The sequence below is a fragment of the Telopea speciosissima genome, chromosome 8 (assembly GCF_018873765.1).
Source record: "Telopea speciosissima isolate NSW1024214 ecotype Mountain lineage chromosome 8, Tspe_v1, whole genome shotgun sequence".
NCBI lineage: Eukaryota > Viridiplantae > Streptophyta > Magnoliopsida > Proteales > Proteaceae > Telopea > Telopea speciosissima.
In genome coordinates, this window is record NC_057923.1 from 19,734,998 (window position 1) to 19,797,610 (window position 62,613).

Below are 62,613 nucleotides of genomic sequence, written 5' to 3' on the forward strand. Positions count from 1 at the left end.
GGGGGTGGGGGGAAGTCATTGGACATCTTCTAGTACGAAAATTAATTTACATTACTACTGTGCAAAAGATATAGACTGAACATACATCATCAAGTAGACCCACTCCCCCCCCCCCCCCAATTCTTATGACAGTTCATTATTCTACTAGGTAACAATTTAACAAGCAAGGATGTCAGCATCTGACATGGCACATGTTGTGGAAATAATAGGGGCTGACATGGCACATGTTGCAGAAATAATAGGGGCTGATATAGAAAAGGAAAGTGTCTCCGTCCAACAAAGCAGAAATGCAAGCTTTAACAAGAAAGCATGTCCATTTAAAGGCTTCAGAAAAGCAAGGACTAATGCTTTGGAGCTCAACCATGTTCACTATTTGCTGGCTGCTATGGAAGGAGAGGAACCAACAGATCTTTAAAGCTACTGCCCAGTTGGTGGAGCAAATCAAGGAAAGTTTCCAAGGCTTATTGTCATGTACATAACTCAGCACCCATGTACAGATTAATTCCAAGCTTCACCCTTGGTTTCTTCCTCATCTACTTAAATCCAAGGAAAAAGTAAGAACATAGAGCACATTAAACTTTGACCAATCTTTTCTTCTCATAAATTTTTTTGTCTCTACATAATGTAGATATCGCATGCTTCTGCCAATCCAACTCAGTAAAATACTTTCTATAAAATATTTAATATGAATAAATGATTTCAAACTATTTTGTTATGTGCCTAATGGGGCCCACTCTAGTGTATGGGCGCTAGATTGGCCCAACCTAGTATGAGATAGGTTAAAGGGTTTGATTTAACGCGTTCCATCAGCTTCGGAGCTTTTAGCGTGTCAGTCAAGTACCTAACATTTGGTATCAGAGCTAGGCACTACATCACAGGTTCGAATTATGGAAAGGGCTACTTGGAGTAGAGTGAAAGCCGTCAAGAAAGGGCTACCTGCAGCCATGCAAAAACCTTGGAGCAGAGTGAAGCCGTTTGGAAAGGGCTACCTACCGCCAAAGTGAAAACTGCCTAGAGTGAGAGCCGTCGAGGACGACGGCTGCGGAACCATGGTGGTATGTTATGTGCCTAATGGGGCCCACTCTAGTGTATGGGCACTAGATTGGGCCAGCCTAGTATGAGATAGATTAAAGGGCTTGATTTAACGTGTTCCATCAACTTCGGAGCTTTTGGCATATCGGCCAAGTACCTAACATTTTTATAATCCCTTTCCCACGTCCCACTTCTTGTAACTAAGCCCTTGATGGGGTGATAAATGCATCAAAGGAATCAAGTTTGATTAGATTAGACTAAATTCAAATAAGCCTTATCTGAACAACTTGAGAAATACAGGAATCACACTCTGCAATTCCACCCAATCTAGGACCATATCATCATCATGAACACAGCATGTTATTATGCCATCTTTCCCACTTCAAACCCAATTTATTATTCTTCATCCCCTAACCTTTCTACAACTTCAACCGTCACCGTATCTCCTTTGCTCACCGTTTTCATTGTTGGTCATCATCGCAGATGGCCAAAGAAGTATACTTGAAAGTGAAAGTCTTGTTTAACATAAAGTTTTCCTTAATTCACTTAATTGGAGCTGAACCAGTGAACTAGCAAATTACTATTGGGCTTCCAACAAATTTTAATCAATGATAATCTTAACCCACCTGCTATTTAGCAAGTGAAACTCCTGAGAAAGTTAGGCATAACTGAAGAATATGCACTCAGTATACTGAATTATTCCTTAAGAGAGCAGAGAACCCTTCCGCCAACAAAACAGAAGTATGTTCTCAACGAACCCATAAAAAAAAAATACAAATATAAAATTAAATTAAAAAAAAAAAAAAGGACTAGGTCATTGACAAAGCCTCTAGAACCAAAATATACCATAGGGGAGAGAGGGTGCAGATGAGAAATCAATTAAAACAAGTACTATGGTCCTTCAGAAGCACTGCTTAAAATGAACAAAAATCAATTAAGAGGGTCTTTCAGAAACCCATTTATACAGGGGGAATAACACGCACCATCAGAAAATCACCCAATTGTGTTTCTCATTTAAAACAAAGAAAATCACCCAAGCAAAGCAAAATCACAGACAAAAAAAATAAAGCATAGATAGATAGATAGAGAGAGAGAGTAAAGAAGCAGACCTCTCTACCGGAGTGATTAGAAGAGGCGGCAGATGAAGAAGAAGGTTTAGAAGAAGCAACATCGTCAGCAGAGTCAGAGACAGGCATGAGAAGCTCTCTATCTCTGCTCGCCATTACAGTCAAAGATTTGTCATCGCCCATCACCAGTCACCACTAATTTGCCTTATCAACTGCTCCTTTCCAGCGTTATCCAGATGTGCAAAGTACTGTGTTTTTTCCTTCCTTCCTTCCTTCCTTCCTTCCTTCCTTCCACACTTTCGTTTCCTTTCCTTTCCCTCTCGCAAATCGTAATCTCTCTATCTTTTTTGTTTTTTGTTTTTCTTAATTTGGAATAAATTAATCTGAAGACATGTGAGAGACAGAAGTCAGAGAAAATTCTGTCTTCTTCTCTCTATATATTCTAACTGTAGGATCGTTTTCGTTGGGGACCCCACACGGTACCGTCCATGCTTGATCAAACCGTAAGACCAATCGGTCTAATTGAGATGGTCAAAACACGGAGCCTAAGTCAGAAGAAGAAGCCTTGGATTGGCATTTTTGGCCACAGGATCTACGCTCTGTATTAATCTTTGACTATGTCATTGTCCTAAGTCAAAATATCAATCCAACGACGAAGTATCCTTCATAGATAACTCTAAGGGTGTAAATCGGGTCGGAACTGGGTATTCGGTTGTTTCAGTACGATTCTAAAGAGTGTTGGTGTGATCTAAATCCGGCTTCGGTTCATAAATCAGTACTTGTACTGAACTTGTTCGGTTCCGATTCTTGTAATCGGTTTATACAATATATAGTATAGTATATTATATTGGAGTATTAAATTATATTATAATGGCATTATAAAATCTAATAGACTAATATAGTATACTATAATATATTAATATTATACTATGTTAATAAATTATAATATATTGAGGGCGGGCCTTGGTGCAACGCAGTTAAGGTTGTTCATTGTAATCTACAAGTTACGAGTTCAAGTTTGAAAACAACATCTCAACGAAAGCAAGGGTAAGGCTACGTACATTATAACCCTCCCTAGATTAGGTTCATGAATCCAACAGGGGCCGGCCAGTTGAAACCCTTACATTATAGAATTAAAATCCTCTCTGGTGCCCGCATCTGCCAATGCGGTGCAATGCATATGCGAGCACCAAACCTCAACACATGGAAGATATTTCATCTAACAATGCAAGCTCGATTGACCCAGTTTTGTTTTTTTTCTTTCTTCTTGAGCTCGGCACCGTTGGATATTGCATCTTCCACATGTTGAGCTCCGATGCCCGCATCTGGTTCTCGCACTGGCAGATGTGGGCACCAGAGAAGATTTTTTTGAGCACATTACTCTGATCTGCCCTAACCTTTCTGAGAAGTACGTGAACCTCCCCTGCGTTTCTGACAATTACTCAAACCTCCCCTACTTTTCAAACTTCATTCCACCTAACCCCAGTCCATTAACAGTGTTAGTAAAAAACTTGTTGGACCAAAATGCCCTTACTTATAAAGGGCTGCTTCCTCTTCTTCTTCCTCTTTTTCTTCTTCCTCCTCCTCCTCCTCCTCCTGCTGGGAGCCCCACTAAGGGTGTCAAAACCAAACCAAAATCGAATATCAAACCCGAATCTGAGCTGAATTAATTGAACCGAATAAATTCAGTTTGGTTTCGATTATGGTATATAAGCATTTAATTCGATTCGGTTATATTTTAATTCAAAAACCTTAAATCTGTCCATGTTCTTGTGTGACTATGTCATGTAATTTGGTATATTGTTGTTTATTATTCTGAAAGGTAGTTCCTATTTTCATTCCCAACTAATTTTTTTTAATTGACATTTCATATTCACATATTTTAATTGAGGCATAGAAAAGGGGAGAGGGAACCCACAAGAGAAGAAGGAGAGAACGAGGGCAAACTATCCCTTAACAAGGCTCAGACTCCACAAAAGACTCATTTTCCTTGAGTGCACGAGAGAGAGAGGGGTTCAGCCATTCAGGGAATATGGGGCTTCTTAGGGCCACGGCCATTATGGTGGAGAGGGAGAATCGAATTAGAATCGTAATCGAACTGAATCGAATTGGACCCTAAACCGAATTACTCAAATCTCCCCCACATCTCTGACAAATACGCAAACCTCTCCTGCATATTTTTTTTTTTTTTTGGATAAAAAGAAAGAAAAAATATATTATACACTAAAGGTCATATTACAAGCGTTCCTTGCCAAGTTTTTGGCAATATGCATACAAAACGTATTAGTGATAAACCTAAACTGCACATGTTGAGTTAGATCAGAGATATGTAATAGACTATTAACCAAGTTCCACGGCCATGGGCATTTGGTTGGAGATGGAAGAGATTGAGTGATCCTTATGTTGTCAACCCAAATTTCCTTAATCCGCAACCCAATGCAGGCAGCATGGTCTAATCCCTGACAGATGGCAAAAATATAGGCGACTAACTCCTCAATAAACCGTAAAGTTCCTACATCAAAAAACTTAAACTGTCCATCTACCAAAAAAAGGTTGGCCCAGCCAGCCTCAAACAGTCCAGGGGAACTGAAACCTGCACAGATTAAGATAGGATAATCATAACTAGGCAAACGATACGAAGATAGTTGTAAATCAGTTGCCACACGATCCTGTGAGAGATCCAAAGAGGGACATAAATTCAAATCCACAATCTATTTTTGAACAACCTGTAAAACCCGTAATGGGTTAGGTTGCTCAGACCCAACTACAACCTTGTTCCTAGTCGACCAAATGTACTAGCAAGTAATAACAAAAACACCAAAAAACCAAGACAACATTACTTTATCTGACTGAAACTGAAAAAAGAAAAACCTACAAAGAAGACTGAAATTACCAAAGCCCAGAGAATCAGGCCTTAGCCCCAGTGGTCCGACAGCCCAGATGCGTTTAACCCAATCACAAGAAAGGAAAAGGTGTCATAAAGATTCAACACCATTTTCACAAAGAGCACAGGTAGAGTCAATCTGGATCCATTTCGATAAAATATCCTTGGTGGGGAGTCCTACATTGATCAAATGCCAGAAGAAAATTTTAAACTTATGATGAATCTGAAGTTTCCAAAAAAAATTTCACTAACTAACAAAATTATCAGAGTTTCTTGTAGTGGAGGAATAAAATCTCGCAACAATTTTAGTGGTAAAAAGACCAGATTTTGTCTTAACAACACCACCATCGATCAACAAAATCCGAAGTTCTAATCCTCTGAACATGTTGAACAACACGAGGAGGAAGACATTGGTTAAGAAGAGCAAGATTCCAATCATTATCACGTTTAAAATGATTAACAGTCAAAAGCCTAGCATCAGGGTTTAAGGGTACAAGAGCAGTGTGAGAGAGATTACCCGAGAGTAAAGAGATCCATTTATCATACCAGAAGGAAGTGTCACACCCGTTGCCTATCCGTCGGTACACCAAACCTTCCAAATCAGGAATAATCAGTGCAATACTGTTCCAAGTCCAAGATCCCTTTTTTGCTCTAGTACTGGGGTCAAAAAAACTACATTAAGGGAAATACTTGGCTTTCAAAACCCGCGCCCACAAAGAAGAGGGCTTAGTAATTAACCTGCTTAGTAATTAACCTCCAGCCAAGTTTCAAAAGAAGAGCTTTGTTATGGTGTTCAGCCTTCCTAAACCCCAGACCTCCACAAATCTTAGGCCTACACATTTTATCCCATGAGATTAAAGAAAGTTTCTTCTTAGCACTATTCAAATTACCATGCCAGAAATTAAGACATATAAAATCAATCTTGCGGAAAATTTTGTTTGGACACTGAAAACATTGCATAAGAAAAGCAGGGGTAGAAGCCAACACAGAGTTGATCAGAACACCTCTACCTGCATAGGATAAACACTTAGTTTTCCAAGAGGCAAGTTTCTGCTGCATACGCAAAACCAATTTCTCCAACTCTCTACACTTTGATCTGCCATGGAATAGGTTGGTGCCTAAGTACACAAAATCCTTGGACATCTCCTTGATTCCCAACAGAGAAGAGAGAGAAAGACAGACATCATGGGGAACATTTCTACTGAAGTGGATTCCACTCTTTGCAAAATTTATTTCCTACCCAGAGAGGTCAGAAAAAAGATCCAAAACAACCTTTATAGTAAGTAAGTCTTCTTGAGTTGCCCAACAAAAGATGAAAATATCATCGACAAATAAAAGATGAGAAATTTCGGAGACCAATCTGAAAATCTTAATACCGCGAAATAAATCCAAATCCTATGAACACAAAGCAAGTGGGACAGGACTTTCATAGCCACAAGAAATACATAGAGACTCAGAGGGCACCCTGACGAAGTCCCCATCATTTTTTACAATTAAACTTCATTGCACTTAACCCTAGTCCATTAAAGATGTTAGTAAAAAACCTGCTATGACCAAAATGCCCTAAGGAGCCAACATCGATGTACCCTCTCCCTTTCTTCTTTTTCCTCCTACAAACCCACCTGCCTCCATCCACACAAGCCGCAACCTCAACTCTCCTCTTATGTGTTTTTCCTTTTTCCTGCAACCTCATCCGCCCTCACCCCTCTGCAACCCCGCAATCTAAACTCTAAACCAACACATGAAGACACCCACCTCGTCATGTAGCAAAACAAAGAGACACCCAGTGAGAATAAAGGCTTGAATTCAAAAATCGAAATCACAGAACAGCTAAATCTGCTAACAAAATCAAAGATTGAAAAAACCTAACTGCTCACACAAAGAGAAATTGAGAGGAAAGGAGAAGGGGAACCAAGGTGCTTGTAGCTAAAGAGGGCTGTTTAGGGTTTAGTTCTACAGTACTGAAAATCTCGAACTGAAGAATGAATATAAACTGAGTATTCAGAGATACGACGGAAACAAGGAAATTCTGAGAAATTAGTAGAACTAAAGGCTTGGATGGAGCTGAAACTTCAGTCGAATGGTGGTCTTAAAGGGGCCTAACTGTGGCTGAAATCTCAGGGATTTCTCTGTACTCTTTGGAGATGCAATAGGATAAATGAAAATTAGTGACCAGAACAGAGCAAGTTAATGAAACGGGCTGGAACGGTTGGAACAGGAGCTTGCTGGTAGGATTTATGAGTATGTTCAAGCAGAGATCCTCTCCAAATCCTAACGAATCCAAGCTGATTAGGTGGGAGATAGACACTGATTCTTTTTTCAAAAAAATTTTTTTTTTTAAGACTTTTGATGTATTAAGGGTTTTTTCCCCCTGATTTTCGGTTAACCAAAACATGAAATTACACTGAAGCTGAGAATTTTCAAACTTGTATAAATGAAAGGGCTCCAAATATCATCTTGCGGGACTCAAATTTAGTTTTCAAACTTATATAAATGGTCACGACATCTGATGTAGAGCTCAGAAGCTTGTGCAGATGCATCATAGGTTTGAGAACTTGAGACAAAGTGCCGAAGAACGGAAGCTACACAGACGAATTTTCATTGGAAACCTTTTGCACCCTTCATTTTTAGGATTTTCAACTCAAAATTTTGCTTTAACAACAACCTAACTGATCCAGATCTCCATCCGGTGAATAATAGTGGGAGAAATTTGTTATCAGAGAAGGAAACGAATAAGAATCAAACAACATGACCCATAGCACCACCCAAATAGATCTTCAAAAGTGAAATCCATTCCTACATATTAAAGCACTAAAATTTCACTCTCTTTTTTTTGGTGGGGGTGGGGGTGGGGGTGAGTGCTTGATTGTTTCAATATTTGCATAGAATTTATCAGGAATTAGCAGCTACCATGAATGTTAACCTTGGAATTTTCCGCCAGAGAACAAACCGAGAGCTACCTAAGGGTTGAGTGCCACCACAAACTACATCTTTGTCGGGGTTTTCAGTCGGAGACGATAAGGATGCCACCACCAGAGAAGATGAGAAGATGACGATGGTTGAGTGCCACCACAAGCTAGACCCTTAGAGTTTTTCGTCGGCGAGGATTAACCCATTCCTTTCTCTGCGCACAGTTAGAGGTGGGTGGATCGATCGGATTTGCAGGTTAGCGCTGAGTTGAGAGGTTTTGGAAGGTAGAAGATGACAATGAGATTGGGATTGAGTTAGCAATTCATTTAGGGTAAAAAGATAATTTCTTAAATGCAGGTGTATTCGAAAGGTCAATAAAAAATAAAATTTTAAATTTAACCGTTAACTAATCTTAAAATACTAATAGATTGGGATTAAGTGCAATGAAATTTGAAAAGTATGGAAGATTTGAATAATTGTCAGAAACGCAGGGAGGTTTGCTTATCTTATCTGTCAGAAAGGTTAGGGGAGGACAAACGAATTTACTCTTCTTGTTTTTTTTAATGGAAAAATCGGTTCTTGACTTGGACAAAGTCTGCCAGAGTTGAATAAAAGAAAAGAGACCTGGTTGAAGATTCGCATGTCAAAAATCGGTTCTTGACTTGGATAAGTCTGCCAGAGTTGAAGACTCTTGGCGTGAGTCCTGTTTTAATAGCTTGAAATACAATATTATTAACCCTACTGTTACCCGAGTCAACAAAATCCCTCCAAGTTTGATCATTTCCTCTCCGCCTTGTTTGTTGTTGACCTTAAACAATAGTGAGGTCTATAACCATATCTATATATTGTAACTTTTGTTTTCCTCATTAATTGAATAATCAATTTTCTCTTTTTTGCTACCCTAACTCTTATATCATCCCATGCTACCCTAACTCTTATATCATCCCATGGAACCTCTTACCTCTTTTTATTACCCTAGCTGAAGTCTCCAACAACTTTAAGAATATTACGTTTCACCATTGTAAGGACCTGGCATATCACAATGCCTCTCACCTGTTCTCTTTTGCCTAGTTTTATATATGGTTTTTATTTCATCAAAAAAAATAAAATTTCATGAAGTTGTGAATTTCTTTTTATTTTTTGAATGTTTTCATTTTTCTATTTTTTTTAATATTTATGTATATTTTTAATATTAAAAAAAAAAAAAAATGACTTGCCCTAACCATGTTTGACTAGTTGAAAATAAAAAATAAAACTTGAAGTCCTTGAATCACAAATCATTTAAATGACACTTAATTCTAGTGAAGTTTTCATTCAATTATCCTCCCCACCCCCCACCTTTTTTTTTCGTTCCTCAAAATATAGGTGCTATGTGAGAGAGAGAGAGAGAGAGAGTCTAGCTTCATTACCACCCATGGATTTACTTTATGGTAACAATGATACTTGTAGTTGTATCATTTTGTATTGGTCTGATTCCAAATCAAAAGAATATTTGTTCATAAAAAAATTATATCCATATCACATTAGTCGATTTTTATCAATCAGGTATCGATATCGGTCATAAACATTATCAATATGAATCGGCCAATATGGCAGATCCTATACCAATTTCTAAAAATGTTACCGCCCCACCCCCTTTCAGATGAAGCTTTTTTCCACCTTTACTTGGAACTCTCTTTCTTGATGCTATTCACAATTGACCAGAGAAAAATGATAGGCACAAAATATTTTTCCCTACAATTTCTGATGAAAATTAGGATTCCCCTCGTTCCTAGTATTTCTATAAATTACTAAATGAATATCTAGAGATAAGAAATTGATATGGACAAAAAGGGAACTCCCACAAGGATTTTTCACTAATTCTTCCTTCTTCTCTTTTTTTAGGTTTATAGTACGTTTTTGGACAGCCCTCATTAGAAGGAGTCGTTTTTTTTTTTTTTTTTTGATAGGAAGGAAATTTATTGAATTGGAAAAACATCTGTACAACCTATGGCATTAGCTTCACAAAACCAAGAGAGTTAAGGAATAGAATTTGGCCAATCTGTCTTACACATGATAGACATGGTCTTCATAGCCAAGGCATCAGCTACACCATTGATAGCCCTTGGAATACAAGTAAAAGAAACATAATTAAACAAATGAAGTAGAGAAGCAATATCCTGAAATATTGAGGTTGCTTCCATTTGTATAGTCTTAATATTTGCTACCTTGCAATAGGCACAAAATTTATGATAACTAGGGTCCAAGGTTCCCTACTCACAAGAAAAGTTTCAGTCAAAGTGGATAGAATTGGTCATGCCTCATGACCAAGAAAAACCTTTGAAAATTCACTAAGATAATAAAACTTTTGAATAATGGTTGAAATTAGAAAAAAATAAAATACATGTGGGATTGTAGAATTCAATTTGACTACGAACTTTAACTTGCAGCGAATCTAGATCATGCCCAATGTATCAAATGATTAAAATTGCTGCATAGGTGAAGAACGTTTTAATTTTTTATTTTATGGGAAAAAGAAGGTTGTCAGGCTATGTGGCGTCTACACATAGACACAAAAAAAAAAAATGATCGCCCAACACCGTGAAATGAAAAATCCCACCCTTGTTGGATGCTTCTGCACTGATGCAGGGGCCATGCAACCTATCAACAATCCCTCTCTCTTGTTTTATTTTATGATTACCCTATGGCATGTAGCATGCATGAAGAAAAAGAAAAGTGACATATCACATGAAATTTATGAAGTTCATGCTCATCTATCTTGGTCAAGTTTTCATTTTCAATAATCATTTACATTCGGTGAAAGTTTTTCTTCTACCATGTAGGTGAAAGGAATCTAGCCATTGAGGTATCGTTGCTCCCTTTGCACAATTGCTTTAAACGAGGGAAAAATATATATTTTGCTAGTAAATTGTGTAGGATCGAGTTTCCCTTCGCCCCCAATTAATGAAGAGAGTTTTCCTTAATTTATGGCTTATGGTTGTTGGATGAGACTCCAAGAATAGTGTCAAAGGTATTTTATATTTCGTATAATATTATTATACATATTGATTGAAGGATACATAATATACTATTTTAGACACCTCATTTTATCTTCTTTTATTTTTAATGTTTCCATGTCACCTAGTCTTAAAGTCTCAATTTACGCAAAAATAAAATAAATCATTACCTTTACCCAGCCATAAACTCTTGACCATCACAAACCCATTTAGGTTAGCAAAGGCATCTTGATCATTCAAAAGAAGAACCATTCACTTTAAATAATCAGCAGAATAGGTATTAGATTCAAGTCCTTGTTCACTATCAATATCAGACCGGGTCATTTCATAACCAGTCCAGGATTTGTAAAAATCATTTAGATTTTAATCTAGGTTGACCATTTTACCATGATCAGACCAATTGCATTAAATTGGGTTCGATAATAAGATCAAACCCTAATCAATAGACCGATCCGGTCTGCCCAACTTTCTCCTTCAAACCAAGAGTACAAAACTTTTGGAAAACCCTTCTTCTTCGTGAAAGCCCAATCAATGGATCTCTGGAACCTTCTCTCCAAAACTGCTGCTGCAACTTGCTCCGAGTAGTTGCAAGAGGTGAGAAGCAGGTCATCGACACCTAGATCTTATAGGAGATTCCTCAGCCAGCTAGACAGGAGGGTGTGCACTCCACCTCCAGGGAGCGTTAACCAGCGTACGACGCAAATAGAAATCCTATAAAAATGGGTTCTCGTCTTCAGAGAAGATGAAAAATGATCTAAGAACTCATCGACTTCTAGAATGGCCGAACCCCTTGATGAAGACGAGAACCCATTTTTATAGGGTTTCTAGCTGCTTCATGCGCTGGTTGACGCTCCTCGGAGGTGGAGAGCGCACCCTCCCGTCCAGCTGGCCAAGTAATCTCTTAGAAGATTCAGGTGTCGATGACCCGCTTCTCACCTCTTGCAACTGCTAGGAGCAAGTTGCAGTGGCAATTATGGAGAGAAGGTTCCAGAGATCCATTGATTGGGCTTTCACGAAGAAGAAAGGGTTTTTGAAAAGTTTTGCACTCTTGGTTCGAAGGAGAAAGTTGGGCAGTCCGGGTCGGTCTACTGATATGGCTTTGATCTAATGATCGAACCCAATTTAATGCCATTGGTCTAATCAGGGGAAATGGTCATTTGATTCATGGTTGAACCTAGATTAAAATCTAAATGATTTTTACAAATCCTGGACTGGTTATGAAATGACCCGGTCTGATATTGATAGTGAACAAGGACTTGAATCTAATACCTATTCTGCTGATTATTTAAAGTGAATGGTTCTTCTTTTGAATGACCAAAATGCCTCTGCTAACCTAAATGGGTTTGTGATGGTCAAGAGTTTATGGCAGGGTAAAGGTAAGGATTGATTTTAATTTTTGGTAAATTAATTGAGAGTTTAAAGACTGCGTGCCAAGGAAACATTAAAAATAAAGGAGGAAAAAATGGGGCCTCTTTGCCCGATGGTTATAAAATTATTTGAGGGAAATCAAAAGAGATCTCCGCATGTTGTCACCTGAGGCATTATTGTTACACCCCCATCCCTGAATCATAGGAAAGCGTAACTAGAGCGTACAAATACACTCTATAACCACGGGGATCATTGATGCAATATCAAAGACTAACTCATTCACAGCGACAAAACAAGATCAAGAAAGGAAGGAATAATATAATATCATCAGAGTCTGCGAAAACTACATTGTAACATATAATTATCAGTGTTCATTAACATCAGTGTAACCTATCCCAAAATATAACACCTTTCCTATCAGGACCTATGTATTATACATATAGTTTATACAATACATCTCTCATGACAGAAAAGCAAAAAAATACATTGTTGAATCAAAAAGTAAGTTTATCAAAGTGTATCAAAAGAGGTGGCCACCCGGCTAAGAATCATTGTTCCCCAGATGAACACATCTCGCAATAACACTCCGGTCCATGCTCCTCGAGCTCTGGAGTCCACCAATCCTCATAACCAGCATCGGGAGCTTCATACTCCATGCCACTAGGATCAAATGAACTTGCATCATCTGAAAAAGTGTTTTCATCGATAAATGAGCTCCAGTTAGCCCAATGAGCAGCTAGGCCACACAAGCAAGCACATAAAAGGATGAATGATGTTGACTGCAAACTATACATGATAAACGGATACCAAAGTGTCCCATATCACTACGGTAAATCGCCCATCATATACAGTTTACAATCATGCTACACGAATGCATGATGATGTTTAATTTATTATTATCCACCTAACAACACAGACTAAGTCAGGTAAAGTACTATTGCAACACCCTAGGTAGCATCCCCGGTGTTGGTACCATAAACGGATGGTATCTCGACGATGACAAACCCGAGCTGCGTTGGGAGCCTGCCGTACTGGACTCCACCAAGAGTATGTATGTAAACCCCCATGTCAAACCCCTTCCTGGCATTCAGCCCGAAAGGCGGTCGGCGCCCGAACTTCCTGGTGAGGTGTACTCCGAATAACGATTAGGACCCATGGGTTTGACTGAGACCTAAACCCCTATCGATAAGGGTCATAGTACTGGTGTACAGTTATCCTAACCAATATACATTTATTGTATGAGTAAGGTACGCACATGCATAAGTCAAAGATCGAGTCCATAGATATCGAAAGACGTTCAACCGGCTATCCTCTCGGCCCCTCTAACCTATACATACACATACCAAGTACGGAATATGAATGTCGATGACGGTCAGCCGGTCACCATCCCGTTTCCCACCTAATGCATCAGAAATTCTAATGCAACAGTGCATACAGAGATCCCAGGTCCAGTACCAACCGGCACCCAAATCCCGTTTCCAAAACCTAGTTCTACATGCCATGATTTATTTATCTGCATGGCAACCTAGGCCCAGCACCGACCGGCACCCGGATCCCATATCCAATTCCAATCATATACACATCAGAACCATAAACCATAAATATCACAAGGTAGTAAATGTAAATTCACAACAAGCATGCATTCATAAATTCATTTCCCTAGGTGCATATCCTAACATACTTTCATACTATAAACATACATGCATAGTTTGCAATTACAATGGCACATCCAAAAACAATCCATAAAATAAGTCGATTGCCTAACTCAATCACCTTCATTCACGAGTTAGTGATCTAATCCAAAGTCTTTGTACCACATACTAGTACGCCTCCGAGCAGGGTGAGATAACCTAGAATACGTGTACGATGTGTGGTTAGGTCGGTGTTTAAGTCCACAAGAGAGGGGCCCCACAGAGGTGTCCCAAAGTACTAAAAAGGAACAGCAAACCCCCACTGGCAGGAGGCTTCTGCCTGTCCTTCATGTCGGTCCTCGGCAATAGCCAACCGACAGAAGGATCTGGGGTCCACCGGCAGAAGCAACCCAGATGCTTCCTGCCAGTCCCCTGTTCTAGTTCCTGCCGGTCTTGCTGTCAACACCAATCCGAGATTGGTTTTGGGTTCCATGGTTTGTGGCTCAACGGGGGCATACCCCAGGGTCTTATGAGGTTCTCTAGCCATGAGAACCATCTCCATTCAAGGGGTTAGGGTATCAACCCCATTGGATTTAAAATCTCTATTGTTTTCTAGGGTTTCTACTCCCAAACATGGAAGGGTGAGTACATGGAGATGTATATAGGGTAAAAGGACTCATTTAAGATCCTCAATGTAACCTAAACCATAACCCTAGGAGAAGCATTCCCAAATCAATAGAAAACCCCCAATATTACTAATCCTAAACCTAGGGTTCACTCATAAGAGTAAGGATTCCAAATAGGGATGGAATGGTGGTTACAATAGTACATTTGGCTTTCATTTAGTAAGAATGATACCTTCCATTAATGGCTTCCTGATTTAGGTGGGTGGAGTTCCATTAATGGTAGCTCATTCCAAATCTAAAGCTAGGAGGAAGTAAATGAAGGGAGAGGAATGAGAATCATGGTGAGGTAGCTACCCTCCATAGCTAAATCATTAAGGTTAGCCATTAATGGCTTTTCTATTAGGTAGTTCATGGCATGTTCAACAAATCTAAACCCTAGGTCTTAAATAGATAAAATGAGAGAGAGAGAGAGAGAGAGAGAGAGAGAGAGAGATGAGAGATTACACTCACCAAGTGGGAGAGCTAGGTTTGGGTTTATGCTCAAGCTCCATACCTCTTCCTTCTCTTTCTTCTTCTCAACTCCTCTCCACGATTTAGGATTTCTATTTGTGAGGAATGGGTGAATAGTGACTAGGATCCCTATTTAGTTCTCATGGGTATAATGGCCTGTTTGGATAGACATAATTCCCTTGGTCCAATTATTGGGGTTTGTTTGACTAAGTACTACCCTAAGGTCCCATTTTAAGTCATTGGGCCTCTTATCCCACTAGGCCCATAATCCAGGTTCTAGTTCTAATTAGGAGGGTTCTAAAGTCTTAAGCCCAATTTAGTATTTATATGATACTGATCATGCTTAAGCATTTCTACCAAAAAAAAGAAAAAGATCATGCTTACGCATGAAATATGTGAATAGTAGCTTACCCCAGTCATCTATAAATGGTATAATAAACCGGTATGGGCCTTGCGAGTCCGCCTGCGGAGGGTATGACAAGAATACTCCCTTGTCGACAAAAATTCTCCTTGTCTTTGTCGATGAATCTATCCTTGATGACTTCCCCTGTGCTACGGTTGACAATCTTATATGATGGCTTAAGTGTCATCGCCCACAAGTCCCTAGAGTATTCCGCTTCCGGTTCTGCACACAAGGTTTAACCGTTTAAATCAAAATGGGTTCCAAATTAGACGAGTTTTTAATTAGATCGAACTTTAAACTGGGTTTAATAATTATACTCTTCGTAACTTGCTCAGGAGAGTAAGAGTGACTTCATTAGGAAAGTGGTTTGGTTCTTTTGATTTTTTAACGATTGAAGCGTGGTAAATCCTAATATGTGGGATGTTGAAATATTAATTAGGACCGAGTTTCCCTCCATCCCATTCACCGAGGGACGTGAGAAGGTAGGAATGAATATCGGGAGGGTATTTTGGAATATACTAAAACCCTAGGAGGGGGTTTGTGAACCCTAGGATGGTGGGAGAACCGTCCTCTATGAGTGGAGGAAAACTTTGTCCACATATTAATGTTGTTAATTAACTGCCTAATAGGCTAATACAATAGACCCCACATTGTACAGTAATGAGATACAATATATTGGATGGTGGAAAGGAGTCCTGTAGAGGTTCAAAACACAAAAAAAACTCATAGATGATTTTCTTAGATTTTGAGAAACAAAAGTGCAAGAAATTCCCCCCAAACATGCAATGTGGTGAATAAATGCTTGACAGTGGAGAATATAGTTGAAAATCCATGTTTTGACTTGGACGAGTCACCCGAGTTGAGTAAAAAAAAAAAATCAACCCATGGTCAAGAATTATGTAAACTCGGTGAGTATAAAATTTGTTCCGAGTTGTCTTGGTTCCACCATGACCCATTGATTTTACCCGAGTCAAGAAATTCGATCAGTCTGAGTCCTCTTTTTCATTTTTTTGGCTTGCATTAGTTTATCAGCTGCTCCATAGATCAACCATTAGATCGAATCCTCATCCCATCAGTGGCGGTGAATTTTTCCGAAGATAGTGCTTAGAGAAGTTTAGATAAGCTCAGAGAAACTAGTCCATGTTGAAGCAAAAATGATTCAATTATTCTTCTCGTAGCAACCATATGTAGCCCTCTCCCGGTAATCTCAGTGTCCCATTGAACTCTCAAGTATAGCTGCCCCCGGTATGTTGAGCCAAAATGCAACAAATCTTTTTCACCTCCCCCTCCACACCTCTTCCTTCTCTTTCTTCTTCTCAACTCCTCTCCACGATTTAGGGTATCTCTTTGTGACGAATGGGTGAATAGTGACTAGGGTCCCTATTTAGTTCCCGTGGGTATAAGGGCCTGTTTGGATGGACATAATTCCCTTGGTCCAATTATTGGGCGTTGTTTGGCTAAGTACTACCCTAAGGTCCAATTTTAAGTCATTGGGCCTCTTATCCCACTAGGCCCATAACCCAGGTTCTAGTTCTAATTACGAGGGTTCTAAAGTCCTAAGCCCAATTTTTTTTTTTTTATTTTATTTTATTTTATTTTATTTTTTTTATGAACACAGTAGGAATAACTTAAATAGCTAAGAAAAATACATAGTGTTTAGCTTGCGCATAGGAAGCAAGATTCAGCGCAACTGCTAAACAGAACTAGTCTTTGAACGTAGTGAAAGTGACATCAAGGGATCTATTACTTATATACATTATGTCCTTAATAGAATACCAAGGGCATAGAATCTTAGTTGGAGATGAAAGAACATCAGCGATCATTTGGTTAGAGCACCATATTTCCTTAATCTTCAACCCCATGCGGGCTGCATGATCTAGACCAGTTTTGATACTGTACAATTCTGGTTGCAAGACCGTAGAAGACGTAATATACCCTGTAGCTAATAACAAAAACCTTCCATCCATCAAAAAAATATACGACCAACCTGCCAGTCTTACTCCTAGGATCTGGATTCCTACACACTTTAGTATTTATATGATACTGATCATGCTTAAGCATTTCTACCAAAAAAAAACAAAAAAAAAAAGATCATGCTTAAGCATGAAATATGTGAATAGTGGTTTACCCCCAGTCATCTATAAGTGGTATAGTAAACCGGTATGGGCCTTGCAGGTCCACCTGTGGAGAGTATGACAAGAATACTCCCTTGTCGATAAAATTCTCCCTGTCTCTGTCGATAAATCTATCCTTGATGACTTCCCCCGTGCTACGGTCAACAATCTTATATGATGGCTTGAGTGTCATCGCCCACAAGTCCCTAGAGTATTCCGCTTCCGGTTCGGTACATAAGATTTAAATCAAAACGGGTTCCAAATTAGACGGGTTTCAAATTAGACCGAACTGTAAACTGGGTTTAACAATTATACTCTTCGTAACTTGCTCAGGAGAGTAAGAGTGACTTCATTACGAAAGTGGTGTGGTTCTTTTGACTTTTTAACGATTGAAGCGTGGTAAATCCTAATATGTGAGATGTTGAAATATTAAGGACAGAGTTTCCCTCCACCCACGGTGAATGGGATCCCATTCCCCGAGGGGCGTGTGAAGGTAGGAATGGATATCGGGAGGGTATTTTGGAACATACTAAAACCCTAGGAGGGGGTTTGTGAACCCTAGGATGGTGGGAGAACCGTCCTCTATGGGTAAAGAAAAACTTTGTCCAAATATTAATGTTGTTAATTACCTGCCTAATAGACTAATACAATAGACCCCACATTGTACAGTAATGAGACACAATATATTGGATGGTGGAAAGGAGTCCTGGAAAGGTTCAAAACACAAAAAAACTCATAGATGATTTTCTTAGATTTTGAGAAACAAAAGTGCAAGAAACTACCCCCCAAACATGCAATGTGGTGAATAAATGCTTGAGAGTGGAGAACATAGTTGAAAATCCATGTTTTGACTTGGACGAGTCACCCAAGTCGAGTAAAAAAAAAAAAAAAATCAACCCATGGTCAAGAATTATGTAAACTCGGTGAGTATAAAATTTGTTCCGAGTTGTCCTGGTTCCACCATTTCCCGTTGATTTTACCCGAGTCAAGAGAAATTCGATCAGTCTGAGTCTTCTTTTTTTGTTTTTTAGGCTTGCAGTAATTTATCAGCTACTCTATAGATTAATCATTAGATCGAATCCTCATCCCATCAGTGGCGGTGAATTCTTTCGAAGATAGTGCTTAGAGAAGCTTAGAGAAGTTCAGAGAAACTAATCCATGTTGAAGCAAAAACGATTCAATTATTCCTCTCGTAGCAACCATATGTAGCCCTCTCCCGGTAATCTCAGTGTCTCATATTGTCAGCCAAAATTGCAACCTAGACGTGAGGGATCGCAATATCTTGTGAGGTTTTAGAATTCCTATCGTGATGCAAAGCTGAGGTTTGATTTCTTTGTAGGTTGGTCCTTGTTTATGTGGGACTAAGTTTCCTTCCACCCAAAAAGGACGGTTCATCCAACCATCCTAGAGTTTTTGTATATTTCAAAATACCCTCCTATACCTTTTCCCGCCCCCTGAATGAAATCCCTTTCACCATGGGTGGAGGAAACTCAATCCTTTTTCATGTGCCTCTCAAATACAGAATTCAATTTTTAAAACCTTCTATTGAGACTTGAGAGTAACTTGGAGAGCCCAACTAACACTTTCCGCTCTCTGTCTCCCTCCTCTGAGAAATGAGGAGAGAGAGAGGAATATGCTGGCACTCCCTCCACTCCCGGACAAAGCATATTGTCTAGAGAGAGATCAACTTAAAATCTGAATCACCATACAAAAACCACCACTCATTACAATCTCTATTTCTTTGTTTTTTTTCAAGAAATGGGACTTGCAGGTCAGCAACTCAATGATAAGAAATTCAATAATATATAAAAAAAAAACCTCAGTTATAAGAAATTCTTATTGCATTTGATTCACCACTCCTCTAAGTATAAAAAGAGAATGGAAGGCCAATCAATATGGTGATGTGAATGATTTTTTGTTGGTAAGATGGTGATGTGAATCATTAATATCTTATTTTCCTTAAGACCGATCAATATGGTGATGCGAATAATTAATACCTTATTTTTGGATGGGGGTGGGAAGGGGAAACCCTTAATATGGTGATGTGAATGATTAATACTTTTTTTTTTTTTTTTTTTTTGGAGGGGGAGGGGGTGGGTAGGTGAAAAACTCTCAATATGGTGATGTGAATGATTAATACCTTATTTTCTTATTTTTTGTTTTTTTTTTTTTTGGGGGAAGGGAAAACCCCAAGTGATCCCTACTACATAAAATGCACAATGCAATTTTCAAGCTACCAAATCTATACTTTCATCCATTGTAAGATATATGGTTGGGAGTTAACTTTTTGGGATTAGCGTGTGGATTGTGTGATTACTAAAAAAATATGATATTTGGTTGGGTCCAATGCTAGGATTAGCGGTGCCAAGTTGCTTGAGGATCTGTTTGGAGTGATGGTGGTATGAGATCATAACCATTATTGTTAGGTAGTTGTCTATAAAGAGTGTGATTAAATGTATTTATTAAAAAAAATGAATCGCCTCTAGATTTTGAAGTGGGCGAGTCCAGACAGAAAACCTGATTTTCCAAATTATGATGGAGAGTGGAGGAATTGTTATCCCTTCCAATTCGCTATCCCCTTCAATTCCTCTAATTCCTCACATGGGGGCAAAAATGACCACCTTACCCCTGCCTAAAAACACTATCCAAGGTGGGGTCCATTCCCTTCTATTAGAGGAATTGGAGGTACCCGTAAATTGAAGGTGATAATTATTCAGAGTGGAGAGTGTTTTTTTTTTTTTTTTGGGTCAAAGAGAGTGGAGAGTGAAAATTGCTAATACTTAATAACCCTACAAGGGAATGGAATTTGGGCCTACATGTAACAAAATAACTACATGGAGAGGGTTTCTCATGTCGACAATGTGGAGAGAGACACTGTGGAGAGAATCTTTTCCCTACAACAATCGTGGTGGGGGAAATGATTTCATCTAATAAAGAGTTCATATAATCAGAGAGGAGAGAGAGTGTCAATATAAGACCCACATGATCAAGGTGTATGAGGATGTAAGAAAACATCCCACTTTTCCCCCATTACTAAAATACCCATATTGACAAACAACCTTTCTTTTCTTTTCTTAATATCCACACATAGCCTAAAAGTTGTCCCCTCGAATCGGACTCCTCTATGCTGCGGTAGGGCATCCGGTGCACATTGGACAGCCAAGAGTACCTGAGTATGCAACCCCATCTAGTATCGTGTGTGGGGTTGCAAGCCCGAGTGCTCCTGACAGTCAGGTATGCACCGAACACCCTACTGCCATAGGCGAGTCGCCCCATGCCTATCTAATTAATGGTCGCCTGTGTGTTGGGTTGTGTGCCCGAGTGCTCTAGCTGTCCAATGTGCACCGGACGCCCTACCACCATAGAGGATCCGAGTCCCCTCATGCCTATCCGATTGATGACTGCCCGTGTGTTGGGCTGCGTACCCGGGTGCTCTGGCCGTCCGATGTGGCGCCTAAGAGGATCCAGTCCCCCATGCCCATCCAATTGAAGGCAGCCAGCTCCACACCACCTAGGCAATGGGCCCTAATCCTCAATCACTATACACTTTATTATTTTATGGGGTTCAGGGTTGCCCGCGCACTGTAATTCCCAATTGGGCGCCGCTGCCCGCGCGGGCAGAGGATCTTGTTTCTCACGTTTAAAAGTTATCTTGCCATTTGCTCCACAACCTTTATAATTAATACCTTTTTCTCTTCAACTTGGAAATCTGGTGCGCTGAGCACAGAGGAAGATAGCGTTAGAAGTTAAAACAATAGAACCAGTCCTTATTTGTCGCCTTTTCTGCTACCACAATCCTCTCTTCTCCTACTGCGCTATATTTACAACTGATTGTGGGGAAGATTCCCCTTCAACGGGTTTCTCCAATCTCAAAACCCTAATTTTTTTTAGGGGTCTGGTTTTGGGAGGAGAATTAACGATGGTTTTCTACTTCAAAGCCCGGCCAGAGGCTGGCGATTATACCATCTTCATGGGATTGGACAAGCACGAGAACGAAGAGCTCATCAAATACGGATTCCCCGAAGATATCTGGTGAGATAACTCTTTGATTCCCTTTGATCCTTGGCTTCAATAATCCAATTTAAGTGTTCTATCGATTAAATTCACTCCCCCCTCCCCTCTTGAAATTTTCCATGGATTAATAGCTCCTAAGTTTGTTTTCTATGGCATGAATTTCCATTTAAGACTGAAGATTCATGTTCACACGATTGAAGTTATAATTTTTACTTGTTACGTTTGAATTCATATAGGTTTATGTAAGTGTTCAGAACTTTGCTTTTCTGATGCTGCGTAACGCAATTACTCTTGTGTGTTTCATAGTTACTCCGTCCAAGCTGTCTGTTTGAATGTATTTTATTTATTTATTTATTTTTATTTTTTTTTTTTTTGGGGGGGGGGGGGGGTCCCTTAGTTCAGAACACTCCCCTAATTTCTAGTTTGGTTTTGTAAATTTTTTCTTGTGTTTCCTTTTACATTCTATAATTGCTTATGGTCTCCATCAGCCATCTCACAATTTTGTGTTATTCTTTGCAACTATCTCTGTATTTCCTTTATTTTTGGTGGTAAAGATTATTACATATGTTAACAATTCTATGCACAGAAATCATTCTTAACCGTGTTATTCTCACTACGTCATCCCCCCAAGACATCATACAGAAACTGGGGAGTAACACCTGCACAAGAGATATAACATTCACATATTGAATCCCTTAAGATTCCATGTTTTCTCGGTTGGGTAGTAGTTCCAGTTCACCACGTCATGCATTTTTCCAGTTTAGTGCTGTAAATGGCACTAGTTCTATTGATTTGGCCTCTTCAGATTTTGAGCAAATTTGCAAAGGAGCCCCACTATGTAACTTTGACTGCTTTGAAGTAAACCAGGGTGATATACTTATGACCCAGGTGGATATAACCATGAAATTCAAAACTATTTGTAGGGATAAGTAGTTAAGTTGACTTTAACATGGAACCTGCTTGAGGAGAATTAGAGCAATTTAAAGAGTACATAGTGAATAGAGTGGAATCATTTATCTTGCTCACTTTATCTCCGTTTTTCCTGTTGTGCCAAATAAATTGTAACGATCTTCATTTAACATAAGAAATGTATGTTTATTTCATGTATATCTCCCTTTTAGAATGTTTTCTGAAGAACCTCTTAATTGCTTCCTGACAAAAACGGCTGTGTCATTTGTCTAGCTTGTTATACCGACTATGTATGTTGTCTCATTAGACTCCTGTAGTCTTATCGAATGTAGTAACTATTATTTCTTTCAGTATTTCAAAATTGATATAAATTAGAAACATTTAGTACTTCATGTATGGTTGGGGTTTTATTGGATCCCGCTTTCCCTCACCACACCCTATATTGAGAACGGTTGGGGCAGTGATGAGTTTTTGTTTGTAATTTAGTGGTGATAGGGTTGGTTTGGTTCCAGTAGCTAGGATATGGTGGTACAGGAATGACTAGCCACAAATAAAAAGGAGAAAAGAAAGAGAAGAATAAGACTATTTACAAGAGGGGAAAAAAATCTGACTTCCATTTTACTTACAGTCACCAATAATTTCTTTCCAATGATACCTGAAATCTGCATAGTCAACATTACCAGAAAGGACCTGTAACTGAAGTCCATAAGAATAGTGTCAAATAATTTCTGAGAAATGCACTCATTTATAATGGCTAGCTAATTAGTAATTACCCAAAGCTGGGAACCAATAGCCTGCTATGGTCTAGAACAGCAGGTCTCTCAATAACCATCCAAAAGAGCAATATCAGCAATCTGGTCAAAGGATGATCAGATAGATCTGTTTGCAACTCTGATCACAAGGCCTATTACGTGTGTGGAATGGGTTGCTAAAATTACAAGTGAATCCGACAGTTAGATTGGGAAAAATCAAGAGGTTGTGATGACTAAAATTAGAAATATAAGGTTAGAATCAGCAGAAAACAGCAACTTAAGTAAAGAAATAGCAAGCCTAAAAATAGAAAATAAGGGAATGAAAATAGAAATTAAGGAACAAATTAGTATAGAAAATAGAAAGTAGCTGGACAGAATTAGAAACGAAGCCAATAATGCTCTGTATGGCAACGTTTCTGTTCTAAAAAATCGATTCTGGGTCCAACACAATTTTTTATGTTTATGTGTTTTTGGATTGATTCTGGGTCCTTTAATACTGTATGGTAACACTGGAAAAAAAAATTCTGTAACTGGGAAAAAACAGAAACCTGTATGGGTCGCACTTAACATAATCGTTTCTCTTGTTTACAAAAAAATTACATAAAATGCCACCTGCAGAGATGGGTTTCCACAGAGGGTGAAGACGAGTTGTAGGGATGGGTTTTTGCCTTCGATTCATCCACCAGAGCAGAGGTTGGAGTCCTTCGCTTCGATCGTGCAGAGTTTGGAGTCGCTGGCCTCGATCGCACAGAGGTTGGAGTCGCTGGTGTGAAGACGATGAAGTACACCTTTGATTCAACCACAAGAAGGCTTCGATCAAGTAGAGGTTGAAGTCACTGGCAAGAAGACGACGAAGATTACCTTAGATTCAACCACAAGAAGGCTTCAATCGTGCAGAGTTTGGAGTCTCTGGCCTCAATCGCACAGAGGTTGGAGTCGCTGGTGTGAAGACGACGAAGTGCACCTTCGATTCAACCACAAGAAGGCTTCGATCAAGTAGAGGTTGGAGTCGCTGGCAAGAAGACGACGAAGATTACCTTAGGTTCAACCACAATAGGGCTTTGATTGCGCAGATCTTGCCAGTCATTGGCTTTGATCGCGCAGGGGTTGAAGACGCTGGTTACTTGAAGACAACGAATTGCAAGGATTATGTGAACGAAGACACCGGTTTTTATGAGTTTTATGTTTTGTGAGGCAAAACCCAATAATACTCCTCTTGACTTAAGTTCACAACTTGTTTCTCCGCCTTTTCATAGAATCGATTCTCAAGGGTGAGAAATACCAATTTGGTGTTTCTCAAATGAGGCACAAACCTATATCCATATTCAGGTTCATTTAAAAAAAAAAAAAAGGACCAGTGATGCCATACAGTTTTCAGCCTATTTCTGTTCCAAAAAAATAGAAAAAACATCAGAAAAGGTTTTTTAGAACGTTGCCATACAGAGCCTAAGGTGCTATCACAGGTCTATTTGAAGGTAGTGAGCTACCAACAGTTTGAGGGAGCAATGGATGACATAAAATCAACTACAACACCAAATCTGTCCAAAATTTAAGAAGGAACTCAGACACCAGTCAGTGGACAGAAAAGTACTTCAGAGAGCAAACAAAATAAGAAAAGTAGTATGCGTAAGACTGAAGAATGGCCCATATAACCCATTAGGCACTCAAAATTAAACATATTAGTCAATACTTGGTCGATTTTGATGGCCTAGTTTGCTGCTGGCTTTCTTGCTCTTTGAACTACATCAATATGTTGCAGTCTTGTCTGCAGAGACACGGTAATCCTTCCCCCCCTCCAAAGCATTATGAAGAAAAGTTAGGTGACATGCTGCTGAGTAGTCGTTTGTTAGAGCTAAAGGCATTGTGATGCCAACTTGCCGCTAGTTATGTAATAGGAGCTGGAAAAATGAAAAGCTAAGTGAGAAGGGATGGACAATTGTTCTAAATTGTTTTGGTCAGTAAGATGTGGATAAGGAGATTATGACAATTCAGCCTTGTTTTTACATAGATTGGGTATTTGGAGTCTTCATGCCCCTTTTGATAAGATGTCCTACTATTAGTATTTTATCTTTGCAGGTTGCCTCTTGGAAAAAGAAAAGCTTCTTCGATACGAACTACTTTCACCAGCTAGAAGGGAAAAACTGAGGTTCAAATTGCATAGTATTTTGTGACTATTTTTTTTCCCAGATAACAAGAGAGGAGCCATATTTACACGATAGAATATCACACCACTACTAGGTGCCCTCTTTCCAGCATCCCAGACAAGGCATAATGTAATAGAACTGGGCTATCCATCCAAGTACATTATTCTGGACTTGTTAAGATTTGAAGCTTATTTGCCTTGACTGTTATATTTTAAAACTTTCTTGTTTGCCTTTCTTATTTTCCCATCATCCTTAGTTGCTCCAATGGAGGCTAATTCAAGTTTTCAACTACTTTCCTTCTCGATCTATTCATCACTATGTTTGGGTTTCAAGTCCTGTTGATATAGGACCATGGGCATACAAGTTATGATTAGACGAGTCTGTCTTTATAACAAGGTAGCATAGCAGCACCAACAATTTAAGGTGTAGAACCATTTCCACCAAGAAGCGCTTCAATTCTCTTAGCAATAAACTTCATTCAGTTTCAAAACATCGTATGTGGGTATCAAGGACCATATCTTCATGCACTAGTAGATCTTTCCTTGTGAAAATAATACCATTTACCACTCTCTTTTGCCTTCCGTAATCGAAACTTCCACTGAAATCAGGAACCAAAGAGGCAAAGATTATACAATTATTTAACTGGAAACCTAATGCATTAAACAGAGCCAACATGGAATGTAACACTTAGTTCTATGCATCAGGTTTCACTCTTTGTACTATGTGTCATTCTTTACTAGGTGAATTTGAATAATTGGTATTTTCCAAGTAATCATGATTACTATTGGTACTTCACTGAAGAGGGAATCTTTGCATATGTCTGTACATAGCTTCTTTTAGCATATTTTAGGGGTTATATTCTTTGCCAGGTATGGTGCACATGCCAAGGTTTTTGGTCCTGGTTTTGCCAGGCCACGAACCCAAGTTTTGCTGTGATCTCGGCGAATTGGTGTATTTTTTTCCCGTCTTGACTCGGTGGTGGGTTTCAGTGGCCATATGGCCAAGATAGGTCTTGAAACTTGGCATTCACCCTATTTTAGGCCTTTTAAACACAATGGAAACTTTAGTTTTTACAAATTCAAACCCAAAATGGTACTTTGACTTCGGACCCTAGGTTGGTAGTCTATGGCGTACGTGATCTCTATCCTAGGCTATTCCACACAATATTTAGAACACAATCAAATTAGAGGTGTAAAACAACTTAATTAAGCATTAGGCATCATATTCATAATCATACATTGTGATGGTTTGACGGTTTGTTAATAATTGTTAGAAACTTGGAAAGAGACAGATTTAACAAATACAAGTGTTAGTGTGTAACAAGTCCTACCATTTGAGAGTAGCTAGTACTGAAACGAGTGTCGGGCTAGATCATCAAAGCGACCATGTTGTTGTTGTTGTTGAATCAAGCTATACTCTGATTGAATCACAAACATTGGCCACGACATATTAAGCTGTTCTTGAGATGCAAAGCAGCTCCCTCTCTTGATGTTGAAGCTTCAATCTTGAACCTCCAAGCTTTAATCTTCAGTTGATGTGAGATTTGCCTAAAAAAAAGAGCACCAAAACCCTCACCTTCAAGTGTTTTTCCTTCACAGCAGACCGAGAGAGGCAAGGTTTTGAGTTAAGGTCAAAATCTCACCCAGAGGGTGCCATTTTATGGTTTGGTTTGGTTTGGTTTCGATCTCGACTGAGATCTTGCACAAATCCTGTATTGCCTACTGTCTCGTCTCGAGACTTCACGCAGCCAAGATACTTTCGAGATCTCGCCGAGATCTTGTACTATGGCAGATGCTTGGCCTTCAAGGATGAAAGAAGCTAGGTCTTTGGAAATTTTTAAAGGTGTTGCATTCATTGCCATGCTGCTTACCTCTTCAGGTTTTGGAAAAATTAACTAGGTCAAAGGTGATTTCTTCTTCAAAATCACCGATCTTCAAAATCACCAAGTAATGGCGTGCTGTTATTATTAGGGAAAATTGTGTACACACTAGCAGGATGTAATGGAATATTACAAGCTATCTGATGTTGTACCGTCCTCCTCTCTCTCTCTCTCTCTCTCTCTCTCTCTCTCTCAATGCCCCACACTGCCCCTAGCCCCTACCCTCCCTCTCCTCATTCTAATCTCCCCCGTCTCCAGCGCAGAAACTCACGCCCTACACTGCCCCCTAACCTCCCACCCCTCTCTATCTAGTCTCCCCCATCTCCGACCCTGCAACTCACGCTCCACACTGCCTCTCTCTCTCTCTCTCTCTCTCTCTCTCACACACACACACACCTCGACCCTCCCCGACCCTGGCCCTGCTCCCCCTCTGCTCTGCCCCCACAGCCGCTGCATCTCATTTTGCAAATCGTCCCCTGAATCTGTGATATATCATGTCATTGCATAATGCTATTAGTTGCATCAATGAGAAACTTCTCTCCCTCCACCAATTACTTTAATGAATGAAAACCGATTCTCTTGCAACTCATGGAGATAATGGCATCTATATTATTAATGGAAACAATTTGCATCAACCATTTCAGATTGGGAAGAGAATGGAGGGCGTTGATTACATATTTTTCTGATTATAGATAGCAAGACCCCAACTTGCAGACTTGCAGTCTGACAGAGAATCGGTATTGCAGTCGGACCAAACAGCAAGACTCCCTCTTCCCTGCCCCTCTCTCTATTTCAAGTTGTTTCGGCCAGATGAGAATCACAAAAAACGAGAAAAATAAATAAAAAGCCAATACTATTGTTATGTTTTTCAACTGGAGACAAAATATATGAGACGTCGGTGGGTTGGGAACCTTCGACTGAACCTATATTTCTTCTCTGCAAACATTCTCCGACTCTCTGTTATGTATTTCCCAATAAAGTAAAAAAAAATCTCTATAATGGTTCAAGAATGCCAATACTGTTTTTCCAACATATCTTCTCGAATTTTCTTAAAAAATCTGTGTTTAGTTTTCTTCTCTTTCATGTTTGATTTGAGATTGCTTCCAGATTCGAGTGTGTGTGTGTTGGGGCATGGAGTGTTCGGGTGCAGGGCAGGAGGAGGTGGGGTCCATGGATTCTCATGATCCAGAGAGGGAAATGGAGGAGTGGAGGTGATCTCAATTGTTGACTTAAATCTCAAAATTACATTAGAAGCAGAGATGGATCGACAGTGGTGGAGTGGTGGGGAGGCAGCTTGGGACTGGGCTTGGTGGTGGGAATGATGAGAGAAAGCAGCATCGATGGCATCTGGGTTTGATCTATGTAGTTGTTCCAATGATTCTCTCCTCAAAGCTGCCCTCTAAAATCTCTCCCTCAAACAAGGAGCTTGGAAGCCCTTTACACATAGTTGCAGGTCTGGTGAATAAGAGTATGGAGCACTCGGTCTGATGATCCATTAAAACATACGTTGTCCTTGTTGTCTCCGGCATGTCCATCACTCTTTGAGCTGCTCACAATTTGCCACAAACCCGACACCAAAGATCTTCCTATACTGCCTCTGATGACAACCGATGGCCCCTTGAGAAGGGAAGGGGTTTGGTGGGGCGGGGCTGAGGTGAGGGAGTTGCAGGGGTTAGGGATGGAGGCGGGGCATCGTTCTTCTGCCGGATAACGCAGGGAGTGTAGCAGGTTGCAGCAAGTGGGGAGAGAGAGGGAGTGTAACAGGGTGGAGAGAATTGAGTTACAACAATGAATTGGTTGAACGGATGAGATGGAGGGAGGGGAATCCAACAATCAATAAGGTGCTAGCATGTACAATTTCGTTATACACTGCTAGTGTATAGATCCCTCTCCCTTATTATTATTATTATTCTTTTGCATAGTCAGTCTTTAATCTCCTTTTCCTTCTTAGTTATCTCTTCTCGACGCATCTTTTTTGGCCATAGCATTATGATTTTGTAGAGTATCACTTGCTTAGTTTTCCCTTTTGATCCCATTACCTAACACTTCCAACTACATGCACTAGTTTTTAGGTTTGTCCCAAGGAAAAATGCAGGTGTAATTCTGCCAGTCAACTATGACAGAAGGGGGAATAATTATGGGACAATGTGAAATCATACATGGAATAAATTAAACAACTAAATTATTTATTAGTTGTAGAGAAACATATATATTTTTTCATTTTTCATAGCTATTGAGTGATTTGTCTTTTCTTTGAACCGTAAGTGCAGGGGGAGCCAGCTTCTACGCATATGGCCTTCCATTTGTGAAAGTAGGAACACTATTTGTCTTTATATGAATAGTTTAGATGTATCTTCTTAATTTAAACTTGCACTGTGATTGTTTATGGCAGGTTCCATGTTGATAAAATGTCTTCAGCCCATGTTTATGTGAGACTGAACAAGGGTCAGACCATTGAAGATATCAGTGAAGGTTTATTGGAAGATTGTGTTCAGCTTGTCAAAGCTAATTCTATCCAAGGTAAAACATATGTGTTTCTGATATTGGTTGATGTTATATTTAGATATTTCCTAAGTTCATGATAATTCTGCTTCTATATTTGGGTAAAATTATGCATGTTGCATGACCAACTGTTTCATTTGACATTTTTGGCTACTTGGCAGGCAACAAGGTGAATAATGTTGATGTTGTTTACACTCCTTGGTATAATTTGAAGAAGACGGCTTCAATGGATGTTGGGCAAGTTGGTTTTCACAACCCTAAGATGGTGAGTAGAGGCTTCTATTTTCTGGATTTATGAGATGCTCTATGGCTTTTCTTTTAATTTTTTAGCAAGACTTAAATGGAACAAGTTAGGAAGTAGTTGTTTGTCGATTCTGACCATTGTTCTTTGGTGCAGGTCCGAACCGTGAGAGTTGAAAAGCGCATAAATGAGATAGTTAATAGAATGAACAAGACAAAGGTTGAAAGGAAGCCAGACTTAAAAGGTAAAATCGGCTTAGGTGAAAAAGAGTTGGTTTTACTCAATAGTCGATGATGCTTTTATTAATTAATATTGCTACTTAGCCTGGTCATTTGGGTTTTCTGCCAGGCTCCATTTGTTTGCAAGTAAAGAGAAATGAAGGGTATTAAAATTACTTTAAAAATAATAGCCTGGTCATTGGTTTTCTGCCAGGCTCCATCTGTTTGTAAGTAAAGGGAAATGAAGAAGTATTAAAATTACTTTAAAAAGAAAATGAGAACTTTTGTAATCATGATGCCCTGTAACTATAAATGTTTCTAGATATGGTAATTAAACTTTTCAGGGAGATTCTTTATTTTCCTATTCAAATCCAAGAAATTTAGTTGAAAACTGAAGTAAAATTTAATTACTAGATTTAGAAAGTTTTTGTGTTAGTTACACAATCATTGTTGGTAATGATTAGAGAAGTTTTCATCTAAGTGTTGCTTTTTTTCTATTCCCTTCACTTTACTTCCAACCAGTGGAACCTCAGTGTTTTGATCACTGAGCCTCAGGTTTCTACGTGAAGAAAATCTGGAGCAGCTTTTGGTCTTCCTTGTATTACTCTTTCCTTGAATCAAGGAATTTCTTCTTAAGTGCATGCCATTCTTATGCTTCTCCCATTTTTTCTTGGATTAATGGTTTAACATCGCTTCAGTTTATGCAGCTGAGCGAGAAGCAGTTAATGCTGCAGAAAGGGCAGAGAGAAAACTCCAACTGAGAGATAAAGTAAGTTCATCTGGATCCTTTTTTGGATGGAATTGATCCTTTTCCATTGGGGAATTCAAGTTTTCTTGCTCTAACGAATTTTGGCAAGTTTAACATAGGAGGCCTATATAACGTAGAGCTTACAATCACATATTGACAATATGAATTTTGGCAAGTTTAACATAAGAGGCCTATATAACATAGAGCTTACACAGTCACATATGACATTGGTTGTCAAGCTAAAAAGAACAAAGAAGAATTTTTTTTATCCCAAATTTTAATCTTTCCCGTTGAATCTTGACTAGTATGCTCAGTTCAGTGTATATTGGAGAACTAAAATGCCCTTGTTACATAATAGTCTTTCCAAATTCTGTAGCCAAGCCAAAGTTCGTACTTTTGACTGGGCGGAGTCAATTTGTTGAGTATTGGTGCTTGTGACTCAATTTTTTCATGTGCTATCTCATGTGGCCAGAACAACCAGAGCTTGGGGTTGTATTTGGTAAAATTTTGATTTTCAAGAGCATGCTTTGGGGAATCATTTCTGTGATCCTTAAAATTAACTCTTACAGTAATTTTGTTCTGAGAAGGTAAGTTATGGTGAATTTATATTCACTACTTATGTTCCCTACAAAAACTGAAGGGATTGTTGTGGATGGACCTGAGTTCTCTTCCTAGCTCATGTTGAGTTTTTTTGACAGTATGCTATTGAATGTCATGCCCTTCACTGTTTTTTTTTTTGGCAAATTTGTCCTTCCCGTTGTGTGCCTTGGCACTACGGTTAAGTTGTGTTATTGCAACCTGTTGGATGCGGGTTCAAAACTTGGAAGCAACCTACTCTGCGAAGCAGGGGATAAGGCTACGTACATTTGCCCCTCCCAGACCCCGCAGTAGTGGGAGCCTTGTGCACTGGGATGCTCTTTTTATTATTTTTTTAATGTTTTCTTACAAACTTATCAATGATCTACAGAAACGGCGAGAAGAGATTGAAAGGCTTGAAAAAGAGAAACAGTCAGAGATAAGGAGTTACAAGGGCCTAATGGTCCAAGAGAAGATGACCTCTAACAAACAGATTGCATCAACGACCAAGTCACTGCAAGAACTGGAAGAGGATTTCATGTAATTCCAGCAAAAAAACTCAATGGCTTATTTCCACGAGGAATCTGCCAGAAAAGAGAAATCTGTAAGTTCCTGGTTCTGATATGTTTCATTCATGCGCGAATCTATGTGACCACCCTCTAATTGGTTGCCGGTGGGAAAAGAGACTTGTCAAGCAGAAGATGAATCTTACATATTGTCCAGTTGATTTATGTCTCTCTTAAGACTTGAATAATGGGGATGATTGATGAACATGACAATAGTATTGTTTTATTGATTTTATGCAAAAGTCCTGATTGATACTTGTTGCTTCAAGCCTTCTCTTTGCAAGATACCATTAAAACGTCACTTTATGGTTTCCTTTACCTCAGCCTTTTTCTTTTGAGTATGATAGGTAATCATCGTTGATGTCATTTTAGTGTACTAGAAGACTGGTTGTACATTTTGGCTTTGTCTGCTCCGCGAGCTGGTCAAGCATTTGAGTAGCACTTAAATTTATCTTTCCTTGCTTCATTGCCTTTCTTTTTTTGCTTTTTTGCCAAAAGTTTCAAGTGGATCTAGAAAATTTTTTCAAATAAGATGTTTGTAGGTGTGTCAGCAATTGAGGGTGCTTGCTTCTTTCTTAGACCTCTTAAATTTTCTGTAGTTCAATTTGTCAGTCTCTCTCACTCTGGATGTGCAACTTACGTTGAAAGGAAAGCATATCAAACTGCTGAAGGCTGTTAGCTATGGATCCTCTTGTTGGATAGATGCTTGTTGCAAGAATTTTTAGATACCATTGGCGGTGTCATAAACAAACTTTGCCAGGATCAAATTACAATTCTAATTCTGGATTCTGGAATCAAATTAACTTTAGAAGCATCGCTTAGGGAAGCATATGTTCAACTAGATTATTGTTGTTCAATTTCAGAATCATAATCCATACTTCAGGTCCAGGCCAATTCCAGATTAGGGAATCAGTATGCAATCCAAAATATTTGCAGTTTTAGCATTTGGATATCTTTACTGCGGTGCTATAATTTTGAAACACTGAAAATGCAAAATTTTATCGATGGCATCCTTTGCAGGAGGGGACTTGTACGATTGGTTTTTTATTTCCAAAATAGAGTAAAAAGATGTGCTACTTCGAATCAATGTCAAATAAAATATAATTTTCCAACACTTCAAATTGGGCAGGTGGAGCTATCACGGTTCGGAGAAGCAATAGTTTTCCTCTAACAATCCTTAAATCTTCAATCAATCCTTGACGTATTTCTTTAAAACTTAAAAGGAAAATTTTATAGGACAGTCATACGACTGGTTATGATGTATGATGCAGAATGTTAGGAATCCAGTGTAGCAGAAATGAGGATATTGAGATGGATGAGTGGCAAAACTAGGAAGGATAAAGTAAGAAATATTGTTTGAGGTGGCATCCATGTTCAACAGAGACCTTTGGATCTCCCAATACAGAGAGGTGATTTGATTCAAATTGAATGAACAAAAAGAACTAGGGGTAGACCTAAAATGGTTTTAGGAGAAATGATGAGGAAAGACATGCATAACTTAGGCATTGTAACAAGTATGACTTCAAATAGAGTTGATTGGAGGGAAAAGATCCATTTAGCCAACCCCATTTAATTTGAATAAAGTTAGTTGTTGTTTCAATCAATCCTCAAACTTCACCCATAAAAATAATAATAATAATAATAATAATCCTCAAATGTTTATATTTAAATGTGAATGTTTCAAAAGTGCTTCATTCTAATGCGAAAATTTTCAACCAAAAAAAGCTTAAGACTGCTCCCTTAAAGGCCCATAGTTTTTAATGGCTTTAAAATCCTTCCAATCCGACTAACAAGTGGACAAGCCTACAAAATTGGCAGGGCACCATAAACAGATACATAAAACCATCGTCCATAAACATAGACATAAAACCCAAAGGGAGTCATGTTGACAAATCAGCATTACAGTTTTAACTTTCGAGCAAAACCTTTTGTTCAACTTCTAAAAAGTATAAGTGCAGGGTATCTTAGGTAATTGGCATTTCAAATTTACATCAATCTCATATAAAGATCATAATATGACACTTTGTTTCTTCTATAAAACTATTTTATCTTTTCTATGCCTTAACAACTCCTTGTAACCTAGTATTATTACACCAAGATTAACCCAAAGGAGAAATCGCAAATATAGTCGAAGTAATAAATGCCCGAGTTTCTTTAGGGTCCCAATTCTAATATCCCCCCCCCCCCCCCACACACACACACTTACACATTTGTACGCATCATTTGTTTTAGAGTACTAAATTTACTAGTGTCGTGAACCATTGGATCACAACCCCCAGTTCTTCCTATTTTTCAAAACTTGATCCACTACAAAGTAGGTAGAAGTAATAAGATATCTATATGTGAACAAGAGCCTAGCACACTTGGTAGTTTGTGGTATGTGGAAGCCCATTACTACCAGGAGGTCTTGGGTTCAAGCCTGGTTCACATCTCTCGTCCCCCATAGAATAGGATAAAGTAAGACCAATCCAAAAAATATATATATTCATATGACATGACCCTTGGATCCCTGTCTATCAATGGGTTTAGAATTCCTTCTAGACTCATTTAATTCAGGGTTTGTGTATGTTGAGGAGCTGATTCAAGACAGAGAGTGGAAAATTAACCTTGTATTCCCTGTTTCCTAATGTGGCTAATGCGATTATACATATTCCTTTAAGTACCACCTCTTTTGAGGATTTTGGTTCGGCCCCTTAAGTAAAATTGAGACATATAACACAAAGATTGTGGCATATAACACAAAGATTGTGGTTAGTTGATTACTTCAAAATTGATGTAATCGTATTTTAGGACCCTCAAATAAAAAACTTTGGAATTGCATTTGGCATTTAAATATATTCCTTAAATTTTGAATGTTTCTTTGGAAAGCATTGGTTGGAGGTGTGGTAGTTAAGAGTAAGTTAATAAATTTTGTAAATGTTGATCCTTTTTATTGCTTTTGTAAAAAAAGGAAGTGGAGATGGAGTGACATATTTTCCTCTCTTGTGATTTCTCCAAAAGAATTTTGGTTGGACCCCTACGTCTAAGATCAAAATTCCTCCTTGCATCTAGTATCTATGATTTGTGTGATACTATTATTATGAACCCTAATTTGTTAAAAGCCAATGTTGGAATTTTTCAAAATATTGATGTGGACTTTTAGTCCCACATCGGCTATGAAAGGAAAGCTCATTGGGTTTATATGTGTTAGTAGTAAGTAGTTATTATTATCACATGTAATGCTAGAAGAGATTGTACGGTGCACTTGCGAGCGAGGACGGTACCCGTCCGAGCGCGTATGCGTATGCGTGCGCGTGCGCGTGCGTGAGGCGCAATGTGGCGCTTTGATGGCGCACTTTGCACTTCGCACGTGCGCATCGTCGCAGTATGTCGCCTTAATCTTTTCGGGATCGACGGTGTCTGATCAAAGGGTGCTTAAGATCGATCCGACCGTTGGATCGGTGGCAAATCAAAGAGGGAGTGCAACCCTTGGTTTAACATTGACCCCAAGAGTTGCAGCCCACACGAACAGCCAAGGGAGCCCAGCCCAATAGTCATGACCTGTCAGGTCAAGCCATATGAGCCAATGGGTGTGACCCATCCGAACAGGCCTTGTGGGCCTATAAATGGGCCACGAATTCTCTCAGTCCAGATGATCAAAAAGAAAAAATCTCTGATAGCTTCACAGTGTTACTGTCTCTGCAACCAGTAACAGTCCGCCTGATTTATCTTGGGAGGCAGGTTTGCTGCAACCCTTTGCAGGATTAGGAGGGTGCAAATACTGTCTTAAGGACAGAACGATTTCGTTCGACTCAGGCCTTCTTTCTGTCCTCTCCTTTTTTGTTCAGATTTTTAACAATCTTAAGACAGTATTTACTCAATGGAGGAGACTGCAATCATGAAGATACCTGGGAACGAGATAAGCAAACTTGAGAAGTTTGATGGGTCATTTTTCAAACGTTGGAAAGGGAAGATGTATTTCTTCCTCACTGCTTTGAAACTTGCTCATGTCCTGAACGAAGAGAAGCCAGTAGCACCGACACCGACAGACACCACTGCAGAAGCTTCAAATGGAGAGACACCGGTGCAGAAAGCAGCGCCAGAAGTGGGAGCAAGACGACTTCATGTGCAAGGGCTACATCCTCAATGGGTTATCAAACACACTTTATGATGTGTATGAGCCCAAATTTACAGACAGCACGTCGAGAGAACTATGGGAGGATCTCGACAAAAAGTACAAAATTGAGGATGCTGGCAACAAGAAGTTTCTTATAAGTAAGTTGTTTGATTACAGGATGGTAGGAGATAAATCTATTATTTCACAAACCTATGAGTTGCAAGGTCTCATGAATCAAATCATCTCTGAGGGCCATTCTCTTGACGAATCTTTCCAAGTGTCATCTATTATTTCAAAGTTACCTTTTGCTTGGAAAGATTGTCGGAAAGAGTTGAAACAGAAGAAGGATGCAATGACTATGCAAGAGTTGATTAAGTATATCCAAGTTGAAGAGAATTCTCGCAAACTGGATAAACTTGAATTGGAGGAAAAATCTCCAAAGGCTCATGTCATAGAAAATGCATCTTCTAAGGGCAAGAAGAGAAAGTATGATGGGAAAGGCAATCTTTCGAGAAAAAAAGGGTACATTTATCAACCCCAAAGCGGCTTGCTGGAAATGCGGAAAAGCCGGTCATTTCAAGAAACAGTGCAGAGTTTATATCAAGGAGAAGCAACAAAAGGACCAAGCCAACATGATTGACAATGATGACTGGGCTGCTATGATATCTGAGGTATATGCAGTGGGTGATGATGAGGAATGGTGGATCGATTCCGGTGCAACCAAACATGTTGCCAAGAACAAAAATTTGTTTAAAGTTTATGAACCTATAGCAGATGGACAAGATCTCTTTATGGGAAATTCTTCAACTGCTAAGGTCATAGGTAAAGGCACAGTGGTTCTGAATCTCACATCCGGGAAAAAGCTTACTTTGAATGATGTACTTCATGTTCCTGATATTAGGAAGAACTTAATGTCTGTAAGCTTGCTTGACAAACATGGATTTAAAATCCTGTTTGAGTCAGGGAACATCATAGTGTCCAAAGGGGGAGTTTATGTTGGGAAAGGATATGCATCGAACGGGATGTATAAATTTAATATGATTAATGAAAACTCATCTTCTGCTTACATTGTTTCTACTTTTGATACATGGCATTCTAGACTTGGGCATGTTAATTATAAGTGCATGAGAAATATGGTTAAATTAGGTTTATTACCAGAATGCACATCTTCTAGTCATGACAAATGTTCTGTATGCATCAAGTCTAAAATTGCTAGAAAATCTTTTAAGAAAGTAGAAAGGAATACACAACTCTTAGAATTAGTACATTCTGATTTGTGTGAATTAGAAGGTATTCTAACTAGAGGTGGTAAAAGATATTTCATCACATTTATAGATGATTGTTCAAAATACACATATGTATATCTGTTAAGGACTAAAGATGAGGCTTTGGAGAAATTCAAAATCTATAAAGCCGAAGTGGAAAACCAATTGGATCGTAAGATTAAAATCTTACGAACTGATAGGGGAAGAGAATACTTCTCCACTGATGATTTTTGTGAAGTTTATGGAATTATCCATCAAACAACGGCACCTTATAGTCCTCAACAGAATGGAGTAGCAGAAAGAAAAAATAGGACTCTAACAGAAATGGTGAATACACTTTTACTTACTTCTGACTTACCAAAGAATTTATGGGGGGAAGCATTAATGACTGCTTGTCATATACTTAACCGTATACCCCATAAAAAGACTAATATCACTCCCTATGAATATTGGATGAAGAGAAAACCTTCTCTTGGATATTTCAAAATATGGGGATGTAAAGCATTGGTAAGATTAACTGATCCTAAAAGACCTAAATTAGGTGAAAAGGCAATTGAATGTATTTTCATTGGCTATGCCCAACATAGCAAGGCCTATAGATTTCTAACGATGGAATCTACAGAGACCGTTAGCCAAAATACAATTTTGGAATCTAGAGATGCTGAGTTCTTTGAGGATTCATTCTCTAGGAAACGGAAGAATGAAAATACAAACAAGGAGGATCAAGATATTGTTCAATCAAATTCTGAGAATAATGAGAGTGTTGAACTTAGAAGAAGTAAAAGAGTTAGAGTGGAAAAATCCTTTGGTCCAGATTTCTATCAATTCTTGGTAGAAGGAAACAGAAATGAAGTTACATATTCTTGTGTGTATAATGTTGAACATGATCCATTGACTTTTCGAGAAGCCATGAATTCTCAAGATTCTGCTTTTTGGCAAGAAGCTATAAATGATGAAATGGATTCTCTCATGGGTAATAAAACATGGGTTTTAACAGATTTACCTCCTGGTTTTAAATCTATTGGTTGTAAGTGGATTTTTAAGCGAAAGCTTAAAGCTGATGGAACCATTGATAAGTTTAAAGCTAGGCTTGTAGCAAAGGGCTTTAAGCAAAAAGAAGGCATTGATTATTTCGATACATATGCTCCTGTTGCTAGAATTAGTACAATTAGATTGTTAATTGCTTTAGCATCGATTAATAAACTTGTTATACACCAAATGGATGTTAAAACTGCTTTTCTAAATGGAGATTTAGAAGAAGAAGTTTACATGGAACAACCTGAAGGGTTTGTTTTGAAAGGCCAGGAAAGTAAGGTTTGTAAACTAGTCAAATCTTTGTATGGTCTAAAACAAGCTCCTAAGCAATGGCATGATAAATTTGACCAAAAGGTTGTAGCAAATGGATTTAGAATAAATGAATCTGATAAATGTGTTTATTCTAAATTCAAGAATGGACATGGTGTTATAATATGTTTATATGTTGATGATATGTTAATCTTTGGTACTAATGCAAGCACTGTTTTGGAGACAAAGGCTTTCCTATCTTCGTGTTTTGATATGAAAGATATGGGTGAAGCAAATATAATTTTGGGAATCAAAATTGTTAAATCCTCTGATTGTATTTTCTTTAACACAGTCTCATTACATAAAGAAAATATTAAAGAAATTCAATCATGAGGACTGTAAACCAGTTGCTACCCCATATGATCATTCTATTAGATTAATTTCTAATGAAGGGAATTGTATATCTCAATTGGAATACGCTAGTATCATTGGCAGCTTAATGTATGCCATGCAGTGCACTCGTCCTGATATAGCTTTTGCAGTTGGTGTTTTGAGTAGGTTTACTCATAACCCTGGACAAATTCATTGGAATGCAGTTTCTAGAGTACTTAAGTACTTAAAGGGCACAATGAATTATGCATTAAGTTATAAGGATTTTCCCGCAGTACTAGAAGGATATACAGATGCTAATTGGATCACAGGATCCGATGAATCAAAGTCCACAAGTGGTTGGATATTTACCTTGGGTGGAGGATCAATTTCTTGGGGATCCAAGAAACAGACTGTAGTTTCACACTCCACTATGGAGTCTGAATTTATCGCTTTAGCAATGGCAGTAAAGGAAGCAGAATGGCTTAGGGACCTCTTAACAGAGATTCCTCTGTGGCCTAAGCCAATACCTGCTATATCAATATCTTGTGATAATGAAGCAACATTATCAAGGGCTTATAATAAAGTCTACAATGGAAAGTCAAGGCATATCAGTTTAAGACATAGCTATGTAAGAGAACAACTCATCAAAGGAGTTGTGACTATTAGTTATGTAAAGTCAAAGGAAAATTTGGCTGATCCCTTTACAAAAGGCCTGGGTAGGGATGTGGTATGGAAGACTTCCAAGGAGATGGGTTTAAAGCTTTTAAATGAGAGGTAACCTGCGAGTGGAAACCAACTAGACACTAGACCAACATCTAGTCAACTAGTTCAATGGAAAAACACTTGTAGTAATAACCGGTTATGCACTCAACTAGTAGAGATAAGATCTCTTGACATCTCAAGGTAGTGCATGTTTGTATGGAGAAACCGACAGAGGGTAGGATCAGTCCTTCAATGAGTCTATGCCTTATAGGAAATGCAAGTCATACAATTGCATTTTATTAGATTCACCTATATAAGTGCAGGAAGTGGGGCCGCTTCTGCGAGATTCAAAGCTTGTCTCTAAGGCACTTATGAAAACCTAAGATGAAAGCACAAGGCCATAAATGTGCGGGTGTTATTGAAACTATGTTCAAGTAAGTCATACGTCTAGTATATTAGATTTGTCGCTATAAAATTCTAAGTTCAAGGCTACGGCTACTTCGTTTTTGACAAGTACTAATGTATTTTGACAACATAAAGGTTCAAGTCGAAAGACACCTTTATGTAAGTATGATTTAGAAGTACAGAGAGTTTATTGACTGAGGCTCAATTATTTTAAAAAATTGGGGGAAATTGTTGGAATTTTTCAAAATATTGATGTGGACTTTTAGTCCCACATCGGCTATGAAAGGAAAGCTCATTGGGTTTATATGTGTTAGTAGTAAGTAGTTATTATTATCACATGTAATGCTAGAAGAGATTGTACGGTGCACTTGCGGCGAGGCGGTACCGTCCGAGCGAGCGTATGCGATGCGTGCGCGTGCGGCGCGTGCGTGAGGCGCAATGTGGCGCTTTGATGGCGCACTTTGCACTCGCACGTGCGCATCGCCGATATGTCGCCTTAATCTTTTCGGGATCGACGGTGTCTGATCAAAGGGTGCTTAAGATCGATCCGACCGTTGGATCGGTGGCAAATCAAAGAGGGAGTGCAACCCTTGGTTTAACATTGACCCCAAGAGTTGCAGCCCACACGAACAGCCAAGGGAGCCCAGCCCAATAGTCATGACCTGTCAGGTCAAGCCATATGAGCCAATGGGTGTGACCCATCCGAACAGGCCTTGTGGGCCTATAAATGGGCCACGAATTCTCTATCCAGATGATCAAAAAGAAAAAATCTCTGATAGCTTCACGGTGTTCTGTCTCCGCAACCGAATGTGATCCCTGATTTATCTTGGGAGGCAGGTTTGCTGCAACCCTTTGCAGGATTAGGAGGGTGCAAATACTGTCTTAAGGACAGAACGATTTCGTTCGACTCAGGCCTTCTTTCTGTCCTCTCCTTTTTTGTTCAGTTTTTTAACAGCCAACAAACAATGTTTGTTTTCTGTTCTTGCTATCTCATTCTATTTTCTTCAGATGTGCCAAAATAATGTCGTATTTCGCTATCATCATATAAACCTAACTCTATTAGTTAGGACCATAGTTACTAAATGAGTTTACAAATTCGTCTAGGGTCTTGGATACATATCATAGTATATCAAAAGAGATGTCATGTCTAGTCATATGTGATGGCAATTATATGATGTCAATTGGAGCTACAAAATGAGCTTCAATTTTATTGGTTCAGCCTCACTTTATTGTAGTCCATATGAATAGGTTTTATAGGTAATTCACAAGAGATAGAGCTACAACGAGGTTTCGAAGAGAAAAAGAGCAGAAGTGGATGCTTGTTGTAGTTTGGATGGATTGTCTAGAGTAGGTAGATTGGCTAATGAAAGAGAAGGTGAGAGTAAGGCCTTGGATAATGTTTCACTTATTATATGATGTGTATAAACTTATGAAATATTTTAACTCTATTTGTATTGTTAAGCGGTCTAGGGAAGAAGTCTCCATTGCACATAGATGGGAAGGTAGGGCCAGGGTTGAGAAACTCTAGGCTTCTATAAATTGAAATTTTGCTTTATTTTCTTAAGTACTATAGTAGTTTCTTTTCTTTTCATACAAAAAACAAAGAAAGAAAAATAATTTGTTAATACCAGACTCGTATGATTTTCTTGCCATGAAATCACCAGAAACATAGTCTCTGACTAGCCTCTCAATCCTGGACAGAGTTTTGCTAATCATGAATGGAGGAGCACCTTTGGTAATGCTGTGGTTACTGTGAAAACCATTACTGGCTCCGATCACCTTCCTCTAGTCATTGATACTGAAGGGGGACGGTCCTCAGGGCCCAGGCCTTTCCGTTTTGAGGCAATGTGGTTTTCCCACCCAGAGTGTCGTTCTATTGCGGAGAAGGCTTGGAATATCACCTCTCCAGGGTCTCCAAGTGAGATTCTCCAACATAAGTCAACTAATTGTCAAAAGGAATTCTCCACATGGAACAAGGAATCCTTTGGACACGTCCAGCGTACTATTGCCAACCTTCACTGGGAGCTCGCCAGGATCCAGGACAACCCCTCCACTGCCAACGAAGCTCAAGAAAAGGAGATTCATGATCTATTAGAGGTTGTTCTCCAAAGGGAGGAGACCCTATGGCTTCAGAAATCCAGGGTTCTTTGGCTAAATGTTGGGGACCGTAACATAGCCTTTTCCACTCCACAACGCTCCAACGCCACAACAGGAACAAAATCCTAAAGCTCCGTCTATCTTCCGAGCAATGGACGGAATCAAAACCTGAGATTTTTGGGGAAGTCCTCGATCAGTACAGTCAAATATTTACCAGTGAAGGAGTGGAGGACACGGCCCTCCAAACAGTGCTTCAGTGTTTACAACCAAAGGTGGATGATTTTGACAATGAGCTTCTCTGCCGGATCCCCAGCGAAGAGGAGATAAAGGAAGCTCTCTCAGCCATGTCTCCCCTCAAGTCTCCTGGCCCCGATGGCCTACCTCTGGGGTTCTACCAAAGGTACTGGGATATAGTGGGCCTTGACATATGTAATTTTGTTACTGATTTTTTTGTCACAGGAACTATGCCTCGAAGTATTAATTCTACCATGCTTTGTCTCACACCCAAGAAGGACCAATGGGACACCGTGGACCACTTTAGACCGATCAACCTTGCTAATGTGGCTTCTAAGATTGCAACCAAAGTGGTGGCCACTCAATTGAAAGGCCTCCTTGATGGCATAGTCTCTCATTCTTAATCGACGTTTGTCCCAAACAGGCTCATTACAGATAATATCCTCTTGGCTCACGAGGCGTTCCATTATATCAGGAGTAAGAAGAAGGGCAAGAAGAGCTTCATGGCCTTGAAGCTGGATATGAATAAAGCCTACGACCGGCTTGAATGGGTGTTTTTTAAGCAGGCTTTTCTCAAGCTTGGGTTCTCTAGGAAGTGGGTCAATATGCTGATGTCTTGCATATCGTCTATTTCCTATAGCCTGCTGATCAATGGAGCCATCAGAGGCAACATCACTCCCTCGCGCGGCATTAGACAGGGAGATCCCCTCTCCCTTGCGATCTTTGTTATTTGCTCTGAGGCCCTCAGTGCTATCTTGCACATCGCTAAAGTAGAGAATCTTCTCCATGGAATGAGAATCAGGAACCGTGCCCCTCCACTCTCAAACTTGTTGTTTGCAGACGACACACTTCTGTTCACTGAAGTTTCTCTCTAGGAAGCACATAATATCAAGGCGTGTCTTGATCTGTATTGCACTGCTAGTGGTCAGATGATTAACCTCCAAAAATCCTCTCTCGTTTTTAGCCCAAACACAGCCCCTGGCCTCAAGAGAAGACTTGCTCGCATATTGAAGATTCCATGTGGCACCACCCCAAAGAAATATCTTGGTCTCCCATCCCAGTTTGGTACCTCCAGACTTGAGTTATTTCAGGAGATCAATGAGAAGAGAAAGAATAAGTCACAAGGATGGAAAAAGAAATTGATGTCCCAAGTTGGAAAGGAAGTTTTGCTAAAGTCTGTGCCCTAACTATGAACAATTATGCGGCTAGCCATTTTAAGCTTTCGGCTTCTCACCATGCTAAGCTCAGATCAGCGGCTACTCAGTTCTTCTGGGGCAGTTTGGAGGACAAACGGAAGATCAGCTGGATCTCCTGGGATAGGCTATCAAGATCTAAGGACAGAGGAGGCTTGGGTTTTAGGGATCCAACAATCCAAAACAAGGCCCTACTTGGGAAAGCTAGCTTGGCGATTATGGAAGTTTCCTCACTCACACTGGGCCCAATATATGAAACACATTTACTTTCCCCACTGTGAGTTCTTACAGGCCAAGATTGGTTCTAACCCATCCTGGACCTGGAGAAGTATAATTGAAGGCCGTAAGGTCTTCCTCTCGGGTCTCATCTGGAGGATTGGTACTGGGGATAGGGTACGCATTTGGCATGATAACTGGACCCCCTCGAGTGCTACCTTCCATCTGAGCCATTCTCACCAGGGAGAGGATGCCCCAGTTTTTGTCTCAGAGCTCATTGACCAAGACAACAGAGTTTGAAAAGAAGACCTGCTATGCATATTATTCCAACCAGAGGAGGTGGTTGCCATCAAGAATATTAAACTTAGCCTGTTTGTTAGACCAGACACTCAAGTGTGGGGTGCTGCAAAAGATGGAATTTTTTCGGTGAAGTCTGCCTACCACCACCTTTGCAATGTTGGTGATGCTGCGAAGGCCTCTCTTCCCTCCACCTCCCAACATGGCAGCTGTCCTAACCTCCCTAAAGAGGTCTGGAGGAAAGTCTGGGGTTGCCGCACCACACCTAAGGTCCACAATTTTCTGTGGCGCGCGTGTTCAAATGGGCTCGCTACCGGCACTAGTCTAGCAAGAAGAATGGTCTCCATTGATCCCACATGCACTAGATGTGGTAAGCTAGAGACGGTGAACCACATTTTGTTAGATTGCCCCTTTGCTCGAGCTTGTTGGTTTGATTCGCGTCTGTCCTATATACCTCCTTTGGATGACCCACAGATTGCCCAAGTCATACAGAATTGGGGCTCTTTTCCTTCCTTGGATAAGAAGTCGAGCAAGGAGATTAGTGGCTTCAGTGCCTTTCTCTATTGGGGTATCTAGAAAGCCCGCAACGAGCTGCTCTTTACGGGGGGATCATGGACCCCTATGGAAGTTGTTGTCCATGCCGAATCAAGCTTCCTGGAGTTTTGCAAAACCCAGGCACCTCACTCTGCTTCTCCTCAAATTCCTACACAGCCCCAGAGTGCAAGCCCAGTCATCACCCGCCATCTGAGCCCATGGGCCCCTCCGCCCTCCTTGTTCTTCAAATTAAACTCTGATGCCACCATGGTTAGGGGAAAAATGGGCCTCGGTTTCATAGTCAGGAACTCTGCCTGCGAGGCCATTGTTGCAGTCTCCGAACCCTCCCACTTTAGTTCAGTGTTACAGGGTGAAGCCTTAGCGCTACGGATGGGCCTACAATCACCCTTAGCGCTACGGATGGGGCTACAACACTGCATCTAAGCTGGCCTGCACTTGCTCCTGGTGGAATCTAATAATCTGGAGTTAGTGGGCCTTAAAAATGGACACACCTCAACCAACACCCCCCCCGACTGCTATTCCATTGTGCAAGACATCCAGGAGATGATCTCCTCTTTCAACTCTTGTACTGTTGGCCATATTCCAAGAGAGATTAACAGCATAGCTGACTCCTTGGCACAGAGAGCCTTGTCTGTGCTTTCACTTAGTCAGCCCAGCAAGCACACCTCATCAAGAGGCTAAGAGAGACGGTTTAGCACCGCCGACGCTGGACGCAAGGTAGAGTCATAGTTCAGCTGCAACACTGGACGCGACTGATCGACAGAGAGAGAATCAGAGACGAGCTAAACGAGTTTTAAAAAAAATTGCTTGGATCACTGAACTCCAGGAAGAATGATTAACAGCATGTACAATTCCCTTCCCAATTTACAATGCTATCCCTCTCAATGGCAATCCAGTGAATTAGTGCTAAATCATCTAGATTACTTTTTTTTAAAAATTTATACCCCTGAAGTTAAGCAATTTTGAAAAAAGACAAGGATCTTTGTTACACATTCCAAATGCACCAATAGAGGTATCATTCAAACACTCCCAAAAAACAAAATAAATAAGATTGAAAAAACAAAGATTCAACAACATCCATAATAATCAGAGGCCCATACTTCCCAACAAGAGAGATAATGACCTACCTTAACCCCGCTATAGAGATAATGAGCTAAGCTAACAATACTTCCCAACCAAATAAAGAGACTAGGAACCTTTAAGAAGAGACCACCTTAAAATTCCTAAAGCCTCCAAATTTCACTCAGCAGCTCTATTGCTGGAATATGCCCAATCGTATGAACAGACCACCTTAAAATTGTCCCTATAAACAACTGAATGATCAGAAATTAATCGAATGACAACTAAAATCAAAGGACCCTTTTTACGAGGGGGAAAAACCCCAAAAGCTAGCACTCATTACTATGTCTAAAGCTGGCATGAGCCCAATTTTATGCAAAAATACTCTGGGTTCCGCCATAGATTGGCAATCTTGCAGCAATGAAGATAAGAATGAAAATAAAGTGTAGAGGTAAAAAGCCACATAATAAATTAATTTGACATTATGTTAATTCTTAAATCAAATCTAAAAAGATCTTCAATCACTCTGCTTTCACAAGCTCAAAATCTCAGTTTAGAGAACCAGTATATGCTTTAAACAAGGGCAATGGATAAATATTTTATAAAAAAAAGCACTCCAAGACTGTTCAACGATTTCGCATAGCAGCTGCTTCATCTTCCACAGTGCATATGGAATATACTAGGCCCTCTCTGTAACAAGATAAATACAGAACATAGTCAGACTTGTCTCTTCAGGAAAATATATAGATATATATAGGGATAATGTTTTCTCAATATATATGTATGAAGAAGCAACTTCCTCAGCCGGCTCAACACCTTTTTACAACTGCAACTAGTAATATGGCTACAATGTAGTTTTAACCGAGGCCAGTAATATAAAAGACAAAATTTGAACTTACAGATTTTGTTGAATGCCACAATATCACAGCTCTGAATGTATTCGTTTGCTGGTTCAACTGTGAGGCTTTCCTCAATAAGGGTATCAACAGATACCAAATCATCCACAATGGTCATCATTATTTGCAACTTCTTTATACCGTATCCAACAGGCACAAGCTTAGCTATAATTGACAACACAAAAGGCAATTAGTTTTCCTAATATATCTTCCACGTTCTTAAGCACAGTTTAGAGCAATACAGAAAACAACAGAAAAGACCGATCATCTGGATTCTGGTACAGAAGGAAAAGAACATACATGCTCCCCAGTGTAAGCCTTCCATCTGAATACTTCTGACTGTTTCTTCAAGTTTTTTCATGTCAGTTTCATCATCCCAGGGCTTTATGTCCAACAAAACAGAGGATTTTCCAGCTGATGATTGAAACATAAGAAAATTTTGTTCAGGTTTTACATACAAAACAACAAAACAGGCAAAAGTTAAAGCCAACACCCACAGATTTGGATTACCAGATGTTACACCTCCCATATAAATGATTTTAAGCAAGTATATTATAAACAAATGGGAGAAAAAAGACAAAATTTAACAGTTTCAGTTTAACAAAGCAAACCAAACATCCAGAAAATAAGGGAAAACTCAAAAGATGAAATAGAAAGTAGAAATTGTAACAGACTACCTAATATCTAGAAAGTAAAAAATAATAACTTACATTCTTTCTTCTTCCCAGATGCTTTGACAGCTGCAGCACGTTCTTCAGCGGCTTTCTTTTCCTCTTCTGTCTCTTCCCCAAAGAGATCCACATCGTCATCGTCATCGTCATCATCCTCATCAGCTGGAGCCTGAAATCAACATTTAATCCTTTGCATGAGTATCGTAGAACCGTTTTTTGTAACTTAACAAATGAAGTACCAAGTTAGTGTGTGTGTGTGTGTGTGTGTGTGTGTGTGTGAGAGAGAGAGAGAGAGAGAGAGAGAGAGAGTGTTACTACAACTTAATTTCGAAATTCAAAACAGTTCAGACGGCGAAAGGAAGCAAAGAAGCAAAATATTTATCACTTCAGTACTCATCCATTCGGCTGAATACAACGATGACTCTAAGTTTAATATATATAACACATTCCACCATTATGAAGAGGTGTGGATGATTTGCATGTTATCACATTAATCATACTTGCTGCCATGGGTATCTAAGGTCTGAGCACCAACTTTTCACTTCATTGACATTAGCAAGTCCATATCCCATAAGATAGAATATTTGTCCTTCGTGTATGTGCATAATCACATCTCTAGCCATATCCATATCTCTCAAGTCTTGGAGGGTACCATATGCAACCTCAATTCTACATAATTTTTGGGGATAGGGTTGTGGGCTGGGGAACTTTGGCTCACCTTTGTCTCAGCTACTGGAGGAGTTGTAATAGCTTCCTCTGGAGCACATCCCTCAATTGTTACACCCTGACCTTCTCCAGAAACACCGCTGCATTCGGAGATTATTAACAAAATGGATACATGACAGAGATGAGATAAAATGAATATTAAGTATTAAGAACTCACGATAGCCTTAGAAGTGCATCGATGTGGTGGTACCATCGACACACATTCACATATTTAGATGAAGGAACTCCAGAAAGAGCTGCATGGACAGTAATATCGTCTTTTGAAGCTTGGTATCTGGAATTCAGAGGAATAAGTTTTATGAATTTGGAGTTGGCATTGCAAAATCCAAGGAAAAGAAATAATACCTATGAATAACCATTGAAACTTACCCAGTAATGTAACTCCTCGTCAGCAGATACTCATCGAGCTTCTTAAGGCCAGACTCCGAGTTGAGGTTATAGAAAGCAACTGCCATTTTGGAAGTTCCCTATAAGCACAAAATATCGGACAGTCAGTTCCTAGGATGGATTCGACCAGAACATCCATGAGATCAAATATACCATATGAACTGATGATTGAAGTTCTCAACAAAAACCCCAATGTGGGAGAGAAAAAAGAAGCCCACACAAGATACCGTTTGTCTCACATTATTCACAGACATGCATCTATGCAAATACTCAGAACACAAAGCAGATCTTTGTGCAGCGAAATAAATTTATAATAAAGTGCAATAACCACCACTTTCAAATAAGAGAAATCTCTGTGAAAATCTTCCACACACTGAGAATAATCAAAAGTTTCGAACAGTTAACAACCTCAGGAACAAGGATAATTGTACTACATTGGAGGGAGGGTGGAGATTTCTTTGAGGTTCCCCTCAAAACTTAAAAAGTTGGAGAATACCCTCATATTAAACACCAGTTCTAACCCCAATACATTGAATAACGATAGCCATGTCGCAAGCATATAAATGCAGATGGTAGTAATCTAAACCTACCTGAGATATAGATCCATGAAAGGGGCAAAAAATCAAAAGGAAACGGAAGCGTTACGGAGCCAAAACTAATAAAAACAGAAAACTGAGACGACGAATAAATTAATAACCCCAAAAAAAAATGGAAATTTGATATATTTTGATGAACAAAACAACTATCAGAGACAAACAAACAATTCTATGTTGAGAAGATAAACTAAATCTGAAAGAAAGACCTTGCTTGCACACGGAGCTTCGTTCGGCCTTAACGCTCTTCGAGCTTGGAGCGCTTGAAACAGGGCAAACCCTAATACAACAAAACGACTACTTATAGGCCGTGTATCGGAATCTTTCTCACACCACAAAAGAAATATCGGAATCCTTCCTTCTTCGGAATTTTCTTTCGGGAAATTTACATGTACCTCCTGAGGACCTGAGGACCTGAGGTAAGGATTAATTACAGATCCACCCTGAGTTTTGGGGATTTACGCGTAACTCCCCTGCTTTCCAATGTAACTAATAAATAAACACACTCCGTTAACACGAGTCAGAAAAATATTAGAACAGTAGAAATCCTTCCAAAACATTATGAAGTAAAACTGGAACAAAAAAATGATGTCAAAATCGTCCCAGAGCAGTTTTTGGAACACTTTTTCTGTTATGAAACAAATATCTATTTTCATAATAGAAACAGAAACAATAATAAATATAAATCATGTTATAAATCAAACCAAAATTTTTTTTTAAAATCTGTTTCAATCTTCATAAGTTACTGTTCACACCGGAGGCTGCCTGGTCAACGCCAAAAAATACCACCGACGTCAAAATATTCCAACAGGTCATCGGTCGACCCAACGGATCAAAAATACGAATCCTTGGGTGAGTAATTGGGTCAAAGTGAGAACCCAAACTAGTCTGGTCTGCTTCATGTTTGGTTTGGGTTTATGCGATTGGTTTGGTTTGACATAGTGTGACTAGCTTGGTTTGGTCTGATCAGTTTAGTTCATTTGAGTCTGTCAACAACCATGCTATCACCCCATGTTAGGCATGACAATGCAAATGATCCTTTACCTCTTGATGGGTCCTAATTGAACTCATCAGAGCTATTAATCATGCTTTGCTCGTACGGCCCAGTTTCATCAACCAGACTTATGTGGTACAAGCCTATATATAACATGAACCTATTCAATGGACTTTTACTTTAAAAATAAATTAGTATCATACAACATCATGATGATTTTCAAAAAAGAAAATATCTTTATTCTTTAAGAAACTCTTTCCATTTCTTTTAGGGATAAAGATCTCTGCACAGTGGGCGCAAGGTACGCTCAAACACATGGGGGTGGTTGAAATGACCGGCCCACCCCTGTCCCGCCCATGTGTCTGGGCACAGCCTACGCCCAGACGCGCTCTCGGACAGAGAACGTGTGCCCTTTTTTTAATACAAAGGATCTGAAATATTCCTTTGGAATAATCCAGAACTAATTTCCAACCTCCAATCCACGACTCTAGAACCCTAGACCATTCTATGAAACCTGAAATCACAATGCACTGGCTTGTTTAGTCCACGGTCGACCAACCCACTAGCATGAATGCCTTTGACGATCCCCAGAGATTATGCCCAACCAAGTATTTGGCTGAAAATCAACCTACCGCCCATTGCCCTTTTTTGATATCTTCGGCAGTAGGCGACTAACCACCCCACCATCGGCCATTTCATCACCCAACGAAGGTTTGCCAGACTTGGTGACCATCAACGGTCATCCTATGGGCGGAACCCCTTGATTTTCAGTTAGAAAATCCCAAAAAAAGCCCCTTTTTTGCAATTTTTTTTATGAATATGTGGCAAGGCGTGACTATGGACGGCATACCAGGCCTCCACCAGCCAGGTCGCTAATTGAAATCCCATTCCTAGCCTCCGACGATGGTCTGCCAGTCACGACTTGGTCGAAAAACCCTTTTTTCCCATCGGCCAAAAAATCAGAATCGTTTTTTTTTACACATAACATCGACTTGCACCGATTAATAATCCAAATAAAATAAATAAAATTACTAATGCATCGATTCTAGCTATGTATGGTCCAAGCTCTGATACCAAGTTTTAGATCAAATCCATGGGTTCTAAATTGGAACCCTAACACCATACAAAAACCTCGACCATGAATACATAAGTCCATAATGTAGAAATTGGATTTACCTTTCAGCTTTTGTATGTTGATGACGATTGGGCTATCGAATCCCTTATCGTAACACTGTCGACCATGCTTTGACTTGTGGTTCCACAACCTTCTATCAATCCACGAGTCTCTTCTTTGTTGGAGAAAGAGGGAAAAAATATGACAAAGGCTACAGGGACCCGATACAAGTATATATATTACTGTCCCAACCCTAAACTCAGTTCCACAGTGAGTTGGATTGGCCTATCTCAGTGTGTGATGAACCGAACCGGTTCATGCGTAGACTCCTACTAACTGACTAATCTAGTAATTAATTAAGCCCACATAGAAACTTTTAATATCATGATCCTTTATTTTGCTACATTGCAGGGATTCGTTGCTTTCTAAACATCTCAATTGTAGCTTTCTTCGTTGTTGCTTGTCCCTTCCCGTGTTCTTCTACTCTATCATTTCTTATTTATTTTGTGGGAAAATTTAATTACTTTGATTTTCAAAGGAAATCTTACAAGAAGTCTGAATCAAGTTAGGAAAACCTGCAATTCAAACCAAAGTTGTGACTTGAATTTGCCCTACAGGAACACTCAGTCAAGACGCACTCAGTTCCAGCCAGTGATTCCCACCACCAAGGTACTATCTCCTTACCTCCTCATCATAGATTTTAGTTTACTTTTTGTTTTATTTTGGGTAAATTACATATCATCCCTGGTTTTTGAAAAAACTCAAATGTACCCCTCTACAGTAACGGTGTTAACTAAAATCTAATTAAAAATTGAAATGATGTATTTACCCTTCTTCTTTCTTCTTCTTCACTCTACCCTCTCCTTAACCCACCATGCCACCCTGCAAATGCAAAACCATCGTCAATCTCATTCTCTTCCTTTTCCTTTTCTTCTCAATCAATCTTGCCATCGCCGTTGCTTCAGGGGCTGCCCAACCCTTACTTACCCGACCTCCTTCCACCCTCCAACCCTTGCTTTGCTCCACTCTTGGATTGCCCACGTTCGCCGCGCTCGCCGGACCACAGAAACAGAATTACTAACAGATATCCATCCTGTTCCCAAAGGATACGACACTCCTCTCTCTGCAGCATATTTTGGAATATACAAAAAAATGGACCCAATTATTTTACCTTATCCAAAGTACGAATCAAGCCATCCAAAGATCTTTACAATATGAAATAGATATTATACTAACAATCGGAGGTCATATAAAGCAATATAAAATTGACCTAAATTTAGGAGAATGGATGAAGTCAAAAAAGTTAAGAGAAGGGTGCAACTGCAACATGAAAATAAATCTTTGGGTGACTGATGGCAGGGACACACTCTTGATAGTGTCGGGGACCGTAGCACCCATCTGTGGTGAACCAAGCTGTGGGAGGGCTGCAAGTGGGAAGTCCACATCACATGAACTGCATGAGCCTACGAGTCTACAGGGGGGAACCCAAACAGACGAACCTGAACCTGGTTGGAAAACGACATTAAAGAACGAGGAGAAAATTCACCGGCAACGTGATTCGTAATGGTTTTTTTTTTGGTAAAAACGCGATTCGCAATGGTGACCAATTGATTGGGGGATTAGGGTCTCGAAAAGATTTGGGGATGAAACCGTGACTAGAGGAAGCAATTGGATATAGGATGCCCTGGGACTGGGAAGGATGAGTCGATGATGACTCTTGGGTGAGTTTAGGAGCCATTTGAAGGGGAGGAGAGGGTTTGAGGATTTCTGTGATGCTGTATCCGGCGGTGATGGCGTCGCCTCTGCCCCCAACGTCCGCCACAACATCCGTAACAAATGCGAGTACAGTACAGCAATCGGTAACAACCCTACTATTAGTGGCCAATTCAAGAACTGTGAGATCGTCGACTACTATTCCATGGTGATTTGATTCTCTTCTTCTTTACTCTCTTTCTTCTCTCCGGTGAAGTTCAACTTGAGATTGAGTTGTAGGTGTGAGGAATAGAGTGATGTGAGGAAGACGATAGATAGAATTTGGGGTTTTTAGTTACAAGGGTAAAATAGTAAAGCAACACTGTTCAAGGGTAGTTTAGGGATTTAAATTTATTTAACTGGGTGACATAATCACTTAACAGCATAAAACTAACGCGAAGGACTAATTTGGCATTTTGGGGTCTAAACCAGGGGGTGACCTGCGTTTCGATTGAAAATTGGGGGGTGATCTATAATTTACCCTTTTGTTTTCTTGTATGAATGTCTTTATGTTTATTTCCCAGATTTTTGTTGGGATTGTTGGTTTGGTGACTAGGTGAATGGGCTACCCTTTCAATCTGTATTCGTAGATGCACAACTCCTATGCCCTTTTGGGAGCAAAGTCGAGAGTCGAGATGGGTTCTACTATCTTCTTTCATGAGAACCATGAAGATTCCAACACCAGTTAATTGAATGGAAGTAAATTTTATTTATTCTCTTCCTTCCTCCTGTCAAATGGTCACGGTGAAACTTGAAAATTTGAAAATTGAAAATTAGAGAAAGGGGGTGGAGCAGGAGTTACAGAGAGGGAGCGGGGGAAGGGGTTGCAGAGATTGGGGTGGGAGTTGCAGAGGAGGATGTCTCATGATAGAGAGAAGGGAAGGGATTTTTCTCCTCTCAGGTTCCCCCATCTGTAAGTTCTTGTAAGTGCCCCCTTAGAATCGTAACATGTGGCATTAGCTGATCTAATGGTCACAATTCAAAACCAATTTTTTAAGTTCTTATCTAACCCTGGTTACCCCAACCCATACCCTAACCCTGATTAACCAATCCATATCCCTACCCTAACCCTGGTTAACTATACCATTTGAAGGACAATTCAAATCTGAAAGATTGAAACCCAATCGTTCTTCTTCCCAGCGAACCAAGCATCCTCTTCTTCTTCCTCCTCAAAAGTCCAATCAAACCCACCCCGACCATCTTCATCCTCTGAAACCTGTGTGAAGAGATCAGTGCGCTCTTACCTGTAGACTAAAGATGATGCTCCCAGACCGAATTGTCTAATCTGTTGATTATTGCAGCTGGAAATAGACCAACTTCAGGCCATGAATGTTTTATGTCATCCTCTAGCCACGAAAATTGTAAATAATCCCTTGGGAGAAAGACTGCAATTAGAATATTAATTATGTAACAGAAGCACAATCATCCTTACATTTACACTTGTGGAACCAACCCAAAGAGGAAGCACAACCACCAAAATCCCTCTACTGGCCTGGTTCAACATCAAAAGCACAATAATCTGGGAAAGGGAAGACATGCTTTTTCACAAGAACTCACATATTTCATTGTATTACATGGTTGTGGGCTGCACAAATTTCATTTATTCTAATTAATCTATTTCCTTTTTGGCCTTCTTGATTCATTTCTATTCAATTACTGAATGATATGTTATTGCTCGGAACAATTATCTGTCTACGCTCTTTTAAGCTTTCTGTGTAATTATACTCTTTTAAACTTTCCTTTGTGTGTAACTATAGAGAAGATGGAACTTGTGGGCAGAAAAGTGATTATCAACGGTTGTTGCTTCCTGGTAAGCAAAGAGGCATGTAGATGATGAGTCTGATTTTTCAATCATCGATGCTCGGTTCGCTGGGAAGAAGAACGATGGGGTATCATTCTTTCAGTTCTGAATCGTCCTTCAAATGGTATAATTAACCAGGGTTAGGGTAGGGGTATGGGTTGGTTAACCAAGGTTAGGGTATGGGTTGGGGTAACCAGGGTTAGATAAGAACTTAAAAAATTGGTTTTGAATTATGACCATTAGATTTGCTAATGCCACCTGTCACGATTATAAGGGAATACTTACAAGAACTTCCAGATGGGGGAACCTGAGAGGAGAAAAATCTGAAAGACAGGGTGAGAGGTGGGAATCTAACTCCTCTCAGGTTACCTGCCTAGTCAGGTTCGTAGGTTCCTCTCATAGGGGGCTAAAAATGATGACTTCACCCCCTGCCCAAACACACTGTCCGGATGGGGTGAGATCGTCATTTTTGCCCTCCCTATGAGAGGAACCTACGAACCTGACCAAGCAAGGAACCTGAGAGGAGAAAAATTCGAGAGGTGATGGTAGGGCAGAGGATGAGGGGTATGTCGGAGAGAGAGGGTACGGGAATGAGGTACGTTGGAGGGGATTGTGGAAGAAGAAGAAGGAGGACGTGATTGAATGACGAAAAATTATTAGAATAAAGTGAAACAATATAAAATGGAAAAGAGATAAGAAAGAAAACAGAGATGATGAGAATCGATTTAACCATTTTTTGGGGTGTAAGTTTGGAACCCCACCCCGCCCTAAGTCCGAACAAAGCTTAGGTTGATTTTTCAACTTGAGGATGGATTAGGGGTGAAAATTTCAGGTCCGGGGTTAGGCTGGGCCAGGCCAGGCCAGGCCAGGATTCAGACCTTGGGTTGAACCCGATTCAACCAAACCCTTATAACTTAGAAGTTAATCTAATTTACTAATTATATATTCACTTAAATTCTAACGGACTAATCCCAGTCAAAAACGTGATTTTTAGCTTTTAGAAAGCAGCGTCGTTCTCTGTCTCCCTCTCTCCCTTCTCATTACAACCCTACGAAACCCTAAGTGGGTAAAGGGCACAGCAGTTCCCTCAATCTCCTTCTCTCCCTTCTCATTACGAAACCTAAGTGGCTAAAGCAGCACCGCGGCTGGGAAGAACACGTAAATCGGTAAGTTGTTCTTTTGATCTTCCGCTCTCCCCCTCTTCTTCCTCTGCGATTTTGAAGTGTTCTTACTTCTCTGGACATTTGTTTTTGAGTGAATTGACGGTTACAACAGCAGTAGTTGAGCTGCAGATGTGAGATTAGAGCGAGGCAAATTTTACTCTGGGCATTTTTTTTATCCTCTCTGCGATTTGAAGTGTTCTTACTTCTCTGGGCATTTTTTTTTGAGTGAATTGACGGTTACAGCAGCAGTAGTTGAGATGCAGATGTGAGAGTAGAGCGAGGCAAATTTTACTCTTGGGCATTTTTTTATACTCAAAAGTGTTCTTTATTTCTTTCTTTCAGGTTCTCCTTCTCAATCAGAAGAGTAAAGAGAGATTCATGGATAGAAGGTGGATTTGCAGCTGTGCACATTAAATCCAAGTGAGAGATCCGGTAACTGTTTTTATCTCTATTTTCTGTTTTTCGTTTATACCACCCCTGTACTTGATTTTGTTTTTGAGAGTTTTGTTTTGATACCGATGGAATCGTGTGAAATGGTGAATCAACTAATCACTCTTATGTTTGTTTTACCAAGCCAGAATACATTTTATGTTCTTTTAAGTGATCTGTTTGTGATGTTTTTATTCTCTGTCATACTTATTGTTAAAGCATAATTCTTACTTGACAAAAAATAGGGCCGAGGAGATGTGAGAATTCAGTTTTTTGGAGGAATCAAAGACAAAACTTAAGGCAAGGGAGTACCAATAAATAGACGCAACTATAAGGGAGTGATAGTAGAAAACCCTTTTTTTTTTTTTAAATCCAGAGTTACTTCCCGTCTCCAAGTCCTCCCATCTTTGGAATGATTGACCCAAGGTTTCAAGAAAATCATATAGGAGTCAGCCAAGCCCCATTCCTATTATGTCCAATCTTATACCAGGTTTTTAAGATTTAAGCTAATTCCCGACTAATTCCGATTGAATTATAGTCAAAATTGAAATCAGTTTGACTCAATCCACATCCTGATTCGAAGTTTAATAACCTTGGATCAATCAATGGGTTGGGGAGTGGATTTTGGGTTTAATCGCGTAGTCTATGACCTTATCATATTGAATAGCTTGAGTTTTTTTTTGGGAAAAGGTTTTTTACAACACCAGCTCCAAAATGAAATTGCACACCCTCTAAGGGGGTGGTATGTCATAAAAGCCCTGTCCCCTTTTGTCAGATGTCAAAGAGAGTTCATTTATTCACCCAAAACTGCACTCGCATAGTGTAGGGAACCCTCCTTTTTTTTTTATGGAGAAAAGACGCATTGATTTTACATGAAGCTATGACATCCTATATCATATCAATACTACATATAAAACAAGCCTGTCTTGTGTTATTTTATCTCCTCTCTTCACTTGCTTATGTGGCATACAACTATCAATGTTTTCTTCCTATAACTCCCAACATCCCTCCTTTTCCTCTACAGTTCTCTCTCTCTCTTTCTTATATTTTCTTTCCCATCTACAAACATTTCTACTAGGTTCATCGACTCCGTTTGGTGACAATCTCTCTGCTAGACTGATCTTAAGGTGGAAGTGCCTTTTCTTTTTCGTACTCTGCGAGAGCAATCTCTGGAATTAGAGTATGTTTGGTAGCAATACGTAAGAATTGATTGTAGAACCCGGAAGAAAAAAAGGAGAACGTTTGAAAGACACTTTAAAGTGCCTTCCAAACACATTTCTAATTCTTTTGAGAGTCAAAATTAAAGTGCCTTTCGAACTCATTTCTAATTCTTTCGTGAGTCAAAAACATTTCTTACACTCTGTTATCAAATATGCAAGGGAAATTTACGCGTTCCTCCCCTATAGTTTACCTAAATAGAGAATAACCCAAAACCTCGCACACATGACTCGTACACCCCTACAGTTTTTTTCCGTACCCCTTTAGCCTGACTTCGTTAGAAGTGTAACACAATAAGACAATTTTACCCTTGTCTAACAAAATAAAATAACTCAAATACCAAATGTTTCAATATGACCATTAGAAGCATTCCTCTCGGACAAACTATTTGGCAGCTCTCTCTAGCGACGCACTATGTTAAATTAGTCTGTCAACTACATTTGGAACTTTTGGCAAGTACTACCTGCGACTTCTAGTGAGTGCTACCTTCTCTTCTACCCCTCCCCGCCCCCCCCCCCCCATTCGTTTATCTCTACAATTAGGGGCAGAACAATACCTGGCCCTCTATGAACTCCTCTCTGCTATCCCTCCCCTCCCCCTTCGTTTTTCTCTGTAACTAGGGGCAGAATAATACTTGGCCCTCTATGAACTCTTCTCTGCTATCTCTCTCCTCCCCTTTAGAAACCCTCTCTGTCAAAATTTTGGGCTTAATAGACCACTCTCTGTGAACTTTGTGAGAATTTCACGCTCTATCTGTGAAATTAGGGCATAATCAATTATGCACAAGTTTGAGACTGCAAAGAAGCTGCTACTGTGGCTCGAGTTAGACCAATCCATTATTCTAGCTAGGCTGAGCAACATTGAAAATGTTTGATAGATCATCCCAAATAAAATTTCAACTATCTAGATGTGAAATTAGTATTTAGTTTGGTTGTGAGATGTGTTATGACCCCCATTCTTCCCTCTTTGAATTATTGGTTTTTGTCAGAGATAGTGTATGATATATTTATTGTGTATGTTGCAGATCAAATGTCTTCAACAAGCGTAAATAACAACAACCGTGGTTATCCACAATATCTGAATCGAAATTGTAAGTGTGGTAAACAGGCGGCTCTGAAGATCTCAGAGTCTCAATGTTATAAGAACAGGCTCTACTACTGTTGCCACCACACCCCCAAAGTTTGTGACTACTTCCGCTGGTGTGAACCCATAGATCAGCCAAGAGGATTGTCTCCTATGGCAAGTGGAAGGGATATGATACCTGATCAGCCAAGAGCATTATTTTCAATGATAGGTGGAAGTCAAACAAGACCTGAAGAGCGGCAGTTAAAGGAGAAGGTCCGAAAAATTGTGGGTCATTATGTAATAGCTTTGTTGGCTGTAATCTTTATTTTGTTGATTGTAAAAAATTGATCAAACCACCTATGGATGTATGTTTGTATTTTGACCCATATTAGTTATGAAATGGTCTTGCATTCAAACATGGAGTACAAAAGTGTATTTTACATAGTTTCCACAAAAAAAGTTTTCACATAGACAGAAGGACTTTGTTTTCAAACATGGAGTATACGTATAGGCTTTTAATGAACCTGTCCTCTTAGGTTGATGGGTCCCTATGAAATACCTTTTCAGCCAAAATGTGAACCCAGTGAAGTCATAATGGGAATCCAATTTATGAAGTTGTCCTCTATAACATTAACCTTACCTCTTTTAAAAATATCAACAAAGAAACCTTAAGAACAAAGTCTCAACCAAGTGGGACAATTGAATTTAATCACAAAATCATAATAGTTGCATTAGTTGTTAGTCTCAACCAAGAAGGACAATTGAATTTAATCACAAAATCATAATAGTTGCATTAGTTGTTCGCCTGCACTAAAAGGGACAATAACCAACTGGACTACATCACAGCTCTACATGAAGTCTTTGTTCATCTAGCCAGCCATACAACAACCCCTCCACACACCTAATAATTTCCAATCCAGTAAGTATTTGAAAATTGTTGATTTCAAAATAAGTGTTGCTTGAACAACTGAACTCATAATACATCTATATCAATAAGTTGAATAAAACATCCACTTGACCTCACATCCATAAATCTAATAAGTTGTATCTTCCAAAAAAACTTAAAAACTACTCTAATGTATTAAACTCATTGTTCCAAATTAAAATCTCAAAAAACTCCCAAATCCTTGAGATCTGAGAGCACTTCTCTTTGTCTGCATCTTTGATGCTTTGGCAATCTTTCTTGCTAGTTGCTTCGCTTGCACACAATCAACATCACCAACTCGGATTGTGGAAGCAGTCTGTGTTCAGGTAGTCTTTTGAAAAGGGTTGATATCAGCTTAGCTGTCACGTACACTTTGCTTCCTCTACACAAGCAATAGGGTTTTTAATAAATGCCCCCTTGAAAATGCTCATTTGTCCAAATGCCCCCTTACAACTTTTCTAATTGCAAATTCCCCCCTACTTTCAAAACAATGTAGCATTTTGGTCCAGTTTGTTAATTTGGGATGGTAGACGTTAGTTTCAAGAAATAAAATGACCAAAATGCCCTTATGATGAAAACCCACCAAAATTAAAGAATAAAATGACCAAATTTCCCTCATATTCCCCAAATCATTTAAGGTTTGAAATTGAAATTTTTTCCCCCAAATAGTTTAGGGTTTGAACCCACCTGGAAAGCAAGAGATCAGATTAAGGAATTAATTGTCCATTTACTCTGCCCTAAGGGTTCCCCAAATTTTCTTTTTGTTTGTGCAGATGCTTGAGGTTGAACTGTTGAACAATCAAAGTGGGTGTTTTTTCTCACTGGATCAAGAGGATTGCTTTGTTCGTTTACTGTGTGATGGAATAGTATGTTGCAGGAGCCAGAAGGATTCCCATCTTTTTCAATTGTTTATCAGAATCTTAGGGATTTGGAGTAGGGATTTCGTAGGTGTATGTTAACTATTGATTCAAGTGATTTCAAGCATCAAATATACTTTCAAATCCAATCATCCACCACGTTACACATATCATCAATGGATAGGTTTTCAAAATGGTTCATATTGTTGGTATAGAACCCAAGAAACATCACTGTAGAAAAATCTGCAATACTTGATGCAAGTGATTGTTGGATTTATGCGTCCATCAAACCCGGTTCGGTTCGGTTCAATCCGGTTTTACTTTGTATTGAATCTTTATTCATTTTGATTTAATATTATCACATGCGATATAAAATTTTTGAGCATTATGTGTCCGTAAGTATTACTTAAAATGGTAGTAATGACTAGGGTTTTTGGGTTGGGCACCCTTATCATATGGTCGTCACATTGGTTATGCTTAGACATGTAATGTCAGGGTATGAATGCGAGTACTCTCATGTTTGATCTGTCTATTGGCGAAGAATCTATTTTGTCGATTCCCTCATGTATTATTGTCAGATGTAGGAAGGGATAGACATGTGTCACCGAGGCCCTGTACCTGAGGGGACCCTGTCACTGCAAAGTGTGATCGCATTCTTTGGTTCATCAATGACTGAGGCTCAAGTAAGTCAAAGTCAGTGTTCTGGGAACGCGCAAACACTTTGTGAGGGAAGGAGTTACTCAACATGGTCACCACTGTCCAATTGGGGAACACCGAGATTGAAGTTGTCTGTGTATGGTCAAATCAGAATCTGAATCCAGTGTCGTTTTAGAAATGGTTTTTGCAAAACGTATTTTACATAAAATAATAGATAATATATAGTTATTTGATTAAAGTGTTTTATCGAGTTTTGCGGGACCCGATCAGATACACGGACACTCTTATATGGACATGTACTATGGAATGGGGTTTGGCAGTACAAATGTACATGCCCTAAATTCCATAATGATGGTGTTGATTAGTGGGGGGGTTGTACATGATAATAAATTTATTATCATGTAGGGAGTTATTTAGAATTTGCTAAAATAATTGGTTCCATATTTAATTAATGGATATGATGCTAATTGTAATTATCTATAAATTAAAATAATTAATTAATTATATCATTCCTTATTAGATTCTGCTTCTTCACCAATTAGAAGCATTTTGAGTTTAAACAGGAAAGCCAACAAGGAGAGAGAGAGTCAGACTTTCACTGGGATTTTTCCCATCTAGGGTTTTGGAAACCCTAGCATTATAAAATAACCAAAAACCCAGGAGGGGGGAGTGCTCCACGTTTTTGGCTGCCCCCCCCCCCCCCCGCTTGAATGATTTTTGGTTCCCCTCTCTCTCTCTTGTGATCTCTTCTTCTCCTTCTTCTTGCTCTCTACTTTGTTTAAGAGTTAGGTTTTGGAAACCCAGATTTATGCTTGAAGAACTGAAGAACATCTAGGATTGGCTTGAAGAACCTTGGCTGCACCATTGGAGGTTTAGATCTGTTTGCTTGGAGTGCTCATCGGAGGAAGAACCATTGTCTATTGGAGGAGCAACACTTGAGGCTCATCAGGTTAGCAATTCTATGTTAATTCCTGTTGATTTAATTGTATTGATTATTCATGGGATGTGAAAGTGACCCGAGTCGATTGTTTTTCACTGTACATTCGGGTGTGGGATGGATCCCTCTATCCATGAGATGGAATAGGGATGGTTTTTCTCTATGACATGGATCCCGTTAATTTTATGGGACGTTAAAGAGACGGATTGTGCATTGGTTTGTCATACCAAACCCTAATAGAGTTCCAATAGGGCACCATGGGCGACCATGAAAAACTTTAAAATTGAAAATAGGATGCCCAAATCAGATTAGGGTGCCCTAGGGCAACCCTAGGGTTCCCTAGGGACAACCCTGGAGTTCCCTAAAACAGGGAGCTCGAAACACAATTTTTATTGGTTTTCCAAGGTGAACTACCATGATCCCATGACAATAGCAAACACCTACAGTGTGGTATCAGAGCCACATTTCTCACCCATGGATATCATATAATTAATGTTTTAATGTAATTATCATATATCGGATGCAAGTTGTCAGATTCTTTATTGAGTTTGTTGAAGATGCAC

At 39.5% G+C, this 62,613-nt stretch overlaps 3 protein-coding genes across 9 annotated transcripts in view; 1 reads left to right on the plus strand and 2 right to left on the minus strand.

Annotated features, from left to right (window-relative positions):
* The window catches only part of LOC122670367 (protein CONTINUOUS VASCULAR RING 1-like), a 10,567-nt gene extending 8,219 nt beyond the window's left edge, over positions 1 to 2,348 (minus strand). The window contains exon 1 of the mRNA XM_043867214.1: positions 2,142 to 2,348. Within this exon, the coding sequence (XP_043723149.1) occupies positions 2,142 to 2,282 (141 nt within the window). The 5' untranslated portion in view covers positions 2,283 to 2,348. The remainder of the gene's footprint in view (positions 1 to 2,141) is intronic.
* A 13,181-nt stretch (positions 2,349 to 15,529) lies between these two features.
* Positions 15,530 to 32,358, plus strand: LOC122671477 (coiled-coil domain-containing protein 25-like). 2 transcript variants are annotated; one of them, XM_043868715.1, is made up of 7 exons: positions 15,530 to 15,536; positions 21,384 to 21,573; positions 29,632 to 29,759; positions 29,903 to 30,006; positions 30,139 to 30,226; positions 30,899 to 30,969; positions 31,916 to 32,358. In XM_043868715.1, exons 2-7 carry the CDS (start codon positions 21,461 to 21,463, stop codon positions 32,066 to 32,068), a joined length of 657 nt encoding a protein of 218 aa, XP_043724650.1. In that variant the 5' UTR covers positions 15,530 to 15,536; positions 21,384 to 21,460; the 3' UTR covers positions 32,069 to 32,358. The 2 variants fall into 2 exon arrangements, with proteins under 2 accessions (XP_043724650.1, XP_043724651.1); XM_043868716.1 differs by lacking the exon at positions 15,530 to 15,536 and having other exon boundaries at positions 30,908 to 30,969.
* LOC122671476 (elongation factor 1-delta-like) lies at positions 23,061 to 60,291 on the minus strand. Of its 6 annotated transcripts, XM_043868712.1 has the most exons (9): positions 49,350 to 49,383; positions 48,528 to 48,626; positions 48,316 to 48,432; positions 48,151 to 48,238; positions 47,472 to 47,601; positions 47,062 to 47,175; positions 46,765 to 46,926; positions 24,428 to 24,431; positions 23,061 to 23,074 (listed from the first exon to the last, which is right to left on the minus strand). In XM_043868712.1, coding segments are annotated over exons 2-8 (699 nt in total). In that variant the 5' UTR covers positions 48,614 to 48,626; positions 49,350 to 49,383; the 3' UTR covers positions 23,061 to 23,074; positions 24,428 to 24,429. The 6 variants fall into 6 exon arrangements, with proteins under 6 accessions (XP_043724647.1, XP_043724649.1, XP_043724648.1 ...); XM_043868714.1 differs by lacking the exons at positions 23,061 to 23,074; positions 24,428 to 24,431; positions 49,350 to 49,383 and adding exons at positions 46,509 to 46,553; positions 60,287 to 60,291 and having other exon boundaries at positions 48,528 to 48,625; XM_043868713.1 differs by lacking the exons at positions 23,061 to 23,074; positions 24,428 to 24,431 and adding an exon at positions 46,509 to 46,553 and having other exon boundaries at positions 48,528 to 48,629; positions 49,353 to 49,414.
* Positions 60,292 to 62,613: the final 2,322 nt, after the last annotated feature.

Bases quoted from the DNA above. Each gene is read 5' to 3' on its own strand.
- LOC122671477 (XM_043868715.1), top strand. From the start codon at position 21,461: ATGGTTTTCTACTTCAAAGCCCGGCCAGAGGCTGGCGATTATACCATC. The intron at 30,007-30,138 runs GTGAGTAGAGGC...TCTTTGGTGCAG, and splicing joins GTTTTCACAACCCTAAGATG to GTCCGAACCGTGAGAGTTGA. The intron at 30,227-30,898 runs GTAAAATCGGCT...ACATCGCTTCAG, and splicing joins AAGGAAGCCAGACTTAAAAG to TTTATGCAGCTGAGCGAGAA.
- LOC122671476 (XM_043868712.1), bottom strand. From the start codon at position 48,613: ATGGCAGTTGCTTTCTATAACCTCAACTCGGAGTCTGGCCTTAAGAAG. The intron at 48,433-48,527 runs GTAAGTTTCAAT...TCTGAATTCCAG, and splicing joins ACGAGGAGTTACATTACTGG to ATACCAAGCTTCAAAAGACG. The intron at 47,176-47,471 runs GTAAGTTATTAT...TTCAATCATCAG, and splicing joins ATCTGGGAAGAAGAAAGAAT to CTGGAAAATCCTCTGTTTTG.